At 38.6% G+C, this 72,089-nt stretch overlaps 3 protein-coding genes across 4 annotated transcripts; 2 read left to right on the top strand and 1 right to left on the bottom strand.

Annotated features, from left to right (window-relative positions):
- Nucleotides 1-5,464: 5,464 nt before the first annotated feature.
- Nucleotides 5,465-9,209, top strand: LOC100349590 (olfactory receptor 10J3-like). The gene is made up of 2 exons (XM_089301642.1): nucleotides 5,465-5,472; nucleotides 8,279-9,209. Exons 1-2 carry the CDS (start codon nucleotides 5,465-5,467, stop codon nucleotides 9,207-9,209), a joined length of 939 nt encoding a protein of 312 aa, XP_089157768.1.
- A 25,926-nt stretch (nucleotides 9,210-35,135) lies between these two features.
- FCER1A (Fc epsilon receptor Ia) lies at nucleotides 35,136-42,496 on the bottom strand. Of its 2 annotated transcripts, none has more exons than XM_008264246.5 (5): nucleotides 42,401-42,496; nucleotides 41,954-41,974; nucleotides 39,096-39,350; nucleotides 37,077-37,334; nucleotides 35,136-35,588 (listed from the first exon to the last, which is right to left on the bottom strand). In XM_008264246.5, the coding sequence occupies exons 1-5, from the start codon at nucleotides 42,453-42,455 to the stop codon at nucleotides 35,440-35,442; spliced, it is 738 nt and encodes a 245-aa protein (XP_008262468.3). In that variant the 5' UTR covers nucleotides 42,456-42,496; the 3' UTR covers nucleotides 35,136-35,439. The 2 variants fall into 2 exon arrangements, with proteins under 2 accessions (XP_008262468.3, XP_089157769.1); XM_089301643.1 differs by having other exon boundaries at nucleotides 42,397-42,483.
- Nucleotides 42,497-70,502: 28,006 nt separating this feature from the next.
- LOC100358172 (olfactory receptor 10J1-like) lies at nucleotides 70,503-71,435 on the top strand. The gene has a single exon (XM_051858491.3). It carries the CDS (start codon nucleotides 70,503-70,505, stop codon nucleotides 71,433-71,435), a length of 933 nt encoding a protein of 310 aa, XP_051714451.1.
- The last annotated feature ends 654 nt before the right edge of the window (nucleotides 71,436-72,089 follow it).

Genomic DNA, 72,089 nt, shown 5'->3' on the forward strand with positions numbered 1-72,089 from the left:
GGTGAGGGGAGTGTCCAAGCTGACTTACAAATTGAGCATGGTAAATCTTATTTTTTTTAAATCAGAGGGGAGTTTTGTTCAGCTCTGTTGGCTTAGTCTCATGCTCACCTTTCATCTAAGGAGATCATTGCCGGGGCGCTTGCCCCAGTGGGTACAATATTTACACATGCTGCCATAGGAACCACACAAAGGATTCATGCAGTCCTTGGTATGATCACATATCCCACAGCAATGCCCGTCATCAGGGAATTAAGGAGTCCTGAACATGTAAACTACCCACAGTGACTTCCTCAAAACCCTGCCACACCCTGCACCCTCATGCACAGCCATAGTGTTTTCACAGTCCCAGCACACAAGGCTCCCAGTTGCACCTGTCAATTCCCCCAGCCAGACTCAGGCATCTCCTCTCAGCTAGTTGCTGGGCACATGGACAAGAGCTGGTGCAACTGTTACATATGTCAAAAATGGCACCTGTCTGCTCCAGGCTAGTCACAGGACACCAGGGCCATTTGGTTGGGGAGATAGAAATGTACCCCCATTTTTAAACTTGTAGGTTGGGAGGTATTCTGTCCTCCTTAGGGCTCTAAGCCAGATTCACACCAAGCTCTTCCCACAGCTTTATCACCAGTGGCATGGACTGCTGCAGTCTGATTTCATCTTACTCTCCAAATCTAAAGCTTTTCGCTGCTAGGGTCCTGAGTTGTGTGCGTCCACACCCTCAACATAGGTCAACAGTGTCCCACTAATATGCATGGAGTTTCAGGCTGGTGCTGTGGTGCAGTGAGTTAATGCCCTGACCTTAAGCACCGGCATCCCATATGGGCACTGGTTCTAGTGCTGCTCCTCTTCCAATCCAGCTCTCTGCTATGACCTAGGAAAGCAGTAGAAGATGGCCCAAGTCCTTGTACCCTTGTACTCATGTGGAATACCTGGAAGAAGCTTCTGGCTCCTGGCTTCGGATCGGCACTGCTCATGCCATTGCGGCCAACTGGGGAGTGAAGTCCCCAATGGAAGTCCTCTCTCTCATATTCTCTCTCTCTCTCTCTGCCTCTCCTCTCTCTGTGTAATTCATTCAAGTAAATAAATAAACCTTTAAAAAATATGCACGGAGTTTCCTCTGCCCTTTTTTCCCTAACTCTTCCTTGAGATTGCACCCTCTCCAGCTTTGCTTAACTATCTTCCCCTAGACTAATGCAGTAAGCTCCCTCCCTATTCTGCTATCTTGGTGCCTCTTCTGCTTATCCTTTCTTTCTGGTTTCATGCCTGTTCATATATTCACTGCCTTAGTAGCTATAATCACATTGTATTTTCATTACAGCACCTCTAGAGATGTAGGAGAGCTGACTATACTTCAGTTTTATAAAGACACGAGGAGTAGCAATTGGAAAGAACCCTGGGAGGGGGTTCTTACTCCACTTCTCTCAATTGGCCTCAGTTTTTCGTTTTCAAAATGGAGTTACTAATATCTACATATATGTGGGTACTTCCAAAGATTCATGAAAAGAATGGAATTAAAAATTAGCGCACATTTTATTGGACTATTTGAAGTGCCTTTGTGTATCCACTTCCTCGTGTTATTGGGGAATACACAAAATAGAGTGAAGGACTCAGAGCAGTGAGCATCACATGGTGGATTATCATGATCATCATCTTCATTGCCACAACATTGTATCAGCACTGATAAATAACTACGCAGAGTCCTGGACAAGTGTCAGTCTAAACTTTAGTCAAGCTAGTGGCAAAAAATGGAAGTGAAATATGTGCAAACTACTCACAGGTCTAATTCCTTCTTCATCCTTAATAAGATGTCTTAGGTTGCTACATCTTAGTAGTACCACCACTGAACCAGTTTCAAATTAAATTCAATCGGATCAATATAAAAATTTTTATGAGGCCTGATTTCCTGTTGTTAAGGCCTGGCTTTCCATTCATCATCACAGTAGTCCAGGAAGCATCTCTGTTCTTTTTTTTTTTTTTCTTACAAAAAACAAGTATAATCATGTGATTGTATAGGTTTACTGTTAACATTGAGTGAGTAAACATGTGTATTTTGTTTAGCTTAGTGTCTAGCATATCATAAAAATTATTACAAATCTTAGCTATTATGTTTTAGAAGTAGCAACTGTGAGTACACAGAGGGAACAAAAGGTGAATGAGAAGGAGTCCATATCTAAATGCACTCACAATTCAGTTTGGAAAATGAGACAATGCATGAATAATTAAGAAATAAAATATATGTGACAGCTGAGTGCCAAGCTTTACATATTTTAAGACTATAGACACTAATTAACATCTATTTTTGCTAAAACAAAAAAAGAGAGGTAGATTTAGCCTATGGTATATTTGGCAAGGTGAAGTCTTGGGCTTAACTGCCCTGGGGGCTTTGAAATGAATGTAGAGTATTGTATAGTAATAATAATATAGAGTACTAATGTTGTAGTGGTAATGTAGAACAGGGTTGAGAAATATCCGTTTAAAAGTATAAAACTTAGGGTCTGGTGCCATGGCACAGTGGGTTAATCTTCCGCCTGCAGTACTGGCATCCCATATGGGCGCTGGTTCTAGTCCAGACTTCTCCTCTTCTGATCCAACTCTCTGCTGTGGCCTGGAAAAGCAGTGGAAGATGGCCCAAGCCCTTGGGTTCCTGCACCCACATGGGAGACCAGGAAGAAGCACCTGGCTCCTGGCTTTGGATCGGCGCAGCTCCGGCCGTTGCGACCATTGGAGAGTGAACCAACAGATGGAAGAATTTTCTTTCTGTCTCTTCCTCTCACTGTCTGTAACTCTACCTCTCAAATAAATAAATAGATAAATCTTTAAAAAAAGTATAAAAGTTTATAGTGCAGAACAAAAGGTCAGGATAGGTGATTCGATGCAGAAACATTAGATTAGCTTCAAGCTTCAGAGGCCTTCTCTGTGTCCATAAGCAGAATCTATACTTAAAGACTGCTTGATGATTGTTGATCCCATACTCTCACATATGAAGAGTCATTCTATAAGACCTCTAACTCCTTTCCTTTGGCATCAGAGAAACAGACAGAATATAGGACATGGATCTTAGCAGGATCATGGCCCACCCAATAAGGAACATCCGGAGTACTCCTTACCCCAGAGAGCGTCCCTAATAGGCAACACAGCTCTATTCTCCAAAGTGTAATTATCAGGATTAGGAAATGAGCTGCCCAGTAATGAGGCCTCCAGGCACTCTGTTGTTGGGATGTGTTCTGCCATTACTAATTTGGGAGTAGCAAGTGCCATTGGGGCAGAGAGATCAGCATTTGGAAGACAATCTGATTCTTTATTAAGAACCCCCAAGCCAGAGTTACTGCTTTATGAGTCAAAGATAAGCTTCTTAAGGGATGGGGCTATGCAAAGCTAGAGAAAATCAATGTGACTTTTTCTGTCCTTTGCCTCCCAGGACTGGACACTGAAAGACTGAGGTAGGCATTATTTCCTTCCTCTCTAGATAGTATTACTCAGGCATGGCCCTGTAAGTGGTGTCTAAAGATTTTTCAGTAAAGAGGGAATTCTTATTAAAGGGCAGGTATGTTCGGAATGACATTAGTGACTCTCTGATAAGAAATTCAGACTCTTGGTAAAATAGCATACTTCCGCAAAATGATATAAAGTTAAATAACTGGTGGACTTTAAATAATTTTAGTAATTGAATTGACAGAAATAAAGGAAGCATTCTAAACTATGAATAACAATCTATAATCTATTATTGCTCGGGCATATTGATATTTTCTGTGCTCAGGCACAGAAACCACTCTCTAAAAGACCTCAGATCCAGGCTACTTGGTGAATTTCTCTTCTTTAAATGCTAGGATGGGGAGTTTTTTCATAGCACACACTCAAGTACCATATAGCCAATGAAAACCTGGAGAGTGGAGCAAAGTGTCTCATCTAGAGACATGTGATTCAGAGATTTTGAATATGTGCCTGAGTTGACCAAAGTCAAGAAAAGTTACGTAAACCACTTGACTGCCTTTCACTACGTACTATACCAAACAGTGTAAGAGAGTCTAAGCTCCATGACAGCAAAGGCCACTTCAGTATCCTTTGTTTTTCTTTTTTTTTTTTAGATTTATTTTATTTATTTGAAAGATAGAGTTACAGAGAGAGATAGAGACACTGAAGTTATTGTAGGAAGTGATGATGGTCATCGGAAGGTGGGCGTAGATAGAAAACATGCAGAAGAGAAAATTTCTGTTCTCTTCAGAGCTGGGGAAACAAAGGGAGGTAATTTGAGTGATTGTCAACTTTCTTTTTTGCAAGGCAGAGTGACAGAGAGACAGAGGTCTACCATCCACTGGTTCACTTCCCAAATGTCCACAACAGCTGGAGCTGGGATGATCCAAGGCCAGGAGCCAGGAGCTTCTTCTGGGTCTCCCATATGGGTGCAGGGACCCAAGGACTTGGGCTATTCTCCACTGCTTTCCCAGGCACATTAGCAGGGAGCTGGATTGGAACTGGAGCAGCTAGGACATGAACCAGCGCCCATATGGGATGCATGTGCTGCAGGCTGGAGCTTTAGCCCACTGCACCCCAGCACTTGCCCCTCTTTGTTTTTCTAGAACTATAGAGTACTTATACCTTGTGACTACTCAACACATTGAACTATTGAGGAAATATTCATAATTTGACTTGGTAAAGCTAAGCAAAATTTTTTGCTTATGCAAACTCAAAAGCATAGGAGGTAAATAAAAATTCAGGAAATGAGGAAAAACAGGGTTTTGTCTTGGAAAAATGTATATGGGGCTTCTTCTAGAATTGGGTCGGGGACAGGTCTTGTTTCACTTTTTAAAAATCATTTATTTGAAATAAATTAGAGGCACTAAAAAGCAAAGTCAAAGCCAAATCTTTCCCTCCCCACTTATAATCCTTAGACCCTAGAATAGTTGTCTTGCCTTTGCCAGTGTTGTAAACTTCCTTATTCCACATTCATCCTCTACTGATTATTCTGTCTGTCACAGTCACACATATAAGGACAATAGAAAAAAGTGTTTGGGTGTTAGAAATTTAGAGCCAACTAATGATCTGGAGAATGGAGGAAATAGAAATACTCCAGGCCACAGGCATCAATAAGGTCTTCTTATTGAAATAATGGAAGTTGTAAGAATAATGTTAATAAATCTCAGTGTATACATGAGCACTGGAAACTGATTTAACAATGGTGGACTCCAAACTATATAACCCAGGCAAAGGGTCTAAAGTCACTACAGATTGTCCCTAGCTAATTTATTGGATAAGCTATTATGAATTGAGGAAGATGTAAAGGGTGGGCATCTACAGGAAGAGAATTTGAGGCAAAACTGAAAATTGCCCTCTAGTTAATCAACCCAGTATTAGGAAAGAACACACAGCAATCATCAATCTGGTCAATGCAATCAAGAAATATTAAAAGAGAATGAAAATATTCATATGAGAAATAGGAAGGGAAATTATAAAATGCTTAAAGTCAATGCTGGGGTAATCAAAGGCTTATTTACAAAACCAGAAATACTAGACTGGAAGTCTCAACACCCCAACCTACTCATACTCTTTCCTCCTACAAATTTAAATTGGCCCATTTGAGGAAAATATAAAGGAATAACTACTAATGAAACTAATATTTATGAAGGACTTTCTATGTATCATGTGATAGGCTGATTTTTTAAAACATTAACCTGTTCTATCCTCATGGCAACTCTATGGAACATTACCATATGAGAGTTATAGGGATGTTAGAATGTTGTGCTTAAAATTTTGAGAAGTTAATGAAGACATTTTTGTAAGAGAGCTCTGTGAGTCAATTTCTTAAAGGAGATTAATAACAACAGTAGGGGAAAGAAAAGATTAAGTTCACGTGAAATGGGGAAGATAAGTTAGGAGATCACTGAACTTATTATAGGGAGCGATGACGGTTGTCAGAAGGTGGGCATAGGCAGAAAACATAGAGAAGAGAAAATTTCTGTTATCTTCCGAGGGAGAAATAAAGGGAGGTAATTTGAGTGATTATAAACTTTCTTTTTTTAAAGGCAGAGTGACAGGGAGACAGAGGGAGAGAAAAAGAAACACACACACATACTCAGAATGGGAGAGGGAGTGTGGGTAGAGAAAGAGAATCTTCCATTCTCTGATTCACTCCCCCAAATGGCCACAATATCCTGGGCTGGGCCAGGCCAAAACCAGGAGCCTGGAATTCTATCAGGGCTCCTACATGGGTGGCAGAGACCCAATTATTTGGGTCATCTTCTGCTACTTTCTGAGGTGCATTAGCGGGGAGCTAGATCAGAAATGGAGCATCTGGGACTCAAACCTGCACTCCAGTATGGTATGCTGGCATTGCAAGTGGTGGCTTAACACAGTGTGCCACAATACTGACCCCCATTCTTAACTTCCTGAATAGAGATATTGGTGAAACCTAGTTAGTTGTATCAGTAATAGGAATGTGTTTAAGTGGTAAGGTTAAGTCTTCAGAGACCATTCTCCCTTGCTGAGTTTGCTTGGGATAAGACAAAAAGACTGTGGGTCAGGGCATTTCTATTCCCAGAACAGCTTGGAATATGCAGAATTGGAGTAAAAAATAGGACCTCTGATCCTCCTCTAATGAAATGAATTTTGTCTTTGAGCTCACACTGGTAAAACCCATTTCCTACTTGAAGGGAATTCTCAGATTCATTCTATCCTCTTTCTTTCCTTTGGCTAGAATTCAAGGAAATAAGCTAAATACCTGCAGTGCTCTGACAAACCATGTTTCATGATTTTATACAGCATTTTTTGCAGTGCCTCCAGAAAGTGTACCCAGCAGAAGTGCTCCCTTTTTGTCAGTTTCACAATCACACTGGGGATGTTAGATACAAGCCTTAGGGTTTTAGTGGGGGGAGTCATTTTAGAGACTTTTGCAGGGCTTTTTGTATTGAACGCTGATGACTATGTTGAAAGAATGTCAGTCTCAATATCTCTTCTCTTTTTTTAGGCCACTGTTCCTCACTGGATCTTGGAGCACTAATTTGAGAGTATGGTGAGGTACATTCGATATATTACAGCTTCTTCCTTGACCTAGACCCACATCTTCAATGGCCATGTAATTGTTTCTTCCATTCTTTAAATAATTTTATAGAAGTATAATTGAAATACAATAAACCACATATGTCTAAGGTACACAATTTGGTGAGTTTGGACATTTACATATACCCATAAAACCAGTCCCACCACCATCCTAACAAACGTATCTTTTATCTTCAAGTTTCCTTTTGGTCCTTTCAGTTTTTTTTTTTTTTTGAAATTTGCTTTGTTTCATGGTAGGACATTAACATAAGCCCAACTCTCTTAACAAATGTTTACACACATAGTATAGAATTTTTGATGATGGACATTAGATCTTTAGAACCAATTTATCATATATAAATGCAACTTTACACCAACTGAACTACTCCCTATGTCTTCCCTGACCATCTGCAGATAACAGCCATTCTATTCTCTGCTTTTGTGAGTTTGACTATTTTAGTTATCTCATACAAGTGGAATCATGTGCCAGTCCTTCTGAGAATGGCTTTTTTCAATTAGCATATTGTCCTCTAGAGTTATCCATGTTACTCTGACAGGCAGGCTTTCCTTCCTTGTTTAGGCTGAATAACATTCCATTCAGTGAATATACTCTATTTTGTTGATTCATTCATCTGTCATTGGACATCTGGGTTTCTGTAATTTGACTATGGTGAATAGTGCTGCAATGAACACAAGAGTGAAAAGAGAAATGCAAATCAAAACCACCTCACAAGTTAGGATGGCTAAAATAAGGAACAAATATTGCTATCAAGAGATAACAAGTGTTGGCAAGGTTGTAGAGAAATTTAAGCCTTTGAAAATTTTTGATGGGAATGTGAAATGGTATAACCCCTATGGAAAACAGTATGGGAATTCTTCAAAAATTTAAACTTATAGTTGTCATATGATCAAGCAATTTCACTATTGATAAAAAATTCGAGACAATTGAATTAAGTAGTTGTTTCTACCAATCTCTCTTATTTGGCTCCTACTTTCCCTCTCATCACTGTCTCTGCCCTTAACCTCAAGTTCCCAGAATAACACATCCTATAGTACCAGGGAAGTGAGTGGGGAAAGGTGATGATTATGAGCAGCTGCCCAGTAGCGGGGCACCAGTGCCTCCTCATATCTGGGGCATTGCTCAGAAGTGGGCCACACTCTTGACTGAAGGCTTTGGTCTAGCATATTCTACCTCATGTTTGACTCATCACATCTTCTTTCCTTTGCCCAACTTTTTAAAACCTAGACCAAACTGCACTTTTGTGACTGAGTTCATCTTTGAAGGTTTTTCCAGCTTTGGGTGGCAGCACAGACTGATCTACTTTGCTGTCTTTCTCACTCTGTACCTGCTGACTCTCTCTGGAAATGTGATTATCGTGACCATTATTCACCTGGACCGTCATCTTCATACTCCCATGTACTTCTTCCTGTGTGTACTGTCCATCTCTGACACCTGCTACACAGTGGCTATCATCCCACGTATGCTTTCTGGCCTCCTGAGTCCACATCAGACCATTGCCTTTCAAGAATGTGCCACTCAGCTCTTCTTCTATCTCACCTTTGGCATCAATAACTGCTTCCTGCTCATGGCTATGGGTTATGACCGCTATGTAGCCATCTGTAACCCCCTACGTTATTCGGTCATCATGGGTAAGAGGACCTGTACCCAACTGGCATGTGGTTCACTTGGAATTGGTCTAGGCATGGCCATTACCCAGGTAACATCTGTGTTTGCTCTTCCCTTCTGTGATGCCTTTGTCATCCCCCACTTCTTCTGTGATGTAAGACCTCTGCTGAAGCTGGCTTGCACAGACACCACTGTTAATGAGATCATCAACTTTATTGTCAGTGTCTTTGTACTTATACTGCCAATGGGTGTGGTCTTCATTTCCTATGTCCTCATTATCTCCACCATTCTTAAAATTGCTTCAGCTGAGGGTCGGAAGAAGGCCTTTGCCACCTGTGCCTCTCACCTCACAGTGGTCATCATTCATTATGGCTGTACCTCTATCATTTACCTTAAACCTAAATCCCAGAGTTCCCTGGGGCAGGACAGACTCATCTCTGTGATCTACACTGTCATCACTCCCCTGCTGAACCCTCTTGTGTACAGCCTGAGGAACAAGGAGGTCAAAGATGCTCTCTGCAGAGCTATGGGTAGAAAGCCACTCTTATAACAAAGAGAGATTGGGAATGCCTTTTGTTTTTATAAATGGATGTCAATTTAAAATATAATAGTACTTCTAATAGTTCATGGAAATGGAATTTTAAAATAAATTTATTTTGATCCAAACAAATCCTGTAATTCAAGCAATGTTTTCATGTATGCATTTTCCATGTACTTTATTAATAGCCACTATACATTTGGGATCAGGAAGACTAGACTAAATTCAATTTTGTCCTGAAACTAAAGACTTCCCTTTGGGTTAGTTGTGGGCCTCTATGAACTTTTCAAGAGCATTTAGAAAATTACTTGACATATACCTAAGTGCATAATGGAAAGATTTACATGCCTGAGTCACCCATAACTACGTACACTCATGCATACAATCTGAGAATATTTTGAATTACAGTCACAGGATGCCTAAGGACATTTCAGTCAATGAAGTGATTCATACAGAACAATATATACTGTATAGCCTAGATATGTGGTAGAATATTTCATCTATGTTTATGGAGGTACACTGTGATGTTTGTACAATAATTAAATCAACTAATGACTTATTTCTCAGAATATATCCTCACCATTAATTAATTAACAATTGATTGGATACAACTCCATAGAGATACCAAATCCAACAGAATCCTAAAATGATAATGAACATATAAATGGTTTGGAAAGACTATTTTGTTGTCGTTAAGCATGTCAGAGAAATTTGTGCAGCCTTTTTAAATACCTGAGGAGACACATGTGCATATACAATTCTTTTGGCATTGAAAATTCTCTTATAATGTATTTTTGCTACTTGCTGATAGCACATCATAGCCAGGGTAATCTTCAAAAGGCTAGAGGCATACCGTTCAAGTGGACAGAACCCCCTTAACTTACCTTGGAAGAAGGGGTGCAAATGGGTGAATGTGAACAAGCATAGGCTACAGAGAAAAATGGCTTGGCTATGATTCTGAAATGCCAGATGAAAAATCTCCTCAGAAAAGGAGAGAGCATTATGAAAAGGTCAACATTTTGCATACTTTCAGCATGAAAGTAAAGAAGAGGGTGGTTGAAGGAGCAAAGGAAGAGAATAGTTTCTATTATAAGTAGCTCTAACCTCTGAAATAATATTATTTTTTTCATTTTCAATTATCTTTATATACAGAAGATCAATTTAGTATATATTAAGTAAACATTTCATCAGTTTGCTCCCACACAGAACACAAAGTGTAAAATACTGTTTCAGTACCAGTTACAGTATTAATTCACATTGAACAACACATTAAGAGACAGAGATCCTACATGAAGAGTAAATACACAGTGACTCCTGTTGTCTGAAATAATATTATTAACACAAGTATTTAATTACAGATTCTGAAAATACTCTCTCATCAACAGAAGTATGAAACATGACTTAAAATTTTCTCAGTAAGATTCTTATCTTGCAAGGGTTAATTTTCAGAATGTCTTTCTGGAATATTCCCAAATTGGAACCTGAGTTAAAGCAGAATATCATGAGCATTGCAAAAGTGGAACTATATGCTCTGGTGGTGCAAGGGAGAATGCTCTCTCTGAGACTTCTTTTTTTAAGATTTATTTATTTATTTATTTATTTATTTTAAAGAGTTACACAGAGACAGGAGAGGCAGAGAGGGACAGAAAAAGAGAGAGAGGTCTTCCATCCGCTAGTTCACTCCCCAATTGGCTGCAATAGCCAGAGCTGCACCTATCTGAAGCCAGGAGCCAGGAGATTCTTCCAGGTCTCCCATGTGGGCACAGGGGCTCAAGAATGCTGAGAATGGGGTAATTTAAGGGAAATGTGAGGATCTATTAACATGTCTCACATTGCAAAAAGCAATGAGTGTGATGTCTGATGGTGGATAAAATATATGTTGGCTGTAGTGTCCAGATTTATAGAAACTAGTGAGTCTGTTCACATCTGTGAATTTAATCAAAAATTATTTAAAACATTTTTGCCTAGTAATTCCATTTAATTTAGGTAAAATCTGTTGGATAACGGTCAGATGGCCAACATCACACTGTTTCCCACCTGAAGTTGAATTTGGTCATGAGGTGGTATATACCCTATTGCAGCATTTTGGGACCCAAACATACCTTCCCAAGCTGTTGAGAGTGCTTTCAGATGACAAAATTCAGTTGAGTTGCTCCTCAGGAATTGTCCTCCCCAACACCTATTTCCTCCAAGGTTTCATGTGCTTTCCAAGGTTGTACTCCACCGCTTCCTTTGTTTTCTCTATTTCAAGGGATTGCCTCAGTTTCAGAAACTTCTGAAAGGCTCTTCTAGCTCCAGTTTTCTCACCTCTGAGATGATTTGAGGTTCATTTCATCTATTCCCTCTTGCCAATTCTGCTGCCTTTGCTTTCCCACAAGTGTAGATTCTAAGAGTAACTGAAAAAACTTTTGCATTCAAATCTCTGCCTCATAGTCTGTTTTCTGAGGATACTAACTTGCAACATTTAAGGATTCCATTTCCAGAATAGCAAGTAGCAAAAGTGGAGCGCTCAAACTTTCAAGCTTCGAATATTCCAGTGAGGCAGGCAGTGGCTCCTGTATTTTAATTTCTAAAACAGTTTTGTGTTATTTATTTAGTTGTATGTACTGTGACTGTGACTCATCTTAGTCGACACTAATGTTATCTTCCCGGAACTTGCTTAAAAAATAAAAATCTTAATTTTTCTCAGAATACACAAGAAATCATTCTTTTGACTTCTAAACTTTCTCTGTGAGCAATTTCTGTTTCATTGCATTCTGGTGCTACCACCTTACAATAAAACTCATCAGTTTTGGCTGAAAAGCTCATGAGAGTATTTCAGGCATGGAAAGCCAAGACACTCTGGCAAAAGATCTCTGCGAGTGAGATCCCAGTGGAAAGAACAGGTCATCAAAGAAGGAGGTACCTTTCTCTGAAGGGAGGAGAGAACCTCCACTTTGACTATGACCTTGTCTAAACAAGATAAGAGTCGGAGAACTCAGAGGGCTTCCATAGCCTTGGAAACTCATGACTGGAGCATAGGGAGATTACTGATGCCATAGACAGGAGTGTCAATTGGTAAAGTCAACAGCAGGAGTCACTGTGCACTTACTCCTCATGTAGGATCTCTATCCTTAATGTGCTGTACATTGAGATTTAATGCTATAACGAGTACTCAAACAATATATTTCACTTTGTGTTTCTATGGGGGTGCAAACTGTTGAAATCCTTACTTAATGCATACTAAACTGATCCTCTGTAAAAAAAAAAAAAAAAAAAAAAAAAAAGAAATTATCAATTCCCAACTTGACTCTCACTGGGATTAAACATGACAATAGGTCTGCTCTGATTTCATCATCATTTAAAAAAATCATCTATTATTTTTCACTTTATGTTTCTGTGTGGGAGCAAACTGTTGAAATCCATACTTAATGTATACTAAGCTGATCTTCTGTATATTAAGATAATCGAAAATGAATCTTGATGTGAATGGAAGGGGAGTGGGAGTGGGAAAGGGGAGGGTTGTGGGTGGGAGGGACGGTATGGGGGGAAGCCATTGTAATCCATAAGTCGTACTTTGGAAATTTATATGCATTAAATAAAAGTTTAAAAAAAATAAATAAATGTTAATTGCACATGCAGTGTTACAAAAAAAAAAAAACTCATCAGTTTTATTAAATAGCAGACAAATCTCAACGTGGATATGATAATTCTGATTCTTAAGAAGGGAAAGGTGTTGTAAGTGTTCTATGTTAGTGAACCTGTTACTGTTCCTGAGTATTACAGATTAAAATGTTTGTAATGGGAATATCTAGAGGTTAGTAAGTACCAGCTGGGGGCAAGAACCTGGCAAGTAGCTGTCCAGAGCTGGACAGATAATCTAAGGCAGAAAGAAAGATCTACTCTCTGATTTATCTCATAAACATAGGATGACAGGTGTCTATGCCATGCCCAATAAGAAGCTTCCACCTCTGTAGTCAAGGAGCAGGTCCTATGGTCATCATTTGTCCCTCAGCAAGTGAGAAAGAGCAGAGTCTGTCTTCAAGTTCTCAGTTTCTAAGATGTTGAAAAGCTAGATGTTTTGTCTGAATCTCCATTATAGAAGTAGCCAAAGTAATTTATCTATTTTTGGTTACCAGAACAAAGTTAGTGGTTTAATTTTCACAGCACCAATATTTTACTATTATGAGTTTACTATAACTTGTTGTAGCCAATTATGCCCTATGAGCTGGCTTAGATCAATTTGGATCAATTAGAAGTGTGTGTGTGGGGGGGCAGCACAAGATGGCGGTATAGCAGGGGAAAGTTCTGAGTTGTGTGGGGAAAAATGAAGTCGTTAGCAGAGGGGATACAAACCAGAAGTGGAATCAAGAGAAGTTTGCGCAGAGTGGCCCAGGAGTCCACCAGAGACTGCTCAGGTGCACCCTGGGGGAGCAAAGAGGAGGGATAGTTGGCAGAGGCACAGTGAAGTAGCTATGTAGGGACCTAACGAGGAGATTGGTACCACTGCCCCCAGCAAACCAGGTGAGAGGTTGGGAGTTCATGGAGCTGCAGATAGTGGCAGGCGGGGAAGCTTTGCGAACTGCATTTGAAGCTCTGAGCAGGAAGAAGGAGAAATTGTAGGTAAATGGGTGGAGAGATTGGACACACCACAGTCCTTCTGTGTCTCTCCCCCTCACCCGAACCAGACCTACAGCCAGTGGGGAGAAGCCATAGTGATTGTTTACATTTTCGTGTTAGCAGTGGGGCTGCCATATCTGATTCCCATGCAAACACCCATCAGTTGCGGGGGCCACCTCACAGCATGCCCCAACCAGGAACAAGGATCACATTTCAGAGTGATTTCCTCCCCACCACACAAGCTGTCAACAAGGAGTAGTTCTAAACGGTGAAAAACCGAGCTTGTTTCATGCACCAGTGAGAAGTAGGCCTGTTGCCAGTAGGTGGGGCTTAGTGCACCAAAGCCCTGGTACCTGCCTCCATCACTATCCAAAAATAAACAGAGCTCCAGGAGGTGGGGCTGCATGCTTCCACTTTCAACACACAGACGCATAGTGGCTCATAGCAGAGGGAAATCAATTAGAAATAAAATCAACCAGAAATTCTGAACAAAGGAAAAATCCTGAATAAGAATAAGGAAGAATTTATGAATTCGTCAGAGGAGCAATACAAATCGTTAATAGTGTAGGCTGAAGAAAAGGTCGAGGATATGCCAAAAAAAGGAATTCAGAAAATTAATAGATTACTTAGAAGCAGTCAGAAACAAATTCACGATCTAATGAAAAGCACTCCCAAGAAACTGAGATTTTTAAAGAGGAGCCAGAATAAAAATACTGGAAATGAAGAATTCAATGGACCAAATGAAAAAATGCAGTGGAAAGTCTTAGCAATAGAACAGATGAAACAGAAGAAAGAATGTCAGAACTAAAAGACAACATCTGGATATAATACAGTCAGACCAAATACAAGAAGAAGAAATTAGAAAATTAAAAATCACGGTTGGAGAGTTACAATATTCTATCAAATGACCTAACTTATGTATCTGAGGAATTCTGGAAGGTGTAGAAATAAAGAGATTGGAAGGCCTTCTTAATGAAATAATAACAGAGAATTTCCATAATTTGGAGAAAGAAAAAGACATCCAAGTACAAGAAATACACAGAACTCCCAATAGACACATCAGAAAAGAACTTCACCATTGACACATAATAGCAAAACTCACCTCAGTGAGGTACAAAGAACAGATCTTAATATGTGCATGAGCGAAACAACAAATCACATTCAGAGGAATCCCAATTAGACTCACCCCAGACTTCTCATCACAAACCCTAAAGGCAAGGAGACAATGGTGAGACATATTTCAAATCCTAAGAGAAAAAAACTGCCAACCCAGAATACTGTACCCTGTAAAACTCTCATTTATGAATGAAGGATAAATAAGGATCTTCCATAACAAGCAGAAATTGAAAGAATTTGTAACTACTCACCCAGCCCTACAAAAGATGCTCAAGGATGTGCTACACGCAGAAACAACAACATCACTACAAAAGAAGATGAACGCAGGAAATGACCAAGCAAAAGTACAAATGAAATCCAAAATACATCAGCAGGATTATTTAAGGAAACATGGCAGGGCAAAAATAGTCACATTGAATGTAAATGGTTTCAACTGCTCAGTTAAAAGACAGACTGGCTGAAAGAATTAAAAAAGTAAACCCATCCATTTGCTGCCTATAAAACACACCTTACCAACAAAGACACACGCAGACAGAAAGTGAAAGGATGGAAAAAGATAATCCATGCTAACAGAAACCCAAAAAGAGCTGCTGTGGCCATCCTAATAGACAAAATAGACTTTAACACAAAAACTATTAAAAGAGACAAAAAAGGTCACTATTTAATGATTAAAGTATCAATTCAACAGGAAGATGTGACTATTATAAATGTATATGCACCTAATTATAGGGCATCTGGCTATTTAAAAGAATTATTAAGAGATTTAAAGGGAGATATAGGCTCAAATACAATAGTAATGGGGGACATCAATGCCTGGTTTCAGCAATGGACAAATCAACCAGACAGAAAATCAACAAGGACAAAACAAGCTAATGACGCCATAGACCAAATAGACCTAGCAGCTATCTACAGAGCCTTCCAACCTACAGCCATAGAGTACACATTTTTTTCTCCAGTGCATGGAACTTTCTCTAGGATAAACCACATGCTAGACTATAAAGTGAGTCTCAGCAAATTAAAAAAATCAAAATCATACCATTCTTCTTCTCAGACCACAATGCAATGAAGCTGGAAATCAACAACTTAAGAATCTCTACATCATATTTAAACACATGGAGAATGAACAACATGTTTCTGAATGAACAATGTGTCATAGAAGAAATCAAAAGAGAAATAAAATTTCTGGTAACAAATGAAGATGGCAATTCAACATACCAAAATTTGTGGGATACAGCAAAAGCAGTGGTAAGAGGAATGTTTATAGCAATTGGTGCCTACATCAAGAAACTAGAAAGGCACCAAATAAATGAACCATCTATGCACTTCAAGGATCTAGAAAAACAACAGCAAACCAAACCCAAAACTAGTAGAAGAAAAGAAATAATTAAAATTAGAGAAGAAATCAACAAAATTGAAACAAAAAAATACAAAAGATCAGCAAAATAAAGAGCTGGTATTTGGAAAAAATAAATAAAATTGACATACCATTGGCCCAACTACCAAAAAAAGATAGAGAAGACCCAAATCAATAAAATTAGAGATGAAAAAAGAAATGGATCAACAAACAACACAGAAATAAAAAGAGTCATCAGAAACCTCTACAAAGAACTGTATGCCAATAAACTGGGAAACCTAAAATAAATGGATAGATTCCTGGTCACATACAACCTACCTAAATTGAGCTATGAAAACATAGAAAACCTAAACAGACCCATAACCAAGACGGAAATTGAATCAGTAATAAAGACCCTCCCAGCAAAGAAAAGCCCAGGACTGGATGGCTTCACTGCTGAATTCTACCAGACATTTAAAAAAGAACTAAGTCCAAATCTTCTTAAATTATTCAAACCAATAGAAAGAGAGGGAATCTTCCCAAATTCTTTCTATGAAGCCAGCATCACCTTAATTCCTAAGCCGGAAAAAGATGCAGCATTGAAAGAGAATTACAGACCAATATCCTTGATGAACATAGATGCAAAAATCCTCAACAAAATTCTGGCGAACTGAATCCAACTATACACATCAGAAAGATCATTCACTTGACCAAGAGGTGTATGCAGGGTATGGTTCAACATTATCCTGGTATGCAAGGATGGTTCAACATTCACAAATCAATATGATACACCACACTAACAAATTGAAGAACAAAAACCATATGATCATATCAATAGAAGCAAAGAAAGCATTCGCGAAAATACAACACCCTTTTATGATGAAAACTCTACACAAATTGCGTTTAGAAGGAATATTCCTCAATACAATCAAAACAATTTATGAAAAAATCCATGGACAGCATCCTATTGAATGGGGAAAAGTTGGAAGCATGTCCACTAAGATCCAGTACCAGAGAGGGATGCCCACTCTCACTATTGCTATTCAATATAGTCCTGAAAGTTTTAGTCAGAGCCATTAGGCAAAAAAAAAAAAAAAATCAAAGGGATACAAATTGGGAAAGAGTTAGACAAATTATCTGAAAGTTTTAGTCAGAGCCATTAGGCAAAAAAAAAAAAAAAAAATCAAAGGGATACAAATTGGGAAAGAGTTAGACAAATTATCTCTCTTTGCAGACAATGGGATTCTATGTATAGGGGATCCAAAAGATTCAACTAAGAAACTATTGGAACTTAGAAAAGAGTTTGGTAAAGTAGCAGGATATAAAGTCAATACGCAAAAATCAACAGCCTTTGTATACACAGACAATGCCATGGCTGAGAAAAAATTTCTAAGATCAATTTCATTCACAATAGCTACAAAACAATTAAATACCTTGGAATAAATTTAACCAAGGGTGTCAAAGATCTCTATGATGAGAATTATAAAACATCAAAAAAGGAATAGAAGAAGATACCAAAAAACGGAAAAATCTTCCATGTTCATGGGTTGGAAGAATCAATATCAAAATGTCCATTCTCCCAAAAGAAATTTACATATTCAATGTGATACCAATCAAAAAAATCAGACATTCTTCTCAGATCTAGAAAAAAAAATTATGTTGAGGTTTATATAGAAACACAGGAGACCCCAAATAGCTAAACCAATCTTATACAACACAAAGCCAGAGGCATCACAATATCAGATTTCAAGTCATACTACAGGACAGTTATAATCAAAACAGCCTGGTACTGGTACAAAAATAGATGGATGGGGCCAACCTGTGTGCAGTGGGTAAAGCCACTGCCTACAATTCTGGCATCCCATATGGGAGCTGGTTTGAGTCCTGGCTGCTCCACTTCTGATCCAGCTCTCTGCTTTGGCGTGGGAAAGCAGTGAAGCTGCCTCCTGCACCTGCAGGAAGCTCCTGGCTCCTGGCTTTGGATTGGGGCAGCTCCAGCCATCGTGGTCATCTGGGGAGTGAGCCAGTGAATCTTTGCTTCTCTCTCTGTGTAACTCTGACTTTCAAATAAATAAATAAATCTTTTTAAAAAAAAATGGGATTACTTCAAATTCAGAAGCTTCTGTACTGTAAAAGAAACAGAAAAGTGAAGATGCAACTGGCAGAATTGGAGAAAATATTTGCAAATTACATAACAAAGGATTAATAACCAGAATCTACAAAGAGATAATCTACAGAACAACAAAACAAACAGCCCTTTTAAGAGATTGGCAAAGGATTTAAACAAACATTTTTCATAAGAGGAAATCTAAGTGGCCAACAGACACACACACTAAAAATGTTCAGGATCACCAGCTGTCAGGGAAATGCAAATTTAAACCACAATGAGGGTTCAGCTCACTCCAGTTTGAATGGCTCTCATACAGAAATCAACAAACAACAAATGCTGGTGAGGATGTAGGGAAAAAGTTACCCTAATCCACTGTTAGTGGGAATGTAAACTGATAAAGCCACTATGGAAGACAATGTGAAGATACCTCAAAAATCTGAATATAGACCTACCATATGACCCAGCCATCCTACTCCTGGGAATTTACCAAAGGGAAATGAGATCAGTAAACAAAATAGTTATCTGTACCTCAATTTATAATAGCTAAGACATGGAATCAACTTAAATGCCCATTAACCAAAGCCTGGATAAAGAAATTATGGGATATGTACACTATGAAATACTACACAGCAGTAAAAAAAATGAAATCTGGTCATTTGCAACAAAATGGGTCAAGCTGGAAAACTTTATACTTAATGAAATAAGCCAGTCCCAAAGGGATAAATACTATAAGTTCTCTCTGATCTGTAAGAACTAATAGTGCACCTAAAGTGAAAGCTATAGAAGTGAAATTGACATTTTGAGAAACAGTGGCTTGAACAGCCCTCATCTTGACTATTGAGGAAGTTTTTAATTTTAATTTTTAATTTTTTTCTTTTCTCTTCTTCATACTATATATTGAACTCTTTATTTAACATAGAGTTACTCATGTATATAAAGTCAATTGAAAATAGATCTCAGCCATTTCAGGCATGGAAAACCAAGACACTGTGGCAATATATATATATATATATATATATATATTAAATATATATATATATATACTAAATGAAGGACCTCTGTGAGAGAGACCCCGGTGGAAGTAAGGGGCCATCAAAGAAGGATGCACTTTTCACTGAAGGGAGGAGAGAACTTCCACATTGCTTATGGCCTTGTCCAACTACTGATGGAGTCTGCAGTCACAAAAAGCTTCCATAGCCTTGGTAGCTCATGACAAGAGCCTCAGGTGATCACTGACATCACAAATAAGAGTGTTAATTGTTAAATTAACAACAGAAGTCACTGTGCCCTTACTCCCCATGTAGGACCTATGTCCTTAATGAGTTGTACTATGAAAATTAACTGCAAAGCTTGTTCTCAAACAGTACTTTTTAGATTGTGTATGTTTTTATGTGCAGACTGTTGAAATCTTTACCTAGTATAGAGTTGGTCTTCTGTATATAAAGTTAAATAAAAATGAATCTTAATGAAGAATGGGATGGGAGATGGAGTAGGAGGTGGGATGGGAGTGGGGGTGGGAGGGTGAGTATGAGGGGAAAACCACTATATCCCTAAAGTCATACTTATGAAAATTGAATTCATTAAATAAAAGCTTTAAAAACAAAGAAGTGACAGAGGAGATCTCAAGGGTGAACATGGGTGGATTATTCCTTTTCAGTCATCTGTATTATAAGCATACACCTTCTATGACACAGACACAAAAAATGTTGTGTGTATTAAAGTAAAAAGACACCTTTACAATTACCATATTTTGGAAATCAAAATGAAATGTTAGAAATGAAGAATTCAATAAATAAAATAAAAAATGTGGTAGAATACCTTAATAACAAACTCAGTGAGACACAAGAAAGAAGATCTGAGTTAGAAGAAATTATAAAACAGTGTTAGAGATCTATGGGATATCATCAAGTGACCAAACATATGGGTCTTAGGAGTTCCTGAAGGCATGGAAAGAGAGGATGGATTAGAAGACATTTTTAGTGAAATAATTACAGAAAACTCCCCTAATTTGGAGAAAGAAGGGGATGTCCAAGTACAGGAAGCACATAGAACTCCTAATAGACATGACCAGAAAATATCCTCACCATGACACATAGCAGTCAAATTCTCCACAGTAAAACATAAAGAAAATATTCTAATATGAGCATGAGAGAAACACTAAACTACATTCAGAGGAACTCGAATTAGACTCACAACTGACTTCTCAACCCTAAAGGTTAGAAAAGAATGTCAAGATGTTTTCCAAGTCTGAAGAGAAAAAAAAAAAAACTGTCAACCCAGAATACTGTACCCTGCAAAGCTCTCATTTAAGAATGAAGGTGAAATAAAGACCTTCCATAACAAACAGAAATGGAAAGAATTTGTTACCACTCATCCAGCATTACAAAAGATGCTTAAGGATGTGCTACTCAAAGAAACACAGAAACATGGTCATCACTAAGTAAGAAGGTGAAGGCAGGCTGGCGCCGCAGCTCACTAGGCTAATCCTCCGCCTAGCGGCGCCGGCACACCGGGTTCTAGTCCCGGTTGGGGCGCCGGATTCTGTCCCGGTTGCCCCTCTTCCAGGCCAGCCCTCTGCTGTGGCCAGGGAGTGCAGTGGAGGATGGCCCAGGTGCTTGGGCCCTGCACCCCATGGGAGACCAGGAAAAGCACCTGGCTCCTGGCTCCTGCCATCGGATCAGCGTGGTGCGCCGGCCACAGCGCGCCGGCCGCGGCGGCCATTGGAGGGTGAACCAACGGCAAAGGAAGACCTTTCTCTCTGTCTCTCTCTCTCACTGTCCACTCTGCCTGTCAAAAAATAAAATAAAAAAAGAAAAAAGAAAAGAAGGTGAAGGCAGAAAATCTCTTAGTAAAAATACAAAGGAAATCCAAAGTAAACAATAAGAATATTTATGGAAAAATGGCAGGGCCAAGTGGTTACTTATCAATAGCCACCTTCAATGGAAATGGCTTCAACACTCCAATTAAAAAATAGAAAGTTGCTGAACGGATTAAAAACCAAAACCCACCTATTTGCTGCCTACAAGAAATACATTTCAGCAACAAAGATACATGCAGACTTAATGGGAAATGATGGAAAAAGATACCCCATGCTAAGAGAAACCAAAAAAGAGCTGGTGTAGCCATCCTAATATCAGACAAAAGAGACTTTAACATAAAAACTGTTAAAAGAGACAAAAAAGGGGACTATGCAATGATTAAGGGTTCAATTCAACAGAACGATGTGAATTAATAAACATATATGCACCCAATTACAGGTCACCTGGCTATTTAAAAAAATGTTAATTATTCAAAAGGGAGAGATAGATTCTAATACAGTAGTAATGGGGATGTCAATACCCCATTTTCGTCAATGTTTAGATCACCCAGACAGAAAATCAGCAAAAAAAAAAAAAAAAAAAAAAAAACAAACAAACAAAAAAAAAAAACAGAGTTAATCAACACTATACACCAAATGCACCTAATGAATATCTTCAGAACTTTTCATTTTTCAATTGCAGAAACTTTTCATTTTACAATTGCAGAATACACATTCTTCTCATCAGTGCATGGAACTTTCTCCAGAATATACCACATGCTAGGCCATAAAAAAATTCTCAGAAAATTTTTTAAAAATCAAAATCATACAGTGCATTTTCTCTGACCACAGTGGAATGAAGGTGGAAATCAACAACTCAAGAATCTCTAGAATATATGCAGACACATGGAAACTGAACAATATGTTCCTGAATGAACAGTGGGTCATAGAAGAAATCAAAAGAGAAATTGAAAAATTACTGGAAACAAATCAAGACAATACAACATATCAAAACTTATGGGAGGGGCCAGTGCTGTGGTGCAGAAGGTTAATCCTATGCCTGTGGTTTCGGCATTCCATATGGGTGCTGGGTCTGGTCCTGGCTGCTCCACTTCTGATCCAACTCACTGCTAATAGCCAGGGAAAGCAGTAGAAATTGACCCAAATCTTTGGACCTCTGCACCCGTGTGGGACACCTGGAAGAAGCCGTGGCTCCTGGCTTCTTATCAATCCAGCTCTAGCCATCTCCTCCATTTGGGGAATGAACCAGCAGATGGAAGACCTTTCTCTCTCTCTCTCCCTCTCACTGTCTATAACTCTACCTCTCAAATAAATAAAATAAAATCTTTTTTAAAAAAGTGTGTGATACAACAAATGCAGTGTTAAGAGGGAATTTATAGCAACAGGCACCTACATCAAGAAATTAGAAAAGTACCAAATAAATGAACTATCAATGCATCTCAAGGACCCAGAAAAACAACAGCAAACCAAAACCAAAATTAGTAGCAGAATATAAATAATTAAAATTAAAGAAGATATAAACAAAATTGAAACAAACAAACAAAAAAGATCAGCAAAATGAAGAGCACACATGAAGGCACACCATTGGCCCAACTAACAAAAAAAAGGGAGAAGATGCAAATCAAAAAATTAGAGATGGAAAAGGAAATATACAACAAATACCACAGAAATAAAAAGGAATCATCAGGAATGACTACTAAGAACTGTATGCCAACAAACCAGGAAATCTAGAAGAAACAGATAGATTCCAGAACACATACAACCTACCTAAATTGAGCCATGAAGAGACAGAAAGCCTAAACAGACCTATAACCATGACAGAAATTGAATCAGTAATAAAGAAGCTCCCAAATAAAGAAAAGTCTGGGAATGGATGGCTTCACTGTTGAATTCTACCAGACATTCAAAGAAGAACTAATTCCAATTCTTCTCAAGTTATTCAAAACAATTGAAAAGGAGGGAATCATCCCAAACTCCTTCTATGAATCCACCATCACCTTAATTCTTAAACCCGAAAAAGATACAACAGAGAAAGAGAACTTCAGACCAATTTCCCTGATGAACATAGATACAAAAATCCTCAACAAAATACTACCCAATTGAATTTGACAACACATCAGAAAGGTCATTCACCCAGACTAAGTGGGATTTATCCCTGGTGTGTAGGGATGGTTCAACATTTGCAAAACAATTGACATGAAACATCACATTAAGAAACTGAAGAACAAAAACCATATGATTATCTCAATAGATGCAGAGAAAGCATTCAATAAAATACAACATCCATTCATGTTTAAAACCTTAGCAAATTGGGAATAGAAGCAACATTCCTTAACACAATGAATGCAATATATGATAAACCCATGGCCAGCATCCCATTTAATGGGGAAAAGTAGGAAACATTTCCACTAAGATCTGGAACTAGACAAGGATAGCCACCCTCAACCATTGCTATTCTTTTAGTTCTGGAAGTTTTAGCCAGAGCCATTAGGCAAGAAAAAGAAATCAAAGGATACAAATTGAGAAGGAAGAAGTAAAACTATCCCTATTTGTAGATGACATGATTCTATATTTAGGGGAACCAAAAGACTCCACTAAGAGACAATTGGAACTCATAAAAGAGTTATGTAAAGTGGCAGGATATAAAATCAACCCAAAAAAATCAGTGGCCTTTGTATGCAAAATATCATGGCTAAGAAAGAACTTCCAATATCAATCCAATTCCAAATAGCTAGAAAAAAATTAAATATCTTGGAATAAATTTAACCAAGGACATCAAAGATCTCTATGATCAAAATTACAAGACACTCAAGAAAAAAATAGAAGATCAAAAAATCTTCCAAGTTCATGAATTGGAAGAATCAATGTCATCAAAATGTCCATACTACCAAAAGCAATTTACAGATATGATGCTGTACCAATCAAAATAACAAGGACATTCTTCTCAGTTACAGAAAAAATGATGCTGAAGTTCACATGGAAACACAAGAAATCCTCAATAGCTAAAGCAATCTTTTAACAACAAAATCAAAACAAGAAGCACCAAAAAACCCAGATTTTAAAACATAAAATAGGGCAGTTATAATCAAAACAGCCTGGTACTGGTACAAAAACATATGAATAGACCAATGGAACAGAATAGAAATGCCAGAAGTCAATCAACATATATACCAACATATATAAACATAAATAACAACATATATACAAACAACTTATGTTTGACAAAGGAACCAAATTAATCCCTGGAGCAAGGGCAGTCTCTTCAGTGAATAGTGCTGGGAAAACTGCATCTCCACAAGCAGAAGTATGAAGCAAGATGCCTACCTATGCCTTACCAAAAAATCCACTCAAAATGGGTTGAAGACCTAAATCTATGACCCAATACCATCAAATTATTGGAGAACATTAGAGAAATGCTGTAATACATTGGAATAAGCAAAGGGTTCTTGGAAAGACCTCAGAGGCACAGGCAATCAAAGCCAAAATTGACAAATGGGATCACATCCAATTGAGAAGCTTCTGCCCTGCAAAACAGACACTCAGCAAAGTGAAAAGGCAACCACTAGAACAGGAGAAATTATTTGCAAACTATGCAATTGATAAAAGATTAATAACTAGAATCTATAAAGAACTCAAGAAACTGAACAAGAACAAAACAAACAACCCATCTTAGAAATGGACAAAGGACTTAAACAGACATTGCTCATAAGTTTCATAAGAGGAAATCCACATGGCCAACAGACACATGAAAAAATGCTCAGGATCACCAGCCATCACGGAAATGCAAACTATCCTACTCCTAGGAATTTGCCCGAAAGAAATGAAATCAACATATGAGAGAGTTGTCTGCACCCCATGTTTATTGCAGTTCAATTCACAATAGATAAGATATGGAGTCAACCCAGATACCTGTCAACTAAAGACTGGATAAAGAAATTATGGAATATGGAGAGGGGCAAGATGGCGGAATAGGAAGGGAGCACACTGATAGTCCGGGGAGAGACAGTTTAATAAAAGTGGAGATACTGCAGGTTCAAGGAAGAGTAGGGGAGGAAACAGCAGGAGAAACTATTCCTGAACGCGTTATTCACAGTGGACCTGCGTGGAGAGCATGGGAGCCCACAGTTCGGGACACCAGCAGCAGACTCAACACACCAGCGCTGGAACGCGAGGTGAGCCGAACCTCAATAGCCCAAGACACCGGCAGGCAAGCGGAGAGAAGAGAATAGAGGGAACAACCCCTGGGGGGGGGAAAATTCACCAGGCTAACTGGAAGAGAGAGAGAGAAAAAAAAAAAGGTGACTGGTACGGACACGGGTTTCTCTCTCTCCGCTCACCTCTCAAGGGCAAGCAAGACAAAGAGCAAGCACCATCTTGGACATACGTCATAAGCAGAGCGACCTCAGGTCTGCACCGGCCCTGAGCCTAGCAGAAAAACCTGACTCTGGGCGGGGCGAATTAACAGGAGATTAGGAACTAGTAAATTTGTGGTGCTACTGAACTGAGACTGTGAAAAAAGAGACAGTGGGGGAGAGAACTCATGGAATTCACGTGAGTACTCTCCAGAGACGCTACAATTCCGTAACTTTGGCAACCCAGTGGGAGACTGAAGGAGAATTTGAGCCCACTCTGAGGGCAGAACAGATTCCCTGTGTGGTCCTTGGGAAAGAGTTTCCGATCTCTGGCTCCTGTGGGTATATCATTTGCCTGCTAACTACCTCCAACTTCGTTCAGCTGTGTGGAATTACTTCCCTTTTGAATCAAAAAAAGAAAGAAAGAGAGAGGGAGAGATTTACCACGCCTAACCTGGGAGTGTCAACTTTGGCACACCAAACAGAGCTCTCAGGCCACACCCATCTCAAGCCTCTAAGGCTCCATCAAAAACAGACAATCCACTTAATCTAGAGTCATAGTATAACAAGAAAAAGCACCACAGTGAAGAAACCAAATATCTCCAATATGCCAAATAACAAACGCAAAAACCAAGGTAATAAAAACAAGGAAGTCACCATGACGCCCTCAAATGAAAAAGACACCCCAATTCAAGATTATGAAGATGATGACATAGAAGAAATGCAAGAAGCAGATCTCAAAAAATTGATAAGAACATTAAGAAGTTCAAAAAAACAAATTCTTGAACTACAGAAATCCTTAATGGACAAGATAGAAAATCTCTCTTGTGAAAATGAAATATTAAGGAGGAATCAAAATGAAACGAAACAACTAGTACAACAGGAAACTGTGAAAGTGATGAGAAATCATAATGAAGTGAAGAATTCAATAGATCAAATGAAAAACACAATAGAGAGCCTTACAAACAGAATGGGTGAAGCAGAAGAGAGAATATCGGACTTAGAAGACAGAAAACAGGAAAGGATACAGTCAGACCAAAGAAAAGAAGAGGAAATTAGAAATCTAAAACATATTGTCGGGAATCTTCAGGATACTATTAAAAAACCCAACATTCGGGTTCTAGGAGTTCCTGAAGGCATGGAGAGGGAGAAAGGATTAGAAGGCCTTTTTAGTGAGATATTAGCAGAAAATTTCCCAGGTTTGGAGAAGGACAGAAAAATCCTAGTCCAGGAAGCTCACAGAACCCCTAATAAACACGACCAAAAGAGATCCTCACCACGACACGTTGTAATTAAACTCTCCACAGTGAAACATAAAGAAAAGATCCTAAACTGTGCAAGAGAGAAACGTCAGATTACTCTCAGAGGATCTCCAATCAGACTCACAGCAGACTTCTCATCAGAAACCCTACAAGCTAGGAGGGAATGGCGAGATATAGCCCAGGTACTAAGAGAGAAAAACTGCCAGCCCAGAATATTATATCCTGCAAAGCTATCATTTGTGAATGAAGGTGAAATAAAGACTTTTCATAGCAAACAGAAATTGAAAGAATTTGTCGCCACTCGTCCAGCCCTGCAAAAGATGCTTAAAGATGTGTTACACACAGAAACACAGAAACACGGTCATCAATATGAAAGAAGGTAAAGGAAGGAAACCTCACAGCAAAAGATCACAGGGAATTCAAAGCATATATTAGAACTTATCTTTGGCAAATGGCAGGGCAAAGTTACCACTTATCATTAGTCACATTGAACGTTAATAGCCTGAACTGTCCAGTTAAAAGACACAGATTGGCTGATTGGCTTAAGGAACAAAACCCATCTATTTGCTGCTTACAAGAAACACATCTTTCCAACAAAGATCCATACAGACTGAAAGTGAAAGGCTGGAAAAAGATATACCATGCCAACAGAAATGAAAAAAGAGCAGGCGTAGCCATCTTAATATCGGACAACATAAACTTTACCACAAAAACTGTTAAGAGAGACAAAGAGGGACACTATATAATGATTAAGGGATCAATACAAGAAGAAGATATAACAATTATCAATGTATATGCGCCTAACTACAGGGCACCGGTTTATCTAAAAGATTTGTTAAGGGACTTGAAGGGATACTTAGACCCCAATACAATAGTACTGGGGGACTTCAATACTCCACTCTCAGAAATAGACAGATCAACAGGACAGAAGATCAACAAGGATACAGTAGATTTAAACGACACTATAGCCTAAATGGATCTAACAGATATATACAGAACTTTCAATCCTACAGCTAAAGATTTTACATCCTTCTCATCAGTACATGGAACCTTCTCTAGGATTGACCACATACTAAGCCATAAAGCAAGTCTCAGCAAATTCAAAAGAATTAGAATCATACCATGCAGCTTCTCAGACCATAAAGGAATGAAGTTGGAAATTAGCAACTCAGGAATCCCTAGAGCATACACAAACACATGGAGATTGAACAACATGCTCCTGAATGAACAATGGGTCAAAGAAGAAATTAAAAGAGAAATCAAAAATTTTCTGGAAGTAAATGAGGATAACAGCACAACATACCAAAACTTATGGGATGCAGCAAAAGCAGTGTTAAGAGGAAAGTTTATATCAATAGGTGCCTACATCAAGAAATTGGAAAGGCACCAAATAAATGAGCTTTCAACACATCTCAAGGATGTAGAAAAACTGCAGCAAACCAGACCCAAATCTAGTAGGAGAAGAGAAATAATTAAAATCAGAGAAGAAATCAACAGGATTGAATCCAAAAAAAATTACAAAAAATCAGCCAAACGAGGAGCTGGTTTTTTGAAAAAATAAACAAAAGTGACACACCATTGGCCCAACTAACTAAAAAAAGAAGAGAGAAGACCCAAATAAATGAAATCAGAGATGAAAAAGGAAACGTAACAACAGACACCACAGAAATAAAAAGAATCATCAGAAATTACTACAAGGACTTGTATGCCAGCAAACAGGGAAACCTATCAGAAATGGATAGATTCCTGGACATATGCAACCTACCTAAATTGAACCAGGAAGACATCGAAAACCTAAACAGACCCATAACTGAGACAGAAATTGAAACAGTAATAAAGGCCCTCCCAACAAAGAAAAGCCCAGGACCAGATGGATTCACTGCTGAATTCTACCAGACATTTAAAAAAGAACTGACTCCAATTCTTCTCAAACTATTCAGAACAATCAAAAAAGAGGGAGTCCTCCCAAATTCTTTCTATGAAGCCAGCATCACCTTAATTCCTAAGCCGGAAAAAGATGCAGCATTGAAAGAGAATTACAGACCAATATCCCTGATGAACATAGATGCAAAAATCCTCAATAAAATTCTTGCCAATAGAATGCAACAACACATCAGAAACATCATCCACCCAGACCAAGTGGGATTTATCCCTGGTATGCAGGGATGGTTTAATGTGCACAAAACAATCAATGTGATACACCATATTAACAGACTGCAGAAGAAAAACCATATGATTATCTCAATAGATGCCGAGAAAGCATTTGATAAAATACAACACCCTTTCATGATGAAAACTCTAAGCAAACTGGGTTTGGAAGGAACATTCCTCAATACAATCAAAGCAATCTATGAAAAACCCACAGCCAACATCCTATTGAATGGGGAAAAGTTGGAAGCATTTCCACTGAGATTTGGTACCAGACAGGGATGCCCACTCTCGCCACTGCTATTCAATATAGTCCTGGAAGTTCTAGCCAGAGCTATTAGGCAAGAAAAAGAAATTAAAAAGATTCAAATTGGGAAGGAAGAACTCAAACTATCCCTCTTTGCAGATGATATGATTCTTTATTTAGGGGACCCAAAGAACTCTACTAAGAGACTATTGGAACTCATAGAAGAGTTTGGCAAAGTAGCAGGGTATAAAATCAATGCACAAAAATCAACAGCCTTTGTATACACAGACAATGCCATGGCTGAGAAAGAACTTCTAAGATCAATCCCATTCACAATAGCTGCAAAAAAAAATCAAATACCTTGGAATAAACTTAACCAAGGACGTTAAAGATCTCTACGATGAAAATTACAAAACATTAAAGAAAGAAATAGAAGAGGATACCAAGAAATGGAAAAATCTTCCATGCTCATGGATTGGAAGAATCAATATCCTCAAAATGTCCATTCTCCCAAAAGCAATTTATAGATTCAATGCAATACCAATCAAGATACCGAAGACCTTCTTCTCAGATCTGGAAAAAAATGGTGCTGAAATTTATATGGAGGCACAAGAGACCTCGAATAGCTAAAGCAATCTTGTACAACAAAAACAAAGCCGGAGGCATCACAATACCAGATTTCAGGACATACTACAGGGCAGTTGTAATCAAAACAGCATGGTACTGGTACAGAAACAGATGGATAGACCAATGGAACAGAATTGAAACACCAGAAATCAACCCAAACATCTACAGCCAACTTATATTTGATCAAGGATCTAAAACCAATTCCTGGAGCAAGGACAGTCTATTCAATAAATGGATTTCCACGTGCAGAAGCATGAAGCAAGACCCCTACCTTACGCCTTACACAAAAATCCACTCAACATGGATTAAAGACCTAAATCTACGACCTGACACCATCAAGTTATTAGAGAACATTGGAGAAACCCTTCAAGATATTGGCACAGGCAAAGAGTTTCTGGAAAAGACCCGGGAGGCACAGGCAGTCAAAGCCAAAATCAACTATTGGGATTGCATCAAATTGAGAAGTTTCTGTACTGCAAAAGAAACAGTCAGAAGAGTGAAGAGACAACCGACAGAATGGGAAAAAATATTTGCAAACTATGCAACAGATAAAGGGTTAATAACCAGAATCTATAAAGAGATCAAGAAACTCCACAAAAACAAAACCAACAACCCACTTAAGAAATGGGCCAAGGACCTCAATAGACATTTTTCAAAAGAGGAAATCCAAATGGCCAACAGGCACATGAAAAAATGTTCAAGGTCACTAGCAATCAGGGAAATGCAAATCAAAACCACAATGAGGTTTCACCTCACCCCGGTTAGAATGGCTCACATGCAGAAATCTACCAACACCAGATGCTGGCGAGGATGTGGGGAAAAAGGGACACTAACCCACTGTTGGTGGGAATGCAAACTGGTCAAGCCACTATGGAAGTCAGTCTGGAGATTCCTCAGAAACCTGAAGATAACCCTACTGTTCGACCCAGCCATCCCACTCCTTGGAATTTACCCAAAGGAATTTAAATTGGCAAACAAAAAAGCGGTCTGCACCCTAATGTTTATTGCAGCACAATTCACAATAGCCAAGACCTGGAACCAACCTAAATGCCCATCAACGGTAGACTGGATAAAGCAATTATGGGATATGTACTCTTTAGAATACTATACCGCAGTAAGAAACAACGAAATCCGGTCATTTGCAACAAAATGGAGGAATCTGGAACACATCATGCTGAGTGAAGTAAACCAGTCCCAAAGGGACAAATACCATATGTTCTCCCTGATCGGTGACAACTGACTGAACACCAAAAAGGAAACCTGTTGAAGTGAAATCGACACTATGAGAAACGGTGACTTGATCAGCATAGCCCTGACTGTTAATGAACAACTTAATACATTATCCCTCTTAGTAGTTTTTTTTTTGTCTGTTCTACTTAATATGACTGGTTTAATTCTGTAATTAATACACAGTTATTCTTAAGTGTTGAAATTTAACTGAAATGTGATCCCTGTTAAACATAAGAGTGGGAATAAGAGAGGGAAGAGATGTACAATTTGGGACATGCTCAATCGGACTTGCCCCAAATGATAGAGTTAGAAACATACCAGGGGACTCCAATTTAATCCCATCAAGGTGGCATGTACCAATGCCATCTCACTAGTCCAAGTGATCAATTTCAGTTCACAATTGATCATAATGAAAGGACTAACAGTCAAAGGGAGCACATAAACAAGTCTAGTACCTGCTAATACTATCCGATAGAATAAGTAAAGGGGAGAGTGATCAACATGGGAAGCGAGATACTCAGCAGACTCATAGAATGGCAGATGTCCTAAACAGCACTCTGGCCTCAGAATCATCCCTAAAGGCATTCGGATCTGGCTGAAAAGCCCATGAGAGTATTTCAGGCATGGAAAGCCAAGACACTCTGGCAAAAACAAACAAACAAACAAAAAACCAAAAAAAAAAAAAAAAAAAAAAAAAAAACCCTAAATGAAAGATCTCTGTGAGTGAGATCCCAGTGGAAAGAACAGGTCTTCAAAGAAGGAGGTACCTTTCTCTGAAGGGAGGAGAGAACCTCCACTTTGACTATGACCTTGTCTAAACAAGGTAAGAGCTGGAGAACTCAAGGGGCTTCCATAGCCTTGGAAACTCATGACTGGTGCATAGGGAGATTACTGATGCCATAAACAGGAGTGTCAATTTGTAAAGTCAACAACAGGAGTCACTGTGTACTTACTCCTCATGTAGGATCTCTGTCCTTAATGTGCTGTACATTGAGACTTAATGCTATAACGAGTACTCAAACAGTATATTTCACTTTGTGTTTCTGTGTGGGTGCAAACTGTTGAAATCTTTACTTAATGTATACTAAACTGATCTTCTGTAAAAAAAAAAAAAAGAAGAAGAAGAAATTATCAACTCCCAACTTGACTCTCACTGGGATTAAACATGACAATAGGTCTGATCTGATTTCATCATCATTTAAAAAATCATCTATTATTTTTCATTTTATGTTTCTGTGTGGGAGCAAACTGTTGAAATCTTTACTTAATGTATGCTAAACTGATCTTCTGTATATAAAGAGAATCGAAAATGAATCTTGATGTGAATGGAAGGGGAGAGGGAGTGGGAAAGGGGAGGGTTGTGGGTGGGAGGGACGTTATGGGGGGAAGCCATTGTAATCCATAAGCTGTACTTTGGAAATTTATATTCATTAAATAAAAGTTTAAAAAAAAGAAATTATGGAATATGTACACCCTGGAACACTACAAGGTAGTAGAAAAAAATGGATGAAACTTGAAAGCATCATACTCAGTGAAATAAGCCAGTCACAAAGGACAAATACTTGCTGTTCTCCCTGATCTGTAATAACAGAGCACCTCAAAGGCAATCTATAGAAGTGAAATTGACACTTTGAGTTGCAATGACTTTGAACAAATTTGTCTCAACTGTTGAAGTACAGTTTATTTTTTTCATACAATTTGTTGAACTATTTACTTAGTATAGAGTTAATTGTATGTGTATAAAGGTAAAATAGACTTTAGTAAATAGATTTTAGTAAAAAATAAGAATGGATGGGGCCAGCACTGTGGCATGGTAGGTAAAGCTGCCACCTGCAGTGTCAGCTTCCCATATGGGGGCCAGTTCAAGTGCCAGATGCTCCACTTCTGATCTAGCTTTCTGCTATGGCCTTCACCATATGAAGCTCCTGGCTCCTGGTTTCAGATCAGCACAGTTCCAGCAGTTGCAGCCATCTGGGACGTGAACCAGCAAATGAAAGACCTCTCTCTCTCTCTCTCTCTGTCTCTCCTTCTCTCTCTGTGTAACTCTGACTTTCAAGTAAAATAAGTAAATCTTTACGAAAAAATAAGAATGGAAATAGGAGAGGGAGGAGGAAGAAAGGTGGGAATGCAAGAAGGAGGGAGGGTTGAGTGGGAAGAATCACTATGGTCATAAATTTGTATTTATGAAATGCATGGAGTTTGTATACCTTAAATAAAAGTTTTCTGGGGCAAATATAAAAATAATGAAAATTTCCAATGAAAAGAACACTGTGGAAAAAAGTGTCATAAGTGCATGTGGTGCCAAGACTATTATCTCAAGGCCCTAAACTGAAATAGGACTTGGTGAGGTGACAGGCCAAGTGCTTTCTAATACCAAGGAGCCTCCTATGAGGAATTTTTCTAATCTTTTGTTTTGGAAAAAATTGCTTCACTCATTGGGTTTATGTAATAAAGCAAAATGACAAGACACTGCATTGGGAATATTGTCACTTCTTATCTCCAGTAAATTGTTTAAAAAATAGTGGAGGAGAGTGTGAGTATGGTTCATGCTAAAAATTTGTTGAAAGAAAGATGAAAAGAAGAGAGAGAAAGAAAGAAGAAAAGAAAGACCATATAGCTTTACCAATTTCTCTCTGTATTGGGGCCAAACACATTCTTTAGAGAAAATTCTGTCAGTCGAATTATGAGACATGAGCAATTGGGGAGGGCCAGAAGATCCTCCTCTAGAAGATGAAACCAAGGACCCTGTCCTCTACTGGGACCCACCCAAGACTGCCCAGTTTAACTTGTGGCTAAAGTAGCCCGAGAAAATGGGAGCTCAGCCAAACCAAAATAGTTTTTACACACATGTGTAGAGAGCCCAAAAGTGTGCAACTGCCAGATGTCAATCAAGAGTGTCAGGAGATCATCAGTCAACACTCCTCACACTTCAGGGATAAAAGCCCCAAGCCAGGAAGAAAAAGTGCCACGTGCTCTCTTGAGTGGCCCATTCCTCCCTTGGAACTTATGTATCAACTCCACTTTACTATCTACCTTTACTGTTGTCTCTCTGATTCAGTGAAAAAAAATTGAGGCAAGCCTGCCACCACCAGTGACAGACTCATAGATCTCATAGTTATTTACAAATTTTTTTGCAGGTACACTTCCTCCTGTTTTTAATTGTTCTAAAACATAGGTAAACTGTAGGGTCTGTGTCTCACTGACTGAACTCATGGTCAGCACTGACAATAGACTGCTTGTTTTTCTTAATGGCTTCCTTAAACCCTAGTGTATCTGTTTCCACAGAAAAATGATGGCAAAGACTAGGTTTCGTACTGGCTCTGAAAGTACCCATATTTCTATAAAGTTTTTGAGGTTTACAAAAAATTTCTAAGCACAGCCTCCTAGGACATAGATAGGAAGTATTATCATTTTTATTTTACATGTAAATACTGAGGCACATGGACAGGGAAGAAGATTTTCCCAAATCACAAAGTCAGAAAGTAATAGAGTCCAGCTTTGGAACAGTGTCTTTTCCTGTGTTACTTAGTCTCTTTCTAATTGATAGCTTTAGAAGAAGCAGAAAATCAATCCAATTCAATCCCTAAGAGAGGCCTTGATCTCCAATGAACATCGTGAAGACATAAAATAAAAGAGAAAACAAATGAAACCAAACTGGATGTTTCCTTTGTTTGAGATCATACTCAGATCTGTACTGTTTTCAGATATGAGAGTTTTGATTTGTATTATTTGCTTGAATTTCTCCCAAAGGCTTAGTTTAGATACCTCCTGAAGATCATAAGATATAAACTAAACATTCAGGTTTGGGGGATACCAAAGCAATAAACTAAGCTTAAGGGAACCATAGATTTACTTTGTCTCCAGAATCCCATGACTCAAGACTGTTCTAGATTCTTTCAAGAATCAGAAACTCACAGACTGTAAAGTGAAGAGAGAGCATAAAAAGGATCAACCTCCCCAGGACACTACAGGGTTTTCTCACTCCTAGATAATACTTAAAATGGTTATTAAAGGGCATTGTTAATCTGGACCTCCATGGTTCTTGACTCTAGAAGGAAACAGAGCAAGAAGCAAGACTTGCACACCTAGAAACATGTTAACATGGTTTCACGTTGATTTTATTTCAATTGTGCTTCTCTTTTACAAATGATAACAAATGAGTCTACTAGTTTCACTTATTCCACCAATGTTTATCAAGCACTTACTATTATATGCCACTTAACAGTTATAGCTAGTTCAATTTAGTAGTTCTGTAAATTTTAGAGCACAGACTTTACTATGTGTGGTGCAAGCTCTATTTGACATTTGAGAAACAATTGTTGGTGCTAGGAAAAAATGCTGTTGCAAAGTTTCTTGAGCAATGCCATCAGTTCTTTTGGAGTCTGTCTTAAGATGTGGCTTTAGAGTTTGGTGCCCCTCTTGGTCTTCTTAATCTTCAGGATAAATATGAACTGCTTCTGAGTTGAGATGAATAACCCTGTATCCACAGCAAACAGAATAACCACCAACAATGGGATAAAAAATGGTATCCAGTGCTTCCTTTGGTGAGCTACAATTGAACATAACAACAAAAAAAATATGATTTGTATTAGTAACCAGAGTAAAGTTCAGAGCTTCGTCCTCCCTAGAAAAAGCATGAAGCTTCATTCATGATGTGATATGGCACACAGAGGATTGGGTTTCTTGGTCTGTGCTCCCTGGAGCTCTAAATTGTAAGTCTTGAGTATTTGCCCATAATCACTTCCTAACAGTTCCTCTAGCCAGTATACTCAAAAGGAAAGGTCATAGGAAACATGGCTCCTTTTTTGGAGCTGACAAGACCAGTATCCTTATACGATTTTGATGTGGGAAAAAAACAAACAAACAAACAAACAAACAAACAAAAAAAAAACAGTGAGGCTGGAGGGTCATCATTACCCTATTTATCAATCATTTAATTGTCACTTTTTGTATGACTTGGATGAAATGAATTTATTGGACTAGTTAAACTACTTTCCAGTTGTACAATTTTGTGATTCTGTTATTCTAGTTACAGAGTACTGATTTTTGTGATTATTCTAGAATCATAGAACCCCAGAGTATTATATCCAGAAATCACTCAGAGATCACCTAGACCATCAATTCTCAACATTGGTTACACTTTATCATTATTACTGATGCCCAGCCCTTGCTCCAAACCAACATAATCAGGATCTTAAGAGATAAAACACGGACATCAATAACTTTTTTTATATTCCTCAAAGGAGTCTAGTGCTGTCTAAACCCAGCATTGTATTTTACACATAAAAATATTGAAAAATCATAGACAATTAAGCAGCACTTTGTTCTCTAATTAATACAGACCTCCCTTTAGAACTTAATTCTGACTTTTAGAATATGCTTTTTTATATACATTAGTATGAAAAAAAAATGTTCCCAAAGAAAAGTCCAGTTTCCTCCTTGCAAGACAAATATTTCAAAGGCTCCTTCTTTTATACAAACTTTGGAAATAGCAGTTTTTCTTATAGGCTGTAGAGGCACCTATGTGCCTATCCTCTCATTAAACCCATTCACCAGTTTTCCAGTACAAAGGCACACAGTTTACTGACTTCTTGGCTTCCTTTCCCAGACCTTCTATTCTAGAATGGATTCTTCAATCTTTTATATCCTTTATTCCTTCAATTTTGAAGCTCCCTTTCAATTTGATGAATGTAAGTGTTCTCAGGAGCAATAGATGACTTTGAGATCAAAAGAGTAATCATAATCTGTTATGCTCAGGTAGTGTTCAACTGTACTCAAATCCACTTCAGAAATATTGCCCCATTAATCTTCATTAAAATTCCATAATGTGAGTAGGTATTATATCACTATTTACCCAAGAAGAAATTTAAGGCAGAGATTGGGATACAGACCACAACCTAGGTCTCCTGGTTATAAGTCTAGTAGACTTCCCAAGGTATCAAAGCTGTCTACACTCTACAAGCTGCAACTGCTCAGGCTTGGATATTCTCTATTCCTTCTCCTGCTCTTGATCATGCCCTTTCCTTTATCAACTCACCTCTGATTACGGTAATGTTGATGGGACCAGAAACATAATGTCGTGGCTTAAGGTCACCCTCACAGTGGTAGGTGCCACTGTCTTCAAGTGTGGCTTTCGTGATGGAGATGTTGTGATTCTCATACCAGTACTTGAGACCTTTGCCATTCTTGTAATAGATTACCTTGTAGGCATCCCAATTCTTCCAAACATGGCACCTGATGAAGAAGGGCTTACCCTCTGTCACCACATTAGGAGAGACCTGTAGGAGCAGCCAATCTGAAGAGTATGTAATATGTTATTTATTCAATAATGAATGGAAAGAGGTAGGAGAGGATGGATAGGTAAAGTAAAATGGGGTCATTTATAAAGCATGTGTCTGTACATGTGGGTTATAAACAATTCATTTCTTGGCTCATCAGGTTAATAAAAAGGAAACACAAAATAAAGTTTAGAGCCTATCTCCTATATTGAAAATTTATTTCTCCTCAAAAAAAAGTCAGTCTGGAGCAGTGAAGCCTCTGGACCTTGCTGCTGAGCTCATCAATGGAAAACCTGAAATGCAAAATTCTCTACAGAGCTGTTATTTCTAGGTCTACTCACTAATGTGGAATAAACATACTCTGTCTAGGCAGTTTCTGCTTAAGTGAGTCTCCATTCAGTTCTCTCTAACCTTCTAGGGAATTCCTAGTTCTATTATTGATCATAGTTGACTCCAAAACTTCCTCAAAACACACATCACAATTTAAATTAATTGTTTGTGTAATTCTTCACTTAATTTTCTATCAGTGAAGAGTCATGTCTGGTTCTACCTTATATCCCCAAGGATTACCCTAGGAATTGGTGGGTACTCAACAAATATTTGTCAACAATGAATCAGTGAAAGACAAAAATCATGTTCTATGGCTAAAGTCATTGTAAAAACAGAATTTTAAAAGGGAATATGGCTGGCTTGTGCAAGTGTATTTTATTAAGGAGCAATCCTTTAGGACTTCTATATAATCTAAGGAAGGAAAAAAGTTATTCTACATTGTTTTAGTTTGAATTTGGAGTTTGGATATCAATGCTGAAATATCTCTTTTTCACGCAAGAGAAAAATATACAGTATAACAGTGACTTACCCAGCTAAATGAAATTAATAGTTTGTTCATTCAACATTGACTGATAATCCACATATACCAAAGTATGTTATGCTAATTGTTGACATTAGGAGGATGGGAAAGAAAATATAAAAAGTGTTCTTAACTAACAGTAGAGGACATGAGGGATGTATCCACATATATTTCATAATGAAGAGTATAACCTAATATTCAGGACATGGCATATGGATTGTGGAAAGCAGATCTTTAAATGAAATCTTTTGATTTTGCTCTAGATACTTCACTTTTTTTTTTTTTTTTTGACAGGCAGAGTGGACAGTGAGAGAGAGAGAGAGACAGAGATAAAGGTCTTCCTTTGCCGTTGGTTCACCCTCCAGTGGCCGCCGCGGCTGGCGCACTGCGGCCGGCACACCACGCTGATCCAATGGCAGGAGCCAGGTACTTATCCTGGTCTCCCATGGGGTGCAGGGCCCAAGCACTTGGGCCATCCTCCACTGTACTCCCTGGCCACAGCAGAGAGCTGGCCTGGAAGAGGGGCAACCGGGACAGAATCCAGTGCCCCGACTGGGACTAGAACCTGGTGTGCCGGCGCCGCATGGCAGAGGATTAGCCTAGTAAGCTGCAGCGCCTGCCGATACTTCACTCTTTGCAATGCTCACATATCTATCCATAATGTCATTTGACAACATAATATACATCTGTGTCTGGGCAGAAAAGATTGAGGAAAACAGAATAGAAGAATAATATTGATCATAATATTTAAAGGAGGCATAAGGATAGGCAGCAGGACTTGGCGGGTAGGATAAAAGAGATGGTAGGACTTGAATGAGAGGCTCTGGGTCCCACCCCAGTGCACTAAGCCATGGAATAATCTGCTTTCTCCCCATCTTCAGATAGGCCATTCCTCATGTGGGAGAATATATATGTCGCTGGAACTTACCACTGAAGACTTCCAGGTACACAGGATCACTCTGGTTAAAACTGGGGCTTTGACATTGGTATTGCCCACTGTGCTGGAAGGTGGCATTCAAGATTTCCAAATGTGAAGTTGTCTCTGCTAAAGCGATGCCATCACGGGTCCACTTAGTGGAGTTGTCATCAAGAGACTTGTCCCCATTGCATGTAAGAGTTACAGCCTCTCCTCTAAATATTCTATTCCATGGTGGGTACAAAGACACCACAGATTTCAGCATAACTTCATGAAGATAAAATTATGAAAAGAGGAAATAAGGGGGGAAAATCATTGAAAACTGTTTAAATTATAAAATACAAGCATACTAACAGTCAGACAGTCAATGATGAGTCTACCCAGGTGCTGCTCATGAGAACCCTGTCCTGATTCCCAGGGGATATATTAAAGATGGAGGAAACAGGGGCTGGTACCATGGTATAGAAGGCTGAGCCTCTGCCTGTGGTGCTGGCATCCCAAAAGGGTGCCCAAATGTCACTTTGTTTCTCCCTCTCTCTGTCTGTAACTCTACCTCTCAAATAAGTAAATAAATAAATCTTTAAAAAATAAAAATGGAGGAAACAGTGTTGTGGTCCGAAGGAGCTCCCAACATATGCAAGAGATTTATAAACAAACAAACCAATTTCTGTGTGACCTGGGATAACTTACTCTTATTCTCTTAATTTCAATAACAATAAATGAGAACCACAACTTCTTTTCAGCCAGAGACAATATCTGCCTTCTTAACCATTTCTCAGCACAGCGGCTGGCTCACAGTAAGTGTTCAGTAAATATTTATTGAGAGGATGAATGAGTAACTAATTGATGAATTCCTTAAACTGGATGAAGTATAAGGTTTTTTCATGCTTTGTGTGTGTGGTGTTTTTGTTTGTTTGTTTGTTTGTTTGTTTTTTGGACAGGCAGAGATAGTGAGAGAGAGAGACAGAGAGAAAGGTTTTCCATTGGTTCACCCCCCAAATGGCCGCTACGGCTGGCGCGCTGCACCGATCTGAAGCCAGGAGCCAGGTGCTTCTCCTGGTCTCCCATGTGAGTGCAGGGCTCAAGGACTTGGGCCATCCTTCATTGCCTTCCCGGGCCACAGCAGAGAGCTGGACTGAAAGAGGAGCAACCGGGACAGAACCAGTGCCCCAACTGGGACTAGAAACTGGGGTGCAGGCGCCAAAGGCGGAGGATTAGCCTAGTGAGCCACAGCGCCGGCCTGCTTTGTGTTTTAATGACTATTTAACTATGAGTGTACATGGAGTGCAAAACATATATCAATTCTGGAAGTAGAGAAATTGATCCCATGTATGGTGTCTCAAATTGAGTTGTTAGTCCTAAGATGCAGGTCCTAGTCTCCCATATTTTCCTAACATCCTGCCCTTGCCTTGAAGTTTCCTTCTCCTGCTTTTTAACTTGGTGACTTGATGGAGTGATGCTGCTGGACCTATAAGGTCCCTAATCAATAGCCCTGTGAGATTCTAATCACTGGACTCAAGAAATCATTTGTCTCCACCTGATAACATCTTGATATTTGGTCTTGTTTTGAGGAGTCTTTTTACCAGAAACTCCAGGCCCAACAAAGAAGGCAATTGCATGTAGCCCCCAGTCTGATGAAGGCCTACTTTTCCATCATCAAGATTCTATAAAGGACACAATATCACTAACCAATCAAAGGAGGATCACAAGCACTGCAGACCAAACAGTAACGTGCTGAGCATGCACCTCCCAGCTCATGCCAATCTATAAGAAGTTTCTGCCCTAACCCCTCAGGAATTGAGTGACAGTTGCAGAGCTCCTTGTTCTGCACTTTACAATAAATGGTTCCATTCTTCCACTCTCCTGATGCCAGTGATTGGCTTCCTGGATGTTGGGCAAATGGACGCAGTTTGGGATTTTCCATAGCAACTCCTGCAACCAGTTTGGGAGGGTTTTCTATAAGGATACTGAGAAGCACTAAAAAAGTCAGTCTTGAATGGTTTCTAAGAATAAAGGACTGTGCCACAAATTTGAACAAGAGTTAAGGAGGCAGCTAAAGAGTCATGATACAAGAGTGATCAATTCAGAAGAAAACTAAGCCTGGGTCGAAGGAGACATATGTTGCAATCCAGTTCTTTGTTAGCAGTGTAACTGCAGGCAAAACACTTGACCTGAGTTTCAGCACCCTCAATTGCAAAACAACCATAATAATAATAATAATAATGTGAGAATTGAATGAGATTGTGTGAAGCTGGCTGCGAGAGAGACTGAGACATGGTTGTTGACTCAAAGAGAGGAGGTATTGAGAGAATGAAATGGTATGTAAGAAGTTTTTGAAGAACGGGTGAGGAAGCCACGGCAAGATGGAGATGGGATGTAGGCTGACAAAGGAGGGGTATATTCCTACTCCTTAGAAAACAAATTGACGTGGAGCTAGCATTGTGGTGCAGTGGTTAAGCTGCTGTTTGCACCAGCATCCCATATTGAAGAGCCAGTTTGGAAACACAGCTTCTCCACTTCCAAACCAGCTCCCTGATAATGAGCCTGGGAAAACAGCAGGTGGTGGCCCAAGTACTTGGGTCCGTGACACCTAAATGAGAGACCCAGATGGAGTTCCTAGTTTTTGGCTTCAGCCTAGTCCAGCCCTTGTTGTTGCCACCATCTGAGGATTGAACCAGCAAGTCAAAAACTTCTCTCTCTCTCTCTCTCTCAAATAAATAAAGAAAGCTATTAAAATAATAAATAAATGTGCAAAGAATTTCAGGTCTATACAAAAAAAAAAACTAAACAAAAATGACAAGATGAAGACAAACAGTTAGAGAACAATGTCTAAACACATTGAAATGTTGAGAAAACAAAACAGTACTCACCTGCTAGTGTGCCATCTGGAGCTGCAAAAGTCCAGAAAATATAAGTTAGCATGGCTCCCCAGTCTGTAAGGATTACGGAGGACTAAGATCTGGATATGGGGATGAAGTCTACATCTAAAGAGGTTTAAGGTCAAATGTCTCAGAAGTCTGACCCAGTAAGAGAGGAATCTACTCTCTTTCCCCTGTCTTCCTTCTCTTGTAGAAATCTTGCTTTCCAAAAGATGCCAGGGCAATTGCAAAAAGAATAAACTTATCAGTTTGGATTCCTTCTTAGGTGTTGCTCAGCCTATTTTCTTCTGCTTTGCAGCTTGCCACCCTCTAGGGAGTCTAGAATATGTCCCGTGTCCTAGAGAAAGTCTCCACCAAAACAATCAAAATTCCCATCCTAGATGCTCCTCCAGATCCATTTTGGACCCTTAGAGAGGAATAACCCAAACACTTACTTACAGAAGAGCAGAAAAGCTATACACAGCAGAATGGGTCCTCCCATGCCTGTAGGCATCTCCTCTGCTGTGTCCGGGTGCCAACTGTCCTGGAGAGATCTGTGGTTTCGCAAATAGGCTTGAAAAAGGAGAAGGAAATGGGTTTTTTGGTATCATATCTGGTTAACTCAGCTGTGCCTGTACTTGCCTCTTTCTGCAGAGATAATACTCAGGTTTGTACCAAATGAGTCAATTTTATATTTATCCCCTTACTCTACTCCCCATCCTACCCACCACCAATTGCACCTCTGGAATCATAAGACAGAGGCATAGCTTTGGGTACAGTCCCAGAGTTTTCTTAAACTTTCACTTAATGAATCACTATTGAGTTTGCAACTTGCAAACGCGGGGTATAGGAGAGAAAAGAATAAAGCAGCAACAATTAATTAATTACTCAACATCTGATAGTTTTATGTCCCAGGGACTATGCTAAATATACTTGATATTTCATTCATTTCCCACAAGAATCTTATGAAGTAAAGATCATCATTATCTACCTTGGGAAAACTGGATCTTACAGAGGTTAAGTAACTTGTTGTAAGGTAATACCTAGTACATGGCTAATTTGGAGTTCAAACATAAAACCTAACCCCAGAATGGAATTCTTTTTTATTATTTAATAAATGTGAATTTACAAAGTGCAACTTTTGTATTGTTGTGGCTCCCCCCCCCCAGCCTCCCTCCCTCCCACGGCCCTCCCCTCTCCCACTCCCTCTCCCATCCCGCCCTTCATCGAGTTTCATTTTCAGTTACCTTCATATACAGAAGATCAACTTAGTATACACTAAGCAAGGATTTCAACAGGCTGCCCTCACACAACCGCACAAGGTATAGAGTATTGTTCGACTAGTTAGTGTTGTTTTTAAGTTTCATAGTAAAACACATTAAGGACTGAGATCCTACGTGGGGAGCATGTACCCAGTGACTCCTGTTGTAGATTTAACAATTGGCACTCTTACTTATGATGTCAGCAATCACCCGAGGCTCTTGCCATGAGCTGTCTAGGCTATGGAAGCCCCTTGAGTTCACCAACTCTGAACTTGTTTAGTCAAGGCCGTATCACAGTGGAGGTTCCTTCCTCCCTTCAGAGAAAGGCGCCTCCCTCCTTGATGGCCTGTTCCTTCTGCTGAGGTCTTGTTCACCAGGATCTTTCATTTAGGTTGTTTTGCCACCATGTCATGGCTTTCCATGCCTGTGAGACTCTCATGGGCCTTTTAGCCAGATCCGAATGCCCCAAGGGTTGATCTGAGGCCGGAGTGCTGTTTGGGGTATTTACCATTCTATGAGTCTGCTGTGTGTCCTGCTTCCCCCACAGGATCATAGAATGGAATTCTTACTCATTATGATAGTGGTGGTACACGTTCAGGAGTATGGCCAGCAATTGTTGAAATAGTTTCCAGTTTCTCCTGAGAGACCCACCCTCTTGTTACTTAATTTCCTGCTGATAAATTATCACATAAATCCACAGACTTTCATCTGATTCACTGATAATCTACCACCAAAACAGCCAAATTAGAGATCTTCAGAGACTTCTCTACCAGGCCTTAATCTGACTCAGAATATAAAACAGCAGAGACCATGTAATTTATTTTATTTTATTTCCCAACTTTTGTCAGTTTGTGATTTACAATCCTTCAGAATACTTACCTTTCCTCCTTTAAATACATATTAATTATCTCCCTCTCCAGGATCCTTTTAATTTTTCTGTTTTTTCAAAACTAGGTCAAGGTTGTTCATCTTCTAGGACCTGATATTATGAAGATTCTGGAGATTATGACTTCAGAAATATCTAAAATGGCCATTTTAAAAATTTGTCTTCTTACATGCAGCATTATATTTGATCTTTGCCAAAACACTGAAGTTGGTGGGAGAAGTATGTTTAAATCCATTTCATAACTGAAGTCATTGAGGTCCCATTATCTCAAGTCCTGTTCTTCCTCACAGACTGTTAAGTCTCCTTAATTAAACACAAAGTGACTCTGCATAAACATCTAACCAAATCTTCCAGCTCCCTATGAAATTGGAGAATATCAGGCTAAAAATACTCATGAATAAAAAGTTTCAAACAAGAAAGATTAATGAATGGTCCCATGACATAGGATGTTTTAGTGACAGATTTAAAGACAGCAGTAAGCTAGTAAGCTCTTTTGAAAAGTCCAAATTGTTAGTGCTTAGAAATCTTAATTCAAACACTCCTAACATTTATGTGGTTGGGGTTTATCTGTAAAATAAGGACAATAATGCTATACATATCATGGATTAGTATGAGATTTAATCATATAACAAATGTGCAAAATGCATTGCACAGCATCTGTCAAGTAAAAGATGTTCAAATAATATATCTTGTTCTTTGCTTATTACCATCATTTATTAAGTATTCTTTGGAGAAATATGAATTTAAAGTGGGTTAAGACAATCAGAAATCCATGTATGATATTTTATTTTATAACCAATGTTTTACAGTTTATCTAGGAAATCTCAATCCTCTTCAAAATTACAAAGAAGAAGAGATCATGATCTGGACAGAATGGAACACACACAAGTTTGTTGGGGGTGGAGGAGGACAAGGAGGAACTGGGAAAGATGTGGGTTGAAGGTACTGTCAGAAGATGAAGAGACAGATTCTGGCTTACCACTTTGCTCAGAGTCTGTCCAAGGGTTCTTTGATTTCCTTTTCCCTAGGACTGTAATCGTATCATCAACTTGGCTATCAGAGACAATTTTTTTGTAATGCTTCAAATGGTCAATTTAAAATCTTCCTCTGAAGTCTCCACAATATCTAAGTAGCTCCTACTTAGGTGGGAGTTGAAGTAGGGCTCATTAAGAGGGACTATTTCTAGATTGTAGAATATAAACCTTGGAATTAGAGAGACCACTCTCATTTGCTTCAACATTCCACAGCTTTCACTTAAGTGTGCAACATTTAATAAAAATGTCTTCATTAAAACAAAGGAAGTGGTTTGGTAGCAGTAATAGTAAAGGTGTAGAAAGTTCAACAAAAAAAGTTAATTAAAGCTTAAGAAACAAAGCGTCCTCCTATCTTCCCAACTCTAAAAACAACAAACAACAAAGAAAGAAAGAATAAGCTTTACTCTAATTGGTTATTTGTAAGTAACTACAGATAATCAAAGAAACAAAACAAGAATTCAGAAGGAACACAAAACTGAGATCAAACAAGAGCCCTATCCTACCCTGATAGAACTGGCTGATGTACCAGTTGAATTTCATACATTTTTAAATATTATTTTAAAAATATCTTCCAAACTTTATATCTACTATCTAAGTACAGTGTGCTGGTAATATCTTGTACCCAGACTGTCTACATAAATTAGTATAGTGTATCTTTTTATAGAAAACTTTTATTTAATAAATACAAATTTCAAAAGTACAACTTTTGGATTATAGTGGTTTTTCCGCCATAACCTCCCTCCCACCCGCAAACCATCCCATTTCTACTCCCTCTCCCATCCCATTCTTCATTAAGATTTATTTTAATTATCTTTTTTTTCTTTAAAATTTCTAATTTATTTTGTCTTCTAAACTCACACAATTACAGTACTTGGAAAAATTATGAAATGAGGCAATAAACTATTTTTAACTTTTATTTAATGAATATAAATTTTCAAAGAATAGCTTATGGATTACAATGGCTTTTCCCCCCCATAACTTCCCTCCCACCTGCAACCCTCCCCTCTCCCATTCCCTCTCTCCTTCCATTCACATCAAGATTCATTTTCAATTATCTTTATATACAGAAGATCAATTTAGTATATATTAAGTAAAGCTTTCAACAGTTTGCACCCACACAGAAACACAAAGTGAAAAATACTGTTTGAGTACTAGTTATAGCATTAAATCACAATGTACAGCACATTTAGGACAGAGATCCTACATGAGGAGTAAGTGCACAGTGACTCCTGTTGACCTAACAAATTGACACTCTTGTTTATGCCATCAGTAATCACCCTAGGCTCTTGTCATGAGCTGCCAAGGCTATGGAAGCCTTTTGAGTTCACCGACTCTGATCATATTTAGACAAGGTCGTAGTCAGAGTGGAAGTTCTCTCCTCCCTTCAGAGAAAGGTACCTACTTCTTTGATGACCTGTTCTTTCCACTGGAATCTCACTCGCAGAGATCTTTCATTTAGATCATTTTTTCCCCCCAGAGTGTCTTGGCTTTCCATGCCTGAATACAGAAGATCAACTCTAATATAGTGTATCTTAATCTCACTTCTCTCTGCAGGCTTTTGCATCTGTGTACGCATGTGTTCCGTACATAAACAGCATCGCTTTATGTCTAAATTACGACTTCTTGTTGGTTCTCAAAAGCCTTAATCTTGTTGGTTCTGAAAAGCCATAAAGAAACTCAACTGGCCATGCATGTACTATAAGATCTGTGGAATGTGAAGTGTCCCTGCAGCTGGATCCAAAAATGAGAGACTGTTTAAGAGGAGATTTGTGTTTGGGGGCAGAGTGGAGGAGAGGAGATGGGGCTCAGCCTACATGATGTCTTGTCCTTTGAGCATCTCTCCATAATTGGGAAGCAGAAAGGAAGACACATTTCCCAACTTCTTCCTATTCAAGTTCTGTAAAACCAAATGAAGTTCATTCAAAAAGTGGATATATGCTAATGAAAGAGCAAAATATCTGTCTGCTCATGGAGTTGTTACCTAATACATACTGACACTTTGCTGAGGACCAGTATGAAGACCAAGCATGCAACATGCCTGATCTATTTTGTTCCTCCTACAAACTACACAATGAAAAACGCACAAAGAGGTTAAGTGCTGGTGCTGTGGCATATAAGGAGATGCTTCTACTTGCAGTGCTGGCATCCCATATGGGCGCCTGTTCTAGTCCTGACTGCTCCACTCCTGATCCAGCTCTCTGCTATGGCCTGCAAAAGCAGTAGAAGATGGCCCAAGTCTTTGAATACTTTAATCCACATTGGAGACCCAGAAGAAGCTCCTGGCTCTGGCTTCAGATCAGCTCATCTCCCGCAGTTGCGGCCATTTGGGGAGTGAACCAGGGGATGGAAGAGCCTTTTCTCTGTCTCTCCCTCTCACTGTCTGTAACTCCACCTCTCAAATAAATAAAATATAAAAGAAAATGCATATCCTCTATATAAACCGGGAATAATAGTAGTGCCTATCTAAAAGTATCATTGAGAGGATTTAAAGATATTTTAAAAAAAAGGTTAAGTGCTTTGTCCAAGGACCTACCTTTGCTGTGTAGTTAAAATTTAAAACCAGCCAATTTGGCCGAAAAGCCCACCACATTCATGACCATTTTGATAGATGATAGGTAGATAGACAGACAGACAGACAAATACACAGACACATATATTGTGATTAAAGTGCAAATGGATTCATGGTTCCTATGCCAAAATTCCTTGAGTACCAAGGAGTCCATAACTCACAAACAGGAAACTATTGTTCTTGTCCAACCTCCTAGTCTACAAATTCCTTGATTCACTGAATGATTATTTAATCCAAGACCACACACTGTGGTTGGCACTCTTGGCAGGTTTCTTGTGTTCACTTCATAAAAATTCCTAAAAAGAAAAGAGAAGAAAGGTAAATTCTCAGATTATGAGGAACAGTAGGACATCAGCTGTATCTTCTTCTCTTGTCACCTTAAACAAGCATCTGCTCAGGAAAGAGCACTCAACAGCAGGTGATGCCTGCCTGTGGCTTTTCACAATAGTCAGTGGCCTTAATACTTTTTACTTCTTTTCTTGACCTTAACAGTTGCCTACTTTGGGTTCAAAAGAAGTAAATCCAAAAGAAATAAATGGAAATTCCCAGGACACCCAAAGTAAATGCCACTCAGAGAGAGAGGGAGAGAGAGAAGGAGAGAGAGAGAGATGGAAATTATACAAGCTGCAGCTTTGGATACAGGCAGAAATTCTTTCCCCAGGAAAAGAAAAATGAGACTTCAAGAAATAATGCCAAAGATGATCTTTTTCCTTCCATTTTTAGGGAGCAATTTCTCTCTTACATGGAAGGGAGAATCAGGTAGAAATTTTCACAGAAATAGGATTTCATTGAAAATTAGCTGCAAAATATGTATTTTCAGTACCTGATTTTAGTAACTAAAATGTTATTGGTTAAATCTAAAGATTATTATGCTGTTTGGATATTATGTAGTTGTATAACTAGAGACCATAACTAGAAACTGTTTACTTATCTATCAGTCAAAGGTTGTCAGCGGAAACCAAGAAATTAAACAGTCAGGTACATGGTCATTTTCTGAGTAGACATAAGAATTGAACAGAGTGGGAAAAAATTTCCCAACTAGTGTTACAATTCTTGGGTATCCCCTTAAAGTACAAAATATAGAAAAAATCTTTTTATAAGCTCCCTGATATTTCTCAGGGATGGTGTGTGACTGCACATAATCTAAACATCTAACCTGTTTCATAGCCTATAGCTGACTGTCTTTAAGGTGTGTAATCAGCCAGTCACACTTGCCACATGATGCACTTTGTGACGTCTTGGTAGCAAGTTGACCATGGTCTTTGTCTTACAAGTGTCATGTTCCAGCTAAGGCACCCAATGCTTTTCAGACTTGCCTACAGCTCTTCTAGTAGCTACAGACATTCAGAGAATCAACCAGTTTGGGGAGAACAGTATTCTAAATCTGCAGAAGATTCCCTAGGGACATGGTGATGGAAAACAAGTTTTTAAAAATGCTACAACACTTTATTAAATTTTAAAAATTGAAAGGATTAAAACAAGTGACTATCCATGTATATTCTAAAGAAATTAAGTGCAAGATTAACGGAGAGTCCAGATTGTGAACAGGCTCTGAAATTTAGTTCCCAGTTTAGTCCTCTCAATGGCTGTGTGGCTCTCTCTTTCTCCCTCTGCCTCAGCCTCCTCATGGGTGAAATTGAGACAGAATTAGCACCTGCCTTAAGGATACTGTGAGTATTAAATGAGTTGATACAGAGAAGCGCTTAGACCAGAGCATGGCAGATAGAACATGCTGTGCATGTCGGTTATTGTTGTTAGGATTGTTGTTTTGTAAAGAGCCTCTGGTTAGACTTCACTAGCAGAGAAAGGACCCCCCCCCCCCATCTTCCCAGTCTAACCTCACACACACAAGCCTGTGGGAGGGTGGGTGAGGAGCTGCAAGATCATTTCCAGGTGTGGATCTAGACAGAGAAATTTCAGTTTGCAGAATCAGCCCTGAAGCCAAGTGTAGTGGAGGCCAGGTTTATTTTATGCTTCCTTACAGAATTACACAGTTAAAAAATGGAAACAGACTTCTCTTAAAGGAATCCCTTTAGGCTGTTAGCAGATAAGGACAAGAGGTCTTAGCCCAGCTGGGAACATTTGCATTTTAATAGGTAACTTTTGAAGCCCTAATCTTTCAGGACCTTGGCTAAACAGTACTGTGACCAGTAAGTAAGAGTGGGCTTCAGTGGGGGTTGGGGAATTGGGAGGGGCACGAGTCATTCTGAATCTTTCCAATCATTCAGGCTGAGTATGATGCCTGAGTACTACTAATGCCTGCAAAATGCCTGTAGGAACTGGAAGTGTGTGTGTGTGTGTGTGTAGGGTTTGCTCAGCTCAGTGATGGGTGTAACAGGAAACAGTTTTAGCATTAGTGAGTAACCAAACACCCTACAATGACCATGGCAGCCTTACATACCAAAGAATTGTCCAACTTCTGCTGTACAACTTTGGAATGTTCAGTAAACATAATTATTTGAGCTTTGACTGTGGCTTTGACAAATAAATGCAAAATTATTTTTGTTCTTTTTTTACATATACTGGATTTTACAGAAAGGAAAATATAATGTGTATCGAGAGACTATTCTTTGCTTTCCCTAGAACAGTTTCCTAAAATTCCTCATTGCTTCAGAAAATCAGATGACAAAGTGCTATACTATTCAAATTTCTGTTACTGACATTACTCTTACTTTAGGTTGCATTTACAGTATTCACATTCATTATAGACATTTTCTTATTGTGAAGTTATTCTATGTCTTCTTTACACTAATGTTGGGAATTATTATTGAAGTAGTTTATTATGAGAGAGAGAGAGAGAGAGAGAGAGAGAGAGAGAGAGAGAGAGAAAGGATCTGCCTATCTCCAGGTTCACTCCTCAAATAACTACAATAGTCAGGGGTAGGCCAGTTCAAAGCCTGGAGCCCAGAACTCCATTCAGGTCTCCTAAGTGGATGGCAGGAATCCAAGTACTTGAGCCATCACCTGCTGCCTCCCTGAATATGTATTGGCAAGAAACTGGATTTAAAGTAAAGACAGGAATTGAGGAAACAGGCACTTTACTGAGGGATGAAACCATCCCAAGGTGGCTTCATGACCACTGTGCAGAATGCCCATCTTTGATTTTAAAAATGTACATGTGTGTAAGTACCAGAGGGAGATTCAGTTTCAGGGACCTGAAACACACAATTTAGTGGACCTTCTTTTAAACATTCAATAGAAAACTATGAGTTTAATGTGATTTTAGGCATTTGAATGACCATTTTTACAACAAGAAAATAAATCACAGCACATTGCAAAGTATAACAACTGACAGATGCCATAAACATAATAAAACCCAGAAAAGATAACAATTAATTTGCTGCTAGATACTGTATTGTGATACTTTTCTTTTCCTACATATCTTTGCTTCATACTATTTGATTTCTTTTTCATCAGACAATGACATAGTAATATCATTTTTATAGAGAAACTAGAAATGTAACTCATTCCTCTGGCATCATTAATCAGCATTTACTTTCTATTATCCATAGTTGGGGGTGCATAGAAAATGCAATTTCACACAGCATCTTCTCATTGTTTGTAGAACTGCCGTGCATTTGTGCCTTACAAACAGAGATTCTGAAAAAGTCTCTAGTGTCTGATTCCCATCACAAAGACAAAAACGTGATGTGTTATAATTTTGCATTCTGTATTGCTGAGTAGATTCCCAATAGAAGAAAAATTCCATTTTCATTAGACAAGGAAATGAATCAGATCCTCTGCTGACAATTTTACACACATCTGATGCTTGAAAAACGTTTTTCACAAGATCAGTTTTTTGACTCCAGATATTTTTCCTTCACTGCCCGCAAATTTCCAGTGGCAAACACTGGAGGATGTGTTCCTGCTGTGGTGTGACCTTTCTCCATCCTCTTTTGTGTTGTGAGGTCAGGAGCTTTCCTGGAACCATTTCTACAGCAGAACAGTTTGTAGTAACTCACTATTCCTGGAAATGACTCTGAGCCAAATATCTTTATTAAACTAAACCAGAACTAACTTCATCCTCAATGAAACTAGTTTCTGCTCAGTCTCTCCCTAGCTGGATCCCCAAACCTGCCCGCAGCTGCAAACACATAGCAAAAGAAGTGCAGTGGAGGGAGTCTGAACAAGGCAGTGATCTTATCCAACCTGGTTAAAATATCTTACTTTTGTACTCATAAACTTTATGGAAACACGTGACTTGTCCCAGACCTTGAAGGGATCAGGAAGCTTGACTTGCATGAGCCTCGCCATAATTCCTCCTCAGCTAGGTCTGTTCATAACCTACAGATTTTCCATCAAGGTAGCAAAGAAAGTGCTAATAGAATGTATACTGGGGCTGGCACTGTGGTGCAGTGGGTTAAAAGCTCTGGCCTGCAGTACTGGCATCTCACATGGGTGCCGGTTCAAGTCCCGGCTGCTCCACTTCCGATGCAGCTCTCTGCTATGGCCTGGGAAAGCAGTAGAAGATGGCCCAATTCCTTGGACCCCTGCACCTGTGTGGGAGACCTGGAGGAAGCTCCTGGCTCCTGCCTTCGGATTAGCGCAGCTTTGGCCAGTGAAGCCATTTGGGGAGTAAACCAGCAGATGGAAGACCTCTTTCTCTCTCTCTCTGCCTCTCCTTCTCTCTCCATGCAACTCTGACTTTCAAGTAAATAAATAAATCTTTGAAAAAATAAAATAAAAAAATATTTATTTGTTTGAAAGTCAGAGTTATGGGTCTTTGTTTGCATGGCAGAGAGAGGGAGAGGGAGAGGGAGAGGGAGAGGGAGAGGGTGAGGGAGAGAGAGAAAGAGAGACAAATGAATCTTTGATCCACTGCTTCACCCCACAGATGGCTGTATCAGCCAGGACTGGACCAAGTCTTAGCCAGAGGCCAGACAGAAGCCAGGTCTTCCATGTGGGTGCAGGGGACAAGGCACTTGGGCCATCCTCTGCTGCTTTCCCAGGCTCATTAGCAGAGAGCCAGATGGGAAGTTGAGCAGTCCTTGAACAGGTGTCCATATGGGATTCTGGCATTACGGGTAGCAGCCTAACCTGTTGTGACACAATGCTGTCCTCAAGACATGATTTAAACACTAACCTGAGTATTAGAAATAGATTGTGTAAAAATTCAAGATATTTTAATGACTATTCCTTCAAGCTTATGTTTCATAATCTGGGATTTGCAAAACTTTTCCATGAGAAAATACATAAATTTGGCACTAGGGATAAAATTAATGAATGTTCACAAGTACTACGGGTCATTCAGATGACCATTGCACACCCAAAAAATGGTCACTTGGCTTCAGTGCCTACCCTTACATTTTTTGTTTACAATTTACAACCGCATTCATTGACAGCAAATTAAGCTATGTTGTACCTATGAATGTGGGTTTCAAGATGTTGAAACAGAGAAAAGTTGAGAGAAGAATGACCCAACACAAGACTCACAATTGAAGAGGCTGCCAAGCACAGAACAACCCTCTATGTCTGATACCACCAGCCATTGCAGGAAGAGATATGAAAAAATCTTCTCTTCTGTAACCCAAGGAATATATATTAGTAAATATTAAATAAGTAATTCTTATATTCTCATTTCCTAGATTGGATTTATACCAATTTACTATTTGAATAATGTAATGATATTAATCTTTAACAGAAAAGGAGAGCTGTAAAGAATTATCAGAGTTACCTCACTAAAGTTAGCATTTGAACATAGCTTGCTTGTAGAGTTTTGGTAAATTATTTTCTCTAGCTCCCCAGAATGAACAAACTAAGTCTTGAAGTTTATTAATACCATCTGGTACAACATGTGTTTTCTAATAAGCAATCTTTGAACTTGGATTATTATAGTCAAAATTAGGATTGGCTTAAATATAGTTACAGACCACATACTTAATCTTTCTACCATTAAACCAAATACAACAATATAGCTTTAGCATCCTAATATGATTCATCATATGTTTTCATTTTCATTTTTTATGTTCAACAAATATTCACCTGCCAAGCACTCTGTTATTTCCTCGTGATACAAAGAGAAACATACATGATCATTACCCTCCTGGAGTAAACTCTTTGTTGGAAAGATAGATAATAAATGAGCAAACAAATAAAACCATAACATCTTGCAACTAAAGTCTACAAAAAGTTAATAATGTTATTCTATGGAAGCAGGAATGTAGCCTATTTTAGAGTAGTGGTTAGGGAAGGTCTTTCAGGGAAAGTAACATCCAAGCAGAGACTTAAAGCATGAGATAAGAAAGACCAATCAAAAGCTGGGACAAGAATATGTCAAGTACTGAGAAGTCCAAAGTCCCAATAACAATAAAGATTGCAGAATTCTAGGAAGGGAACAGTAGATCTGAAAGAGGGACAATAGAATAAAAGGAGATGGGGAAAACAGGGGGTGGGAGATATATATGGGGGTAGGGTAGATCATGAAGATCAGTAAAATGTCAGATTTTATCTGAAGGGTAATGAAATAGGAACATGATAAAATGTCAGGTTTTTATTTGAAGGGTAATGAAAAGCCAGCAAACTGTTTTAAGCTAAGAATACTCATGCACACACACATTCACTCATGGATAGATAGATGAATGGATGGATAGGTAGATAATGGATATAGATATATAGATACAGATATGGATATTTATGCAGTCATACGGGAAATAGATTTTTAATTTTTTTATTTTTACTTATTTGAGAGGGAGAAAGAGACAGAGACAGTGAAATGACCATTTATCCATTTGTCCATTCCTCAAATGCCTAGACAATAGTCATGATTGGTCCAGGCTAAGGGTGGGAACTACAAAGTCAGTGCTGGTCTCCCACATGGGTAGCAGGGACCCAGCTACCTGAGCCATCACCTGTGGCCTCCCAGGGTAAGCATCACTAGGAAGCTGGAATTGGGAGCAATAGAAATTGAATGTTTATGTTCATATTCCAATATGGAATGAAACCTTCCCAAGCAGTCTCCTAACCACAAGGTCAAGTGCCACCTGCCCCCCTAATATAGATGTTTTGAGTAGACATTAGGGGATGGTTAGAAAGCAATAAAAAATGATAGATGGGTCCAGTGCTGTGGTACAGAGGTTTCAAGCTCTAGCCTGTGGCACTGGCATCCCATATGAAAGCAGTTCCGGCTGCTCCACTTCTGATCCAGCTCCCTGCTAATGCACTTGGAAAAGCAGTGGAAGTTGGCTCACATGCTTGGGCCCCTGCACCCACATGGGAGACCCGGAAGAAGCTCCTGGCTCCTGGCTTTGGGTAGGCCCAGCTTCATCTGTTGCAGCCATCTGGGGAGTGAACCAGTGGATGGAAGACCCCTCTCTCTCTCTGCCTCTGTAACTCTGCCTTTCAAATAAATAAATAAATCTTTTAATAAAGGAATAATTCAGTAAATAGAGGTTGTAAAGTAACAAAAAATTAAATAATTGATGGAATTAAATCATTGCATAGTGAGAAGAGAGACACGATTTTCACCTTTTCAATTCAATTACTATTTCCTGAGGGTAACACAGATGCTTCTGTCTTAACATGTAACACACATTTATTTAAAAAGAAAGCCCTTAAATTCTGCAAAGACAAACACTGAAAACAGGTGTTTCATAAATCTATATACTGACAGATCATACAGAACCTATGCCCAGAACATCAACATCAAGATTAGCATTGTTACTAAATAAACCACTTAAAAAGACATCAAATTTCTAATAAATCTGTAAAATCAACAGTAGATATAAACAATCTTTTTTCAAAGTTGATAAGGAGTGATGAGGAGAAAATGCACACAAGCTCTGAGAAAACAAACACTTTCCAGACAGACTTGTAGTAAAACTCGGTCAACAGAAAACATCCTACAGGAAACGGCTATGTGCCACTGTGCTGGTAAGATCTGTGTTCAACTGCTGTTCCTTAGTGAGAAAATATCAATTTGCTAGGAATAGTCTTGTTTGAACCAACTTCCACATCATATTGACGTTATTTCTTGGTTTTCCAGTAAAATCTGGACTAAGTGCACTTCAGAAGCATACATTGCATCAGAGAAACTGTAGTGCATTTCTGGACTTGCTAAGCAGTTGTTATTTTCTTTTACTGAGTACCATACAGCATACAAAACAGTACAAAAAGGGGGTTTCTTCTAACCACATTAATTTTGTCTAAAGCTTGATTTGCATAGGCAAAATTAATAATGGAGGAATTTGGATTTATTTCCCAAAAATAATAAATACAGAACAACAGTAACAAAAAATTAACTTCATCCACATCAGGCTTTGGTCTTTATCCCATTTCACATCACAGGAATTGTATAAAGGAGGTACTGTTGGTGTCCTTCCTAAAGCAGTGTTAATAATCATTCAGCTAGTGAACAGCAGAGCTAGGATTTGACGCATATAGTTCTGAATGAATGACCAGAGTCATAAACGAGAGTGAAGACAGGCATCCACCACAGTGTCCCAACACTTTTGCCACAACATTTGGCATAATGGAACCATTCCCTCCACTTCCAATAAACTGAAAACTGAAGGTCACCTTATAATTGTATGGCAAATTGCCTGGGAGAGGAGTGCTAGTGGTTAGCCTATCTTGTGACTATCTTCTGTGGAACTTACCTAGGTATAAAATGGCTTAGGTGAGCATAGCAGAAAGTCATCTCACTTATACCACTCAAAAGATCACACTTTGGATGGTCAGAATTCTGATACCAAGAAGCTGTGGAAGGAGCAGCCTGTAATGAGAGTTGAGAGAAGCAGAATGAATCTTAGATGACTGGATCATTCTTACAGCTGTGCAGAGGGATGGGACAGAGGATCCTTTGAATAACCTAGCCAGGTGCTCCCATGAAACACCTACATTTAAATGACTGACAAATGAGAAAGGACAACCAATAATGTGAGAGAAATGGTGACAACTAGCAACAAAGGAACACTATGTCATCTCTCTTCATGAGATGGTATCCATATTTAGGAAGAGCAGTTAAAACAAAACAAAGAACTGACACTAATACACCAAGGAGCATAGTTTTATTCTTTCTCTTTTTTTCTCTTCTCAACAAGGAAGAGTCTGACATTGGGAAGAGAAACAGGAGTGAGTGATGTGGTCACCACCCTTCACCTCTCCGTGTGTATCAAGCCATTGGGGCCATAGACCTATTCTTTGGTGGCAAGTAGAAGGGTAAGGATGTTGGACACTGAAGAAAATTATGAATAGAACATAAAATTAAGTTTTAGAAGAATGGGATTGTGTTTAATAATGTCAAAGAAACTGTTTTACAAACACAAAGTGATTAAAGGAGTATGGAACTGGTCTAACATGGCATAAAAGGAAATTGCTAGCCAACAAGAATAGAACCATAGTGATTCAAAAACTGAATGAGCTCATACTACATCTCAAAGCTGACTCCTTTTAAAACAGTTGTGTCAATGAAATGGAAAGGTTGAACTACTTTAAAATCCTCTGTAGATTCAACAGCTGAGTGCTTTCTGGCAATTACAATTATAGTAGCCTAACAAGCTAAACTGGCCCTGTTCTGGTTCCCAAAGGGCAGTGACTCCAGCTCCTGGTTGATGCGCCCCTCATTCTCCTACTAGGCCTTCCAGAGTGACGTTCAGAATCTGTAGTAATCTGGCCTTCTGTGTTTCTCTCAAAGCTGGCACAGATGCAAATAAAAAAGCAGTGGAGGTGGTGATGGATTCGAAAGTGGAAGTCAAAGAAATAAAGGAATTGAAAGCAGAATAGAGAAAGGGTAGTAGAGTTGGTGATGACTGTAGAATATTTGTTAGAAGTGACTTGAAGGAGACATGCTATTACCAGTTTTTATCATAAGTGCCAAAGTACATAAAATATAATTTTTATAAATAGAAACTCTCATAGATACATTTAATCTAAATCCCTTCATTTCAGGGATTATGAAACTTGAACCCTGCAAAATGGTTGGTGTGTTACATATGTAAGTAATGAATAAGTAGCAAATATAGAGCTAAATTATGAGAGTGCTGAAGGAAAAGTATGAGAGAACAAGTTCTCTTAAGGACTTTATAATCTGATGTGGAGACAAAGTCAGCAAGAAATAAACAAGCAAGTAGATTAACAAAATATACCAGATAGTGACAGGCAGGGAATTAATGAGAATGATGTGATAAAGAATGAGAGGATCTTCTGGGTGTACATCCAAAGGAAATGGAATCAGTATAGATCAAGTTCACTGGAAGATTATTCACAATGGCCAGGATATGGAATCAACCTAGATGTCCCTCATGGATGAATGGATAAAGAAAATGTGGTATATGTACACAGTGAAACATTACTCAGTCAAAAAAAAATGGAATTTTGCCATTTGTAGCCAAATGGATGGATCTTCAGGGCATTAAGTAAGGTAGGCTAGGCATAGAAATATTTATACCAAATGTTCTCTCTCATATGAGAAAGATGATAGTTGATCTGGTGGTAGAATAGTGATTATTAGAAGCTAGGATGGGTAGGGAGGAAGAGAGGAAGGCAGAGGTTGGAAAACAGCTATGAAAACACAGGAGGAATAAGTCCAAGTGCTTTACAGCACAGTAGGGAAAAACCTATTACATATTTTATAAAAGAACCAGAAGAGAGGGGTCAGTGCTATGGCACAGGAGGTTAAACTGCTGCCTACAATGCTGGCATCTCATATGGGCTACACTTCAGATCCAGCTCACTGCAAACATACCAGGAAAAGCATCAGAAGAGGGCCAAAGTGCTTGGGCCCCTGCCACAAATGTAGGAGACCCAAATGAAGCTCCTGGCTTCAGCCTGCCCCAGCTGTTGAGGCCATTCAGTGAGTGAAACAGCAGATGGGAGATCTCACATTCTCTCTCTCTCTCTCTCTCTCTCTAACTTTGCCTTTGAAACAAACAAATCTTTATAAAAAGAACTAGAAGAGAAAAGCTCACAGATGAAATATAAAGAACTTTTAGTATAGAGTTGGTCTTCTGTGTATAAAGTTAATTGAAAATGGATCTTAGTGGAGAATGGGACTTGGAATGGGAGAGGGAGGAGGAGGAATATTGGAAAAATGGGTGGGAGGGCAGGTATGGTGGGAAGAATCACTGTATTCCTAAAGTTGTACTTATGAAATGCAGGAATAAATAAATAAAATGTTTCTTTTGGAAAAAACAACATACCAGGAATATATTATTTTCAACTGACACTTAAAATTGCACATATGTGTGAGATAGTGCATGATGTTTCAAAGCATGTATACATTGTATGATATCCAACCAGTTTACACTTAATTATCTCTTCAAACATTTATAATTTCTTTATGGTGAAAATATTAAAAATTCTCTTTTCCAGCTTAAAAAAAAAGTGGTAAAGGAGATGGAGATGCTAATTACTCTGACTTAAGCAGTACACTCTGTGTATAAGTTTCCAGACACCACATTGTACCCCTGAATATGCGCAACTTCCTGTATTAATTAAAAAGAAAAGTTAAAATAAGGGGAAGGAAGGTGACACAATAGGCAAGTTGCTACTTTGGATGTCCACGTCCCATATCTGAGTGCCTGCTTCAAGTCCCAGCCACTCCATTTCTGACCCAGCTTCCTGCTAATGCACACCCTGGGAGAGAGCAGATAATGGATCAAGTACTTGGGTCCCTGCCACCCATGTGGGGAACCAAGTGGGATTCTGGGCTCTTGGATTCAGCTTGGCCCAACCCTGACTGTTTGGGGCATGTGGGAAGTGAATCAGCGAATTGAAAATCTTTCTGTCTTTCTGCCTCTCTCTGTCTCTCTGTATGTGTGTGTGTCTCTGCCTTTCAAATAAAATGAAAACAAATTAATTAATTGATTGATTGAAATAAAAAATAAACCATAATTAACAAGGAATTGTCAAAAATCCTTCCCTTGGAAAAGGGTTTGGTAATTGAAGTATGGGGGAAAGAGAGTTCATTTTCATCTTACAATATTCTGCAAGTATTCTGTTTGTTTTTTCCTTGTTCAGGGCTCATGTTTATGACTATGAATTACATAATTTATAAGTCTCACATTTTTAAAGTCCCATAAAAAAGACAACAGCAGCAAAAAGACTGTGTGGCTCATTTGCATATTTAGGTTAATCACATACTGCAATGATAGTGCCATAGAAACACTTTTGATAACCCCCAATTCACTGACTTGCCAAATTTAAATGACACTTGCTATCCCTTCCACAGAACAGTCTGAAAGATGTACACTATCAACTAAATGACCACACCTGCTAAACTTTTCTCTAATAGACACCAGGAGATAATAGTGTCACAAAATCAAGGCTGAAGAGTTTCAAGACAGAGAATGATCAGCAGCATTGTCTACATCCATTACCAAGCAGGAAAAGAATAAAGAACAGCCCAGTGAATAATTATGATAATCTTAGTGTAGCCGCTCTCATCCAAGATCTGTATCTCCATCTTGCCAAGCCTCAGGTCTCAATAGTAAACTCACTAGAACTGGCCAGTCTTTGAGACATTAGTCAAACTCACAAAAAATAACCCAAAATGCTAGCATATTCATTTTTAAATATACCAGATCACTCAGTTCCATATGGCTTTTGCTTCCTGGTGGTTGAAATAATAATATATCAAAATGCATGCCAGAAATTTATTTATTGTTTTCACATTATTCAATTCTTACCTATCACAGCAGGTATCAAAATATATGAAAATTGCATCGTTTCTTGTCTGGCTCCTCATCACCTACTCATTGAAGTTAATGATTATGTGTGTTTGATTCATTGCTCTTTACCTGGTGCTCAGCACAGTATAGGGCATGTTTAGATCTTCAATAAATATTTATTAGAAGGATAAATGAGCAATTAACTCATTGATTATTCTATCAAGATTTTGCAACCTAATAAATCATCATTCCCTTCCTTAGAGGCAAGTCTTTCTAAAAATATGAGGAGCACTAGAGAATTCTGGGCAGCTTTTTGTCGTCAGTTGTTCTTGCTTTGCAGGAAGCGCCAATCTTGTCTTTGTATCTATGCTTAGGAAAATCAGCCCCCAGGATACACTCTTCAATTAATTTCTTTGGTAGTGGTATCATATAATATTTTATGACGGATGGTCTGCCATTCTTCTTGAGAATATATAAAACATATAAAAGATAAAGCCTCCTAGTCCTCTATCTACTTCTCTTAACAATAGCATATTTAAGTATAAATGTAATTAACTGGGAATACTGCATAATAAAGTCAACAAATGAAAAGGAAGCTGAAACTCCTTGTGCTGTCAAATTCAGATCTGCAGATGTCCTTCACCACAGTCACACAGCTCAAGAGGAGCAATTCTCCTTTGCCTAGACTTTTATAGTGTCTTCTTGAACAAAAACAGTACTTTCAGAAACCACACGTGATTTGTTTCCATATGACGCATCCATGGCTATATACTTGGCTGCATGGGTTATTTTGAAATGTGTTACCCAGAATTTGTGGTCAGAATGAAAAGAAGCCTTAGATTCTTTAATTGTGAATCATTCTTTTCTCTTCTGGGCACCATGATTTACACGTTTATTTCTAGAGCTTTTATTCTTTCTGCTTAGGGAATCACTTGTAAATTTGCTGCAGTTTGCAGGTACTATTCCTTCAAGTGATTCACATCCTTGGTATATTCCTGCTGTCTCACATCCCTGCTGATTATCAGGCATAGGTTTGCTGGATGATGAATATTTGCAGTCAATATCATTAAGAAGTCAAAGGTGAATAGTTTTTTTCTTCCACTGATTGTAATAAAATGCACACTAGATTTAGAATTCGAGGACCTAGGTTTGAATTCCAATTCTGGGACTGGCACTATTGCATAGTGGGCTAAGCCTCTTCCTGCAGCACTGGCATCCCATATGAGCACCAGTTCTAGTCCCGGATGCTCCTCTTCCAGCCCAGCTCTCTGCTATGGCCTGGGAAAGCAAGAGAAAATGGCCCAAGTCCTTGCACCCCTGCACCAGCGTGGGAGACCCGGAAGAAGCTCTTGGCTTCTGGCTTTGGATCAGCTCAGCTCCAGCCATTGCGGGCATTTGGGGAGTGAACCACCAGATGGAAGATCTTTCAGTCTCACACTCTCACTGTCTGTAATTCTACCTCTCAAATAAATAATTAAATCTTTAAAAAAAATTTGAATTCCAATTCTACTGCCTCCTTGCTTTCACTCCTGATACAAGATTCCTAAGAAAAAATTAATTTCAGATAACCAATAAAAAAATTTTGTATAGGTATATCCTGTGCCATATTTGGGATAAATTTATATAAAATTGTTCATTATTTATAAAAGTTAAATTTAGCTAGGTATCCTATATTTTTATTTGTTAAACCAGACAACTTTGTCAGATTTATAATTTATATATGTACATATAATTGACATGTGTGTCAAATTTTATTTTTAAATATGGGTTATATAGATCATAGTTTAATATACTACAATGAAATATATAACACATCTATTTTAATATTGTTTTTAAAACTTTCAGATTTGTATATTTTATTTGTTTGAAAAGCAGAATAAGAGAGAGTGATAGAGAGAAAGAGAGACAATGAGAGGCCGGGCCAGGCTGAAGCCAGTACCCAGGAACTCAATCCAGTTCCCAAACCTCAGTGTCAGGGATGCAAATACTTGAGAAATCACCTGCTGCCTCCCAGGGTGTGCATTAGCAGGAAACTGGCATGGGGAGCTGAACTTGGGCTTGAACCCAGGCACTCCTCTATGGGATTTGGGTGTTCCAAAGGGTGTCTTAACTGGTAGGCCCAACAAATTGTATTAAGATACAATTTGATGAATCAAAACTGAGTCTAATCAAGTCTTTAGAACTTATAAAGAATGTAGAAATTGGACAAATTTAATGATACCATGTATAAATGACATCTAGAAATTGAGACTTGACCTGATTTTTTAACATGTCAATGAAAGATTGAGAAAGGGAATACTTTGTTCCTAGGGAATATTTGGTAATGTTTAGAGATTGTTAAATTTTATTCAATGTGGTTAAAAAAGAGGACAGGGAATTCTCTTGACATCTGGTTTCTGGTGAGTAGAGGCCAAGGGTGTTGCTAAACATCTTGTGACACACCAAACAACCTCTCCTTGCCCATGCCCCCTCACTCACATACCCTCACAACAAAAATTAGCAGACACGGGGAGTTAACAGTATCACGGTAGAGAAATCCTAGTGTAGAGCAAAAGAGACTTTAAAGACTTAATCAAATCAAGGTGTGGTGCTCATTTGAACCTTGATTCAAACAAACTATTATATCACAAAGAGCACTCATATGCTAGATGTCAAGGCAACTACTTAAGGCTATATCAGGGGCTGGTGCTGTGGCACAGCAGGTTAAAGCCCTGGCCTGAAGCACCGGCATCCATTTGGGCGCTGGTTCGAGACCCAGCTGCTCCTCTTCCGATCCAGTTCTCTGCTATGGCCTGGGATAGCAGTGGAAGATGGCCCAAGTCCTTGGGCCCCTGCACCCACATGGGAGACCCAGAAGAAGCGCCCGGCTCCTGGCGCTTTGGATCGGTGCAGCTCCGGCTGTTGCGGACATCTGGAGAGTGAACCAGTGGATAGAAGACCTCTCTCTCTGTCTCTACCTCTCTGTGTAACTCTGTCTTTCAAATAAATAAAATAAATCTTAAAAAAAAAAAAAGGCTATATCGTAGGGGGCTGGCGCTATGGCCTAACAGGTAATGCAGCTGTCTATGACACTGGCATCCCAAATGGGTGCCAATTCATGTCCTGGCTGCTTCACTTCCAATCCAGCTCCCTGCTAATGGCCTGGAAAAAGCGACAGAAGATGGCCAAGTGTTTGGGCCCCTGCCACTCACATGGGAGACCTAGATGTAACTCCCGGCTCCAGGCTTCAGCCTGGCGTATTAGTGGCCATTGCAACCATCTGGAGAGAAAGCAACAGATGGAAGATCTTTCTTTCTCTGCCCACCCCCATCCCCCATGACTCTGACTTTCAAAAGAAACGAACAAATCTTTTAAAAAATTAAATCGTAGAAAAATGTTTATTGATATGAGAAAGATTCCCAACTCATTAAGAGAAAAAACAAACTGGATACAAAGAAATTTTAATAGCACAATATTATAGTATTAAAAAGAAAAATGGCAGGGTGTTGTGACACAGTGGGTTAAATTGCTGCCTAGGGCATGGATATCCCAATTGACCTCTGGTTCGAGTCCCAGCTCTTCGCATCTGATCCAGCTCCCTGCTATTGTACCTGGGAAGGCAGCAGAAGATGGCCCAAGTGCCTGGATTGCTGACTCCCATGTGGGAGACCCAGATGGAGTTCAGGCTCTTGGCTTTGGGCTGGCCCAGCCCTGGTAGTTGTTATCCATTTGGGGAGTGAATCAGCAGACAGAAGATTTCCCCTCTCTCTCTCTCTCTCTCTCTCTCTCTCTAATGCTGTCCTTCAAATTAATTTAAAAAAGTTTAAAAAGTTTTAAAAATATTACAAACTGGGTAACTTATGAAGGAGAAAGGTGTATTTAGCTCCTGGTTCTGGAAGCTGAGAAGTCAAGAGTGTGGTGTTAGCATCTGGTAAAGCAACTCCCGCTGCATCTAAGCATGGAGAAATACATCATCTGGTGAGACAGAGTGCGCATGTTAGCTCAGAACCTAGCTGCTTAGGAAGCCACTATAGGGGCCCCACCTTGAGACCTCATCTAATCCTAATTACCTCCTAAAGGCTTCACCTCCAAATACTATTAATACGTGAATTGGGGCACTCAATTTTCTATCACATGAACTTTAGGAGAAACATTCAAATCATAGCAGCTACAAAAATAACAATCATCCAATTTTTGCCATAAATACGTGTACATGGAAACAGATACCCACTTATGAATGCATGGAAAACAAAGAAAGTCTTAAAATGTTAATGGTGTTAATTCTAAATTGGAGATCACGAGTGATTTATGTTCTTATTTTCCCTTTTCTGTATTTTCTATGACGCACATGTAATATTTCTGTAATCAGGGGGGAAACAGGGTTATTTAAGAGAGACAGTTCTCAGCCTGGGTTGAAGATCTTTGTGGCAATCACCTTCTCAGGGCAGAGCTGAAAGCCCTCCTCAAATGCCCCCCCACAGGGGCAGTGGCTGTCTGTGTACAGAATCATGCTGAAGCAGAAACTAAACTTACTGCAGGTATTTCCTTCTCTCCCCAGCAAGATCAGAACATGAACCAAAGGGAGAATAAGGAAGTGAATTTCTGCCCTTTCCGAGAATGGGAGTGGAAGCTCTAGAAATGTGAGGGTAAGGCTGGGATGCTTGCAAGTGAACTTAAAAAAAAAATAGCTCTGTCCTTAATGTGTTGTACTATGTGAATTAATGGTAAAACTAGTATTCAAACAGTACTTTATACTTTGTGTGTCTGTATGGGTGCAAACTGTTGAAATCTTTACTTAGTAAAGTTGATCTTCTGTATATAAATATAATTAAAAATGAATCTTAATGAAGAATGGGATGGGAGAGAGAGTAGGAGATGGGATGGTTTGTGGGTGGGAGGGTGGTTATGGGGGGAAAAACCACTATAATCCAAAAGTAGTACTTTTGAAATTTATACTTATTATATAGAAATTTTTAAAAAAAATAACTATAGGCTGAAGTCGGAACAGAGAAGCCCTGGCCACTATAACCCTTTACTTGTATCTTATTTATTTGAATGAGTTTCAGGAAGCCAGCTGCTCTCTAATGCTGAGAAACTAAAATTTAGGGCTTTCCCTTTGTAAGCTTATCCATTATTCATGTAGTTTACTTTACTAAAACTCAATGCAGTTTCAGTTTCTGAAATCCCTACTATCTGCAGCTGTCAGTAAACAAATGAAAGCTACCTACATCAGCGACCCAAGTTCCTAATGAAGCTCTTGAGACCAACTCTCATAGTCTATCTTCTTTATCTTTTAGTAACCTGGAGGAATTCTCAAAGGGATGGTCTCAGGGGATTTAGGGCAGAGGGATTCACCCCTCTTTGGGGAGAATGAACATCCAAAGCTTGCAGTTTAAGAGACTGCATTTTTTCCCTTGGACATTTTCTAGGCCAAGGGAACCAATGCACCCCAGTCTCAAGGAACATGGCAGTAATTTGGAGCTTGTTTTGATCCTAGAGAAAACTGGATTTGCCTAACTTTGTGGGTTTTTACTTTCCTTGTAAATGCCTCTTGAACACGAGTTTTCCCACCTGTTCCCGTGAATAGATGCAACCCCTTGAGTGCCTTGCAAAGCCCACTGTCTGGAAAGTATCTCCTCTCCTTACCATTACCAAGGTCAGAGGCAATGAATGACTGTTGGCAAAAGTAAATGAAAATGAAATATCAGGTGCATTTTCAAAATCTTACTATTTTCCTCCTATGGTTTTCAGTATTTGGTTGGTTATATTGAATGTCCTGTTCATTAATATTATGTTTCTTCTTGCTTATCTTGCTTTGGTAATGGATTCAAGGACATGAAATTTAACAGACATGAGAATGGTCTTTAGTATTTGAAATGCTACTATACTGAAGAGAAAATAGAAGGTAAAATGATGTGGGAATTGGTAAATCACAAGAAGGTAGATATTGAATGAGTAGAAAATAACATTTTCTAAGAATTAAAGCCAGTCAAAATTAGAATTAATGATGGAATGTCTTTATGGATCTATACAATGGGATAGCATGCACCACTGAAAATAAAGAATGAGATAGATCTATAGCACTATTATGGAAAGTATTTAAGGGATAATTTTAAATGAGAAAAGTTACTTGTGAAATGGCATGTACAGCCTAATACCATTTGTGTAAAATTGAAATGATATCAAAATATCCATGATTGCACATAGAAAGCTTTTAGGCAGAAATAAACAATAACAAAAAGAACGCATGAATTATGATTACTTAGACCAGATAATGTACAGAAGGAAAAAACTTTTTCCATTTGAACACTTTGATATAAGTACAAATGGCTCCCACCCCAAGAGCATATTTGTAATTTAAAAAGCCTGGTTGTATTTTTTAAAGTAAACTTCATATATCTTACAAAAAATAGAGGGGATGCTAACTTATATAAAATAATGAATTTCTAATCATCAGAATCACTGAAGCAGAATTTGGGGAACTATATTTGTGGGGAATTCTGTGCTTTTAAAATTACCTTGTAAGTCCAAGGTTTCATGATTCTGTTACATTTAAAAGATTCAAAACTACCAAGAACATGAGTTTTTCCAGCTGTGTCCAATTGGAAAGACTTGAATAATAAAATGAATAAGAGTAACCTCTTGCTCAGAATTGGTTGTCAGTTCTAGGCAGAAAATGATTTCTCTAGGAAGAAATTTGTTGAATATTTTTAGTGGAGGGGAGATATTTTTGGCTAAAGGTCCAGAATCCGCGGGAACAGAAAGCGTTGTAAAACGTTGCTTTTCTCAGTGACAAGGATTCCACAGAAGGAAGCTGACATTTTGTTTCAGCGATCATGATCTTACTATGCTGATGTTGTCACTCACTGGGCTTTGCCATCTTGATGAGTCATCATTCTCCTGAGTGGATGATGAGAAAGGAAATGAAATTGCAGGAGTGCACCAGCTCAATTCAGTTTCTTCCCTTCTATAACCTATTATTTTTCCCCATTCCCTTTAGTGTAGGTAGGATTGGCCTTCCAGTTACATAAACATTTGGGTTTTATCTTGTTCTATAATGCTTCCTGAATCCCAGTTACACAAGAGTAGATGAAGATTAGCCTAATACCACATGTCCAAGCAAATGTAACATATACAAGGATAATTTAAAAAATTGACAGAAAATATAATTAAAAGCTAAGCTTATTTTGGTACAAAAATGTTTTGAAGTCCATGTATAGTTTTTGATAAAATGCATTTTCAAAATATTTTGAAGATCCTTATATTTCAATTTATATTTTCTCAATATTTTGAAACCATGTTATGTTTCTCTGATCTTTCATGTATCTAGTAAGGATATTCCAAAATCTGCTTTCAATTAACTACCTGCATCCCATTGTAGTGATAGCATTGATCCTGTCTTAAGATATTTGGTTTATCAAATGGATGTTTGCATTAATTTTTATTTTAAAAACACTGCATTCAAAACCTATTCGTCTCAGTTACTGATTTTTTTTGATGTTCCTTTACATTTTTACCTGAGATGATTGCCTTATGTGCCATATTATACTTCCAAGACACTTCAGAAACTTTTCTTTTTCCCAACTACCATCTTCAAAACCTGGAGTTAATTTTTTCTGGATCGAGCCCTGAGGGAACAAGGTTCTATGAAATGTCTGTTCAGAGACCATAAGTCAGTCATATTTATAATGTGAACCTTCTCTTTTCCAAGGTAAATTAACCCACTATTCACCTTTTCTCCTCAATCTTCTCTCAATATCATGATATATTTCCTTTTTTGGAGAAGCAGGTAACAATTTTGTTTTTGTGTGTGTTTATAGAAACATAATCAAGTATAAAATCTGAATTATGCACATATGACAGGCATAAATAAAAAGTAATTTTAGATTTTCTAGAAAAAATATTGTTAACATTTTTGTATATTTACTTTTAAAATGCATATGTATCCTTGAACACGTTTCTTTCAATTCTTCATTTCTTCTTTTGCCTCTTTCCATTTAATTTAAAAAAAGGTTATCCATCTATCTACCATATTCTCCTATGTCGGCTCTTTAAAGGTTTGTAATCACTACATAATTATGATGAGATGCATATGGTTAATTTAATTATCTTTTTAGTTTTTTATATTAACTTACATATAAATATTATAAATTTTTATCAAATACATGCATACATGTTGTGTTCCAATACATGTATACATGATATCAAGTCCAGTCAGAGTAGACATATATATCTAATTATTTTCTTAAAATAAATAATTGGAAGTAGAAATTAGCCAAGGAGAATGGCTGTATGTTGTAACTAATTTACTAACACCTCAGTTATTTATCAAGAAGCACCAATCTAAAAATTTTCCAGTTTTTCCATTTTTTCCCAATGTAATTTCATTCACAGAGGAAGAAAATAGATTATACTTTTTCAACAAAAAACAAAAAAGTACCTTTTAACCCATTTTGTAGTCATTATTACTTCTTAGGTAGTTATGATGTAAGACAAACAGAGATGATATTAAAAGATTGAATTAATGTGGGCAAATCATCTAAACTTAGATATCTTAGGTTTGTCACCTGTAGGAAAGAGATAATAATGATCTAATGTAAGAAATTGCTAGAATGTTAAATAACACATTTAAACACACTTTATAAATTAAAGGTTGGCACAAGGAGCTATTATTATTATTATTATTATTACCATTATCATTATTATTATTAAGCTCTTTTGGAAAATGAATTTCCTTATCCACAAAACTCCCCAAATAGGGAATGGAAAAAGTGATGTGTGAATGAGTTCCCTGAAAGTTACTTGCTTTAAAATTTTTGAAAATTTAGAAAAAAACAGTTTAGCCTAGCAGTGAGTCAGAGTACCTGTGAAAATTCACATCTGGGTAGAAACTAGAAAACACATGAAAATGTACGTAATCCTTGAGAACAAACCACTGAGCAACACAGCAACATGATGGAGAACTGAGACTGACAAGTTGTCTTTAGCCCAGAGGAAATTTTCCGAGGAAGAAGCAGCTTGAGTCAAGTATTGAAGAAAGAAGGGAATAGTTCTTGTTTTAAAAAAATTGTAAATATCAGCTTCTGGTGATGAGATGCTTTCTCTCAAGGACTGTTGTACTAGGTTGAAGGAAAATCAGAAATACATCTACTACTACACCACAAGTGAGACTGAAGACCAGCTAGTGAACTCGGCCTTCTTGGAGCACCTTTGGAAGCACAGCATTGAAGTGATCTACATGACTGACTTATGACAAGTACGCATCCAGTAGCTAATGGAATTTGAGGTGAAGAATTTGGTGTCAGTCACCAGGGAGCACTTGGAACTTCCAGAAGATGAAGAAGAGAAAAAGAAACAAGGAGTGCTGTGGCTAGTAGGCTAAGCCTCCGATGCAGCGCTAGCATCCCATATGGGTGCCAGCTGGTTTCCCGGCTGCTCCTCTTCCAATCTAGCTCTCTGCTTATATCCTGGGAAAGTGGTTGAAGACAGCTCAAGTCCTTAGGCCCCTACACTCACGTGGGAGACCTGGAAGAAGCCCCTGGCTCCTGGCTTCAGATGGGCACAGCACCAGTCGTTGCCGCCATTTAGGGAGTGAACCAGAGGATGGAAGATCTCTCTGTCTCTCCCTCTCTCTCTCTCTCTCTCTCTGTAGCTCTGCTTTTCAAATAAATAAATAAACTTAAAAAAAATCTGTATGGCATGACAACTACTTACAGGGAAGATTAAGATTTCTTTCTAATTCTAAGCGATACTGTGAGGTTTGGCACAAGCAGAGCCACTAGCGGTTTTCTAGTTTTGTGTTGGCTTGTAACAGATCACAACATATGTAACCCACTGTTAACTTTGTGGCCTAAAATGTTTAGCTATTAAAATGTTAAACTGCAACTTAAGAAACATTTCTTTCAAATTCAACTGTGCATTTCCTATTTCTTTTGCTTAGATTTGCCCTAACACCTGTGTTCTAACTCACTAGGAAATCTTTTCCAAACTTGCCCCAGCTGTCTTTCCTTCCATCCTATCCCATCCCTATTTATTCTTCCACACCTTTTTACATAAGTTGCCATGCATGAAATTGTCTCCTGATTTTCTTTTCTATCTTTTACCCATAGGTGAACAGTTGTCCCCGTTAACTCAGTGTCCATTCAAGTGTACCTATTCAAAGCATTGGTCACTGATGTATTCTGTTTGATTAGCTTTTCTACATCTTTCAACCTGGAATTTATTCAATGAAGAGTGGAAATCACACAGCGGTGAGTGAGTTTGTTTTCCAGGGCTTTTCCAGCTTTCATGAATATAAGCTTATCCTTTTTGTGGTATTTCTTACATTGTACTTTTTAACCTTGGCTGGCAATGTCATCATTGTGACAATTATCAGCATTGATCGTCACCTTCACACTCCCATGTACTTCTTTCTTAGTGTGCTTTCCACTTCAGAGACTGTGTACACGTTGGTCATTGTACCACGAATGCTCTCCAGCCTCATAGGTCTAAGCCAACCTATCTCCTTGGCTGGCTGTGCCACCCAGATGTTCTTTTTTATCACTTTGGCTATCAACAACTGCTTTCTGCTCACAGCAATGGGATATGACCGCTACGTAGCCATCTGCAACCCCCTGAGGTACATGGTTCTCATGAACAAGAGGGTGTGCGCTCAGCTAGTGTGGGGGGCTTGCAGTATCGGGCTGCTTGTGGCCATGGTACAGATTTCATCTGTATTCAGGTTACCTTTTTGTGAGAGAGAAATAGGGCATTATTTTTGTGACATCCGTCCAGTTATGAAGCTTTCCTGTGCCGATACAACTCTGCATGACATAATTAATTTTATCATCAGTTCACTGGTTATTGTCGTGCCCATGGGCTTGGTGCTCATATCCTACATTCTCATCATCTCCACCATTCTCAAGATTGCTTCTGCTGAGGGCCGGAAAAAGGCTTTTGCCACTTGCGCCTCCCACCTCACTGTTGTCATCATTCACTATGGCTGTGCGTCCATTGCCTACCTTAAACCCAAGTCAGAGAACACCAGGGATCAGGACCAGCTGATTTCAGTAACTTACACTGTGTTTACTCCACTCCTTAATCCTGTTGTGTACACTTTGAGGAATAAGGAGGTCAAGGATGCGTTTCAACGTGTTATTGGCAAGAAACCTCTTGCCTAAGGTCTTTAGCAGTTTACCATATCGTAGTCCTACTTTATCCATGGTTTTAGTTAGTTAGCCAATTGTGGTCTGAAAATACAAAATGCAAGGTTCCAGAAAAAATTTTTAAGTTTTAAATTGCTTGCATAATGAAATCTAGAGCAGTACTACTGCATCCTACCTGGTACAGAAATCATCCTTTTGTCTAACATATTCATGTTGTATATGCTTCTTGGCAATTAGCAGGTACAGTACAGTAATATATTTTGAGTTAAGAAAGCGACCATATATGTTCACATAAATTTGATTATAGTATATAGATACAATTGTTCTATTTTATTATTGTCATTGTTAGCTTCTTATAAATTAAGCTGCATCATAAGTATATGTATATAGGAAATAAGTGTGTATATGTTGTGTATATGAGGTTAGGTACCATTTGCTGTTTCAGGCATCCCCTTGGAGTTTTGGAATTATCCCTCATAGACAAGGGGAGACTACAGTCTTTCATAGTCTAGGTATTTTTGCAAGCTCAAAAACTTGACCCTATCATTCATCTCTTCCCAGAGAGAGTTACAAAATTTGAGGTTAAGGTTGCATTAATGAATCAAGAGTCTCTCTGACTTGCTCTTGTTTTTACCATAATTTTTCTATGCATTCTGCTAATCTCGTGGA

This window comes from Oryctolagus cuniculus, chromosome 7, assembly GCF_051225735.1.
Source record: "Oryctolagus cuniculus isolate XC-2025 breed Fujian yellow rabbit chromosome 7, ASM5122573v1, whole genome shotgun sequence".
In the NCBI taxonomy this organism is placed as follows: Eukaryota; Metazoa; Chordata; class Mammalia; order Lagomorpha; family Leporidae; genus Oryctolagus; species Oryctolagus cuniculus.

Excerpts from the sequence above, each read along its gene's own strand:
- FCER1A (XM_008264246.5), bottom strand. The coding sequence starts at position 42,455 with ATGCCTACAGGCATGGGAGGACCCATTCTGCTGTGTATAGCTTTTCTG. Across the intron at positions 39,351-41,953 it reads TCCAGATGGCACACTAGCAG|TTATGCTGAAATCTGTGGTG; the intron begins GTGAGTACTGTT and ends ATCTTCATGAAG. Across the intron at positions 35,589-37,076 it reads CAACATTACCGTAATCAGAG|CTCACCAAAGGAAGCACTGG; the intron begins GTGAGTTGATAA and ends GTTCAATTGTAG.
- LOC100358172 (XM_051858491.3), top strand. The coding sequence starts at position 70,503 with ATGAAGAGTGGAAATCACACAGCGGTGAGTGAGTTTGTTTTCCAGGGC.